The following is a 72,089-nucleotide window of genomic DNA, read 5'->3' on the forward strand; positions in this document are numbered from 1 at the left end:
TTCTTCAATTCTATGTTTAGTCTCGGGACTGATTAAAATGTGAATACTAATGAACCATGGGCTGTATGTAGATTCAGTCAATGAAAGGGGAGAGAAGGACATTTGTACAAGAGATCAAGCATAAGCCCAAATGGTAACTTTGACCAGAGGCCATGTAAGCCACATAATAAACATCTCCCCCTCCAAAAAAAAAAAAAATCTTCTTACATTCCCAAACAGCAGAAAGTGTAGCTTGTGTGTTTGTTATCTTTTAAAAGTCTGAAAAAATGAATTTGAGGGTATTTTCTTACATTTCTGATCCAGAATCCTAAAATATACAATATTATTACTAAAGAAAGAATTCTATTAACTTAATAACAGCCATGCTGTAGGAAAGGACAAAATGGGAATGAACTTTGCTTACTCCTTAATATGAGGACTCAGACTCAGACCAAACTCCTTGCATGTGAGCTGAGTTCAAATGAGAAAAATCCATTTTGCCAAAAGGACTAAATACCAAAGAAGAACTCATAAAACTGATGATTTTTTTTTAACTTCGACTCAACTGCCAAAAATGCAGGACATTTAAACTTGCTAAAGGCATTTTCAGGGCAAGGAGTAAAATTTGGGGCATATGAGCTAAGCCTTCCTTGGCTTATGGGTGAAAATCCTCTTTGGTGGCAGCGATCATAATAGCTAGAGCTCACCAGTTCTGCTGGGTAAAAATTTCTGAGTTTATTTCCTCTGTACCCACAAAAGTCTTTGTTTAAACAGCAATTTGGAGTGGCAGCTTAAAAAATGGAGAATATTCAGGTTACTCCTTTTGGTCACATATTATATTTTACAAATGAAATGAATTATTTAGTTATTTATACCTTGATGACACACTATCACTCTGTTTCCAGTTATTCATCTTTTGAACTCAGTTATGTTTGCCATTTAGAGGCTAAAAAAGTATTCTCTACAAACAGACTTGCACCAAGCACTATGGTCCTTGTAGCATCCAGCACAAGGCTACATGAAGGTCTTGAGCACCTTATAAGTCTTTAAAGCTCCTATAACTAAACCAATCTACACTATATGGACTCCTATTGTGTTCCATTCAATGGACGTGAGTTTGAGTGAACTCCGGGAGTTGGTGATGGACAGGGAGGCCTGGCGTGCTGCGATTCATGGGGTCGCAAAGAGTTGGACACGACTGAGCGACTGAACTGAACTGAACTGAACAAAGAAACAAAACGTATTACTGGGAGAAAGGCCATATGCAAATTGAGAGGACAAACTCTCTAAAATTGCAAGTTTCTGTATCATTTATGCAGATCAGGAATTGCTTAGAACTAAAAAGGTGTGATGTTAACAATAATATTACTGGTTGCAAGAGTAATAAATGGCTTTTGCTTAAAAAGACTCATTTGGACATTAACATTGCTGTATTCCACAAACACTAAAATCAGACATTTGGGAGATTGTTTTACAATTTAATGCTGGATGATCTTTTGACAAAACATAGGATCAGAGCCACTCCAGCAAAAGGAGTATTTTACTGAAGCCCGGGGACAGACTGTAGGGAAACAGGCTTTCCAGGAGCCTGGGAAGATGGATACAGAGAATGTCCATGGAAACCTTCACACTCTGTATTTCCCTTTAAATGAGCATAGGATCTTGCTGATGCTGAGTTTCCTCAAGAATCACTTGCCCATCTACCCTACAGGTTGTCTTTTAATGGTCTAGGATTGTTGTTGTTCCTTCACTAAGTTGTATCTGACTTTTTGCTACCCTATGGACTGCAGCACTCCAGGCTTCCCTCCCCTTCACTATCTCCCAAAGTTTGCTCAAATTCATGTCCATTGAGTTGGTGATGCTATCTAACCACCTCGTCCTCTATCTCCCCCTTCTCCTCCTGCCTTTCATCTTTCCCAGCATCAGTGTCTTTTCCAGTGAGTCGACTCTTCACATCAAGTGGTCAAGGTATTGGAGCTTCAGCATCAGTCCTTCCAAAGAATATTCAGGGTTGATTTCCTTTAGGTTTGACTGGTTTGAGCTCCTTGCTGTCCAAGGGACTCTCAAGAGTCTTCTCCAGCACAATTCAAAAGCATCAATTCTTTGGGGACACAGCCTTCTTTATGGTCCAACTCTTATATCTGTACATGATTACTGGAAAAACTGTAGTTTTGACCATACAGACCTTTGTTGGCTAAGTGTTGTCTCTGCTTTTCCTAGGATAGCTCTAAATATTTTCCTCTAAAAGCATAAACTCTTCTTCAATGGTACTGTGGTGTGGTTTATTAAAAAATGAGTTTCTCAAGTCAAAAAAGAAATCAAACTAAATACTTCAATTTTGCATGTTCAGTGTCACCTGAAGCTTCCAAGAGGTGCTGGGGTGGAGACTGGAAGGACAGAGTTACAACATATCTGAACCGCCTTTGTCCTGTTTGGCCAACTTGCTTCCAAGATGATTCTATGTTCTTCCCTAAATACAATAGGTGTTTAACCTAATCATATTGTGTGTGTGTCTGCATATACCCATGTACACTCAAACACATTTGGTTTCTTCCAACAGTTGCACTGAAATATGCAACTGTCCTTCAGAACCTTATGTGTGCAGCATGAATGAGGTCTAACATTCGAACATATGGCGAGATTGAGGGGAGAGAAGGATGATGGGATCAATGTGAGGAAATAAGTGTATCAGAAAAGCACAAGAATATTATACTGAATTCGACTAAAAGGAGGGTTCTGTTTTGAATAATGATGACCAACCAAACCAACATTATTGACCAACATTATTACATCTGCCATAGAGCCATGAGAACAAAGAAAAGAGAGAGAAGACAACAGCAATAAAATGAAGGAAGGTGGATAACAAATGGATAAATGGTAACTGACTTAAGAGGCTCACTTTAGCTGAATTCTAAGCCAGCAGTGGGAAGGCCAAGAAAAAACCCATTTTGCACCCCAGAATTTCCTAAGAGCTCAGGGATTTGTGGCATATGTAGATGAGGCAGATAAGGTAAGGCTAAAAACAGGAGGTTTCATTAGAAATCTGTGTAAGAAGTTAGATCCTAAACTGTCCCTCCACTGCAAACAGAAAAGAGACAGATCTTACCTCATCCTAGCAGAAGACTGAAGTTTTATTCATTTTAGTAGATGAGAAGGACAGCAAGTTTCTGAACTTGGGGACATCAAATACAGCAGATGAAAGAGATACTATAATGTACATAAGGAGAATAAAGGATACTTTACACACTAAATATTGATGCCAGCTTTCTTTTCGCAATCAGATTTCCAAATGCTGGAAAGAGGGGATAGGGTCCTCTCTTGGGAATCTGACCAGTTCAAGGGGGAAAATATATTATCACTGGGGATTTCCTAATGAAACAGATCATCTTATATAATGCTTCCACAGTTGAAAAACCTAATCACATGAACACAGATTTATAATGTATTCAGACAGTCAAGGGTCATCAGATATGAGAATATGAAACAAAGTAAACAAAAAACAAACAAACAAACAAAAAAGTAGGATACAAACTTTGCAGAGAGAGGAAAGCTTTTATAAAGGATATATAGTCACAGAGAGGTAAGATACTATATTCATAAAACAAGAATGCAATGATATGAGAAAAGAGCATTCAGAATACACAAAGAGTTGAAGAGCTATTGGAAATAAAATTAAAATTCAATAAAAGATGAGGAATATAAAGTTGAGAAAATCTCAGAAAAGAAAGCAAAACGTGTGAGATTAAAAATCAGAGAAAATAAGTAAAGGACCAGTTTCAGTTCAGTTCAGTTCAATCGCTCAGTCATGTCTGACTCTTTGCGACCCCATGAATCGCAGCATGCCAGGCCTCCCTGTCCATCACCGACTCCCAGAGTTTACCCAAACTCATGCCCATTGAGTCAGTGATGCCATCCAGCCATCTCATCCTCTGTCGTCCCCTTCTTTCTTGCCCCCAATCCCTCCCAGCATCAGGATCTTTTCCAATAAGACAACTCTTCGCATGAGGTGGCCAAAGTATTGGAGTTTCAGCTTCAGCATCAGTCCTTCCAATGAACACCCAGGACTGATCTCCTTTAGGATGGACTGGTTGGATCTCCTTGCAGTCCAAGGGACTCTCAAGAGTCTTCTCCAACACCACAGTTGAAAAGCATTAATTCTTCAGCGCTCAGCTTTCTTCACAGTCCAACTCTCACATCCATACATGACCACTGGAAAAACCATAGACTTGACTAGACAGACTTTTGTTGGCAAAGTAATGTCTCTGCTTTTTAATATGCTATCTAGGTTAGAAGATCCAAATTTGAATAAGCTGAGTTACTTTTGTAGAAGGAAATTGAAGTAATTTAAATCATTTGCTGAGGTATTCTAATGAGTTCTTAAGTTTTACAAACTGTTCCTTTTAAAAGTTTTAGTTGTTTTTCATACTTATAGCTTAATTTTGTAAAAGTTGCAGAGGAATTGTACATAGTTTAAGAGGCAAATAGTTCTATAAGGCTTACAGAGAAGAGTAATAGCAGTCTCTCTTTTGCATTCCTGTCTTCCACAGATACAGGGCAAGGAAAAACAGATGAGAAGACATCATCAACAATATAATTCCAGAACATTTCTCAAAATTGAAAGACTTGAATTTCCAGTTTAAATAAGCTCATCACAAAAGAGAAAACTAGATCCACATCAAGGCACAGTTTTAATCACTTGAGACAAAGACAACATCTCTCCAGAGAAAAAGAGAAGAAAAAAAAGTTCCTTCATATAAAGGATCATGAATCATTATGGCATTTTATTTTTCCACAGCAATGCTGGAAGCTACAAAACAATGGAACAATGCCATCAAAACTTGAAAGAAAGAATAATTTTCCAACTAGAATTCTACATTCAGTGAAACTAGGAAATAAGTATGAGGGCAAAGTAAAACACCTATAGTCTTATAGTCTTAAGTTTTATCTGTCATGCCCTCTTTCTTGGTAGACTACTGGAGGATGTGCTCATCAAAAAAACCGAAACAAAACAATAAAATACAAAAGAGGAAGATACAAGAAAAGGCAATAGGAGAACCAAGTCAAGAAGACAAAAAAGCATACCTAAGATGGTATGAAGGGAGATTCTAGGATGATGGTTTTCAGCAGATATAAGGAGCAAGCTGTCTATATTTAAGCAGATCGTGGGAGAGATTCCTCTGGGAAAAAAAAAATAAACTGAAAGAAGAGCTAGTGTACTCAAACTTATTGAGAGGAAGGATAGAGAAGAGTCTGAGGGTGGTGTTCTTAGGTACATAGAAAACAAAACAAACAAAAGAGAGAGGAAAATTATTTATTCCAGGGGGGAAAAAAGTTATGCAGTAAGAAAAAAAGTAGTTATTTATATACCTCATGGCTTGTCTGTGACTAGCTTTTATTACAAAGCCATAATTATTGAACACTGTATTTTGTTTCAGGTGAGATTTCTATTAATATAGGAATGGTAAAGAATCTGCCATCTCTAGAGATTTCTTTAAGAAAATCAGAGATACCAAGGACATTTCATGCAAAGATGCGCACATTAAAGGACAGAAATGGTATGGAACTAACAGAAGCAGAAGATATTAAGAAGAGGTGGCAACAATACACAGAAGAACAATACAAAAAAGATCTTCATGACCCAGATAACCATGATGGTGTGATCACTCACCTAGAGTCAGACATCCTGGAATGTGAAGTCAAGTGGGCCTTAGGAAGCATCGCTACGAACAAAGCTAGTGGAGGTGATGGAATTCCAGTTGCGCTATTTCAAATCCTAAAAGATAATGCTGTGAAAGTGCTGCACTCAATATGCCAGCAAATTTGGAAAACTCAGCAGTGGGCATAGGACTGGAAAAGGTGTTTTCATTCCAATCCCAAAGAAAGGCAATGCCAAAGAATGCTGAAACTACTGCACAATTGCACTCATCTCACACGCTAGTAAAGTAATGCTCAAAATTCTCCAAGCCAGGCTTCAACAATAAATGAACTGTAAACTTCCAGATGTTCAAGCTGGTTTTAGAAAGGCAGAGGAACAAGAGATCAAATTGCTAACATCCATTGGCTCATGAAAAAACAAGAGTTCCAGAAAAACATCTACTTCTGCTTTATTGACTATGCCAAAGCCTTTGACTGCGTGAATCACAACAAACTGTGGAAGATTCTGAAAGAGATGGGAATCCCAGACCACCTGACTCGCCTCTTGAGAAATCTGTATGCAGGTCAGGAAGCAACAGTTAGAACTGGACATGGAACAACAGACTGGTTCTAAATAGGAAAAGAAGTATGTCAAGGTTGTATATTGTCACTGTGCTCATTTAACTTATATGCAGAGTAAATCATGAGAAATGCTGGGCTGGAAGAAGCACAAGCTGGAATCAAGATTGCAGGGAGAAATATCAATAACCTCAGATATGCAGATGACAGCACCCTTATGGCAGAAAGTGAAGAGGAACTCAAAAGCCTCTTGATGAAAGTGAAAGAGGAGAGTGAGAAAGTTGGCTTAAAACTCAAAATTCAGAAAACTAAGATCATGGCATTCTGTTCCATCACTTCATCGCAAATAAACAGCAAAACAATGGAAACTGTGAGAGACTTTATGTTTTTGGACTCCAAAATCAATGCAGATGGTGACTGCAGCCATGAACTTAAAAGAAGCTTGCTCCTTGGAAGAAAAGTTATGACCAACCTAGGCAGCATATTAAAAAGCAGAGACATTACTTTGCCAACAAAGGTCCATCTAGTCAAGGCTATGGTTTTTCCAGTAGTCATGTATGGATGTGAGAGTTGGACTATAAAGAAAGCTGAGCACCGAAGAATTGATGCTTTTGAACTGGTGTTGGAGAAGACGCTTGAGAGTCCCGTGGACTGCAAGGAGAACCAGTCCATCCGAAAGGATATCAGTCCTGAATATTCATTGGAAGGACTGATGCTGAAGCTGAAGCTCCAATACTTTGGGCCCCTGATGTGAAGAACTGACTCGCTGGAAAAGACTGTGATGCTGGGAAAGATTGAAAGCAGGAGGAGAAGGGGACGACAGAGGATGAGATGGTTGGATGGCATTGCTGATTCGATGGACATGAGTTTGAGCAAGCTCTGGTAGTTGGTGATGGACAGGGAAGCCTGGTGTGCTGGAGTCCACGGGGTCACAAAAGTTGTACAAGATTGAGTGACTGAACTAAACTATGAACTGAATATCTACATGATCTGCAGTGATGTCTCTTTTCATTTTTCATATAATTTGTGGCTTTATTTATTTTAATTGGAAGCTAATTACTTTACAATATTGTTGAGCTTTTTGCCATACATTCACATGAATCAGCCATGGGTGTACATGTGTCCCCCATCCTGAACCCCCCTCCCACCTCTCTCCCCATCCCATCCCTCTGGGTCGTCCCAGTGCACCAGCCCTGAGTGCCCTGTTTCATGTATGGTAATATACATGTTTCAATGCTATTCTCTCAAATCATCCCACCCTCGCCTTCTCCCACAGAGTCCAAAAGTCTGTTCTTTATATCTGTGTCTCTTTTGTTGTCTCGTATATAGGGTCATCATTACCATCTTTCTAAATTCCATATATGTGTGTTAATATATTGGTGTTTTTCTTTCTGACTTACTTCACTTTATATAATAGGCTCCAGTTTCATCCACTTTATTAGAACTGACTCAAATGCATTCTTTTTAATAGCTGAGTGTATATGTACCATTGTGTATATGTACCACTGCTTTCTTATCCACTCATCTGCTGATGGACATCTATGTTGCTTCCATGTCCTAGCTATTGTAAATAGTGCTGCGATGAACACTGGGGGACACGTGTCTCTTTCAGTTCTGGTTTCCTCGATGTGTATGCCCAGCAGTGGGATTGCTCAGTCGTGTGGCATTTCTATTTCCAGTTTTTTAAGGCATCTCCACACTGTTCTCCATAGTGGCTGTACTAGTTTGCATTCCCACAAACAGTGTAAGAGGGTTCCCTTTTCTTCACATCCGCTCCAGCATTTATTGTTTGTAGACTTTTTGATAGCAGCCATTCTGACTGGGAGTTGGTGATGGACAGGGAGGCCTGGTGTGCTGCGATTCATGGGGTCCCAAAGAGTCGGACACAACTGAGCGACTGAACTGAACTGAACTGAACTGACTGATTCTGACTGGCGTGAAATGGTACCTCATTGTGGTTTTGATTTGCATTTCTCTGATAATGAGTGATGTTGAGCATCTTTTCATGTGTTTGTTAGCCATCTGTATGTCTTCTTTGGAGAAATGTCTGTTTAGTTCTTTGGCCCATTTTTTGATTGGGTCGTTTATTTTTCTGGAATTGACCTGCATGAGCTGCTTGTATATTTTTGAGATTAATTCTTTGTCAGGTGCTTCATTTGCTACTATTTTCTCCCATTCTGAAGGCTGTCTTTTCACCTTGCTTATAGTTTTCTTCTTTGTGGAAAAGCTTTTAAGTTTAATTAGGTCCCATTTATTTATTTTTGCTTTTATTTCCATTACTCTGGGAGATGGGTCATAGAGGATCCTGCTGTGATTTACGTCAGAGAGAGTTCTGCCTATGTTTTCCTGTAGGAGTTTTATAGTTTCTGATCTTACATTTAGATCTTTAATCCATTTTGAGTTTATTTTTGTGTATGGTGTTAGAAAGTGTTCTAGTTTCATTCTTTTACAAGTGATTAACCAGTTTTCCCAGCACCACTTGTTAAAGAGATTGTCTTTTCTCCATTGTATATTCTTGCCTCCTTTGTCAAAGATAAGGTGTCCATAGGTGCGTGGATTTATCTCTGGGCTTTCTATTTTGTTCCATTGATCTATATTTCTGTCTTTGTGCCAGTACCATACTGTCTTGATGACTGTGGCTTTGTAGTAGAGCCTGAAGTCAGGCAGGTTGATTCCTCCAGTTCCATTTTTCTTTTTCAAGATTACCTTGGCTATTCGAGGTTTTTTGTATTTCCATACAAATTGTGAAATTATTTGTTCTAGTTCTGTGAAAAATACCGTTGGTAGCTTGATAGGGATTGCACTGAATCTATGATTGCTTTGGGTAGTATACTAATTTTCACAATATTGATTCTTCCAATTTATGAACATGGTATATTTCTCCATCTATTTGTGTCATCTTTGATTTTTTTCATCAGTGTTTTATAGTTTTCTATATAAAGGTCTTTTGTTTCTTTAGGTAGATTTATTCATAAGTATTTTATTCTTTTCATTGCAATGGTGAATGGAATTATTTCCTTAATTCCTCTGTTTTCTTATTGTTAGTGTATAGAAATGCAAGGGATTTCTGTTTGTTAATTTTATATCCTGCAACTTTACTATATTCATTGATTAGCTTTAGTAATTTTCTGGTGGTGTCTTTGTTTAATCTATCTAGCTGGAGGTTTTCCAATTTTAGTGGTCTTTTCAAAAGCTAGATTTTGGTGTAATTGTATTACACCAAAATTTGATTCTTTGTATTGTTTGTCCATTTTCTATTGTATTGCCTTCTGCTCTTATTTTCATTTCTAGCCATCTACTTATTATGGATTTACTTTGCTCTTCTTTTTCTAGCTTCTTAGGTAGAATTTTAAGATAAACTGACATTGGACCATCATCTTTTCTAATATAAATATTTAAAACTATACATTTCTAACTCAACACTGCTTTTAACTGTATCCCACACTTTTAAAATATTTATTTACTTGGCTGCATCCAGTCTTAGTAGTGGCACATGGGATCTTTTTTGCAGCATGTATGAACTTTTGTTGCAGCATGGCATATCTTTCACTGCAGCACATGGGATTTTTCATTGTGTTGTGCAGGTTTCTCTCCAGTTGTACCGTGTGGGCTCTAGAGCATGCAGGTTCAGTATTTGTGGCACGCAGGCTTAGTTGCCCCGTGGCATGTGGAATCTTAGTTCCTCGACCAGAGATTGAACCCAGGTCCTCTGCATTGGAAGGGAGATTCTTAACCAGGGAAGTCCTCCCACAAATTTGATACACTATATTTTTATTTTTATTCATCTCAAAATATTTTCTAATTTCCTTTTTATCTCTGGATTATTTAGATGAGTATTAATTTCCAAATACTTGGTGTTTTTCCAAATATCTCTTGTTTATTTCGAATGTAATTTTGTCATACCAGAAAACACACTCCATATGCTTTCAACCCTTTAAAATATATGGAAACATGTTTTATGGCCCAGAATATGGTCTATCTTGGTGAATGTTCCATGCGTATTTGGAAAGAATGTGTATTATATTGTTGAATGGAATATTCTACAAATGTCAATTAAGTTGGTTGATAGTGTTATCCAAGTTTTTTATACCCTCATTAATTTTTTGTATTCTCCTTCTATCAATTACTGAAAGAAAAATGTTGGAACCAAATCAAGAAAAAAAAGTGAAAAGACAAAAATTCTTTGGAATATACAAATATAAACACTGACTCAAGAACACAGAAAATCTTGACTGGTATCTATTAAAGAAATTAACTTCTTAACTTAAAATCTTCCCATAAAGAAAACTCCAGTCTCAGATTACTTTAGTAGTGAATTTTATTAAATATTTAAAAAAAGAAATAGTACTAATCTTATACAAACTATTTAAGAAATTAAAAGAAGAAATACTTCCCAACTCATTTTATGAGGTCAGCATAATCCTGATGTGAAAGTCAGAAAACAAAAACAGCAACTAGAGACCAGTATCCCTCATGAACATATCTGCAGACATTTCCAACAAAATACTAACAAGGATTATGCATTTTGACCATGTAGAGTGTATATAGCAGAAATGCAAAGTTGATGTAATATTTGAAAAATCATTCAATGTAATTCATCTTACAGACTAAAAATGATAGGCCATATAATCATCTTAATACATGGAAAAAAAAGAGAAAAAGTATCCTTGTTCTCACAACATGTATTCAACATTGTACTTGAAGTCTTACCCAGGGTAATAGGTCAAGAAATAAAGATATATATATATATATATATATATATATACATACATACATATAAAAGCAAAACTATCATCATGTGCTAACAACATGGTCATGTTTGTTATTTTAAAAAACCCTGAGATTATCTACAAAAAGCTACAAGCATACTGAATTGAACCGAATGTCTGTGTCACCCACACCACCAAAATTCATACTGAAATCTTAATCCCCAATGTGATAGTATTAGAAGGTGGGACCTTTAGGAGGTGGTCAGGTCATGTGTGTAGAGCCTTGAGGAAGGAGATTAGTGCCCTTATAAAAGAGACCCTAGAAAGCTCCCTAATCCCCTTCTACCATGTGAAGACAGAGCAAACAAGGAAGCAGACCTTCATCAGACACCAAATCTGCCAATGCCTTGATCTTGGATTTCTCAGCCTCTAGAACTGTAAGAAGTAAGAAATTGATTTCTTACATATGTATAGCTGAGTCACTTTGCTGTACAACAGAAATTAACATAACATTAAACCAACTATATATCAATAACATTTAAATATACATACACTATATATATATGGAATAAATTTATTCTGTTTATAAACCACACAGTCTATGGTATTCTGTTATAGCAGCCCAGACAGACTACGACAGACAGATGTGTAAGTTTAGTAATGTCACAGGAAATGAGGTTAAATATACTAAAATAAATTGTATTTTATATATTTAGAGAGTAGAATTGGAGACCAATATTAATAAGACCAATTTCAGGACTTCCCTGGTGGCACAGTGGTTAAGAATTTGCCTGCCAATGGACGGGACATGGGTTCGATCCCATGTCCAGGAAGATTCCACATGCTGTGAAGCAACTAGGCTCATGTATCATGTACTACAGCTGCTGAGCCTGCACTCTTGAGCCCATAAGCCACAACTACTGAAGCCCATATGCCCTAGAGCCCACATGCTGCAACTACTGAAGTCTGCGTGCCAAGAGCCTGTAGAGCCTGTGCTCCATAATGAGAAGCCTGCAGACCAAAACAAATAGTACCTGCTCCTCACAACTAGGAAAAGCTCGTGCAGACAACAAGGACCCAGAGCAGCCAAAAACAATAAATAAAAATTATAAAAACATAGGTATTTTTATAAAAAGACCAGTTGCAATAGCACTGATAAAATATAATATTTGGAATAAATGTAACAAAATATGGACAAGATCACTACTCTTGCAAAGTGTGAATCATTGCTGAGAAAAAATTTTAAAGCTCTAAAGGAAATATCTGTACCATGTTCATGCATCAAAAAAGCTCAACATTGTTAAGATAACAATTCTCCCCAAATATATCTACAGATTTTATGAAAACTCAGTCAAAATTCCACTTGGTTGTTTTGTAGAAAACAAAAAAGGTGATTCTAAAAGTTGTATGGAAATACAAAGGATCTAAAGTAACCAAATAAGATTTGAAGAAGAATAAAGTTGATGGACAAAAACTACTGATTTTAAGTCTTACAATAAAGCTTTTGCTCTCAAGACACAGTGGTATTGACATGAAGATAGACATACTTAACAGAAAAGAATAGAAAGCATAGAAATAGACCCACACCATGTATGGCTAATTGATTGTCTAAAATGTGGACAATGTAATTAAATAGGGATAAAATAGGCTTCTCAGCAAATGGTGCTCAAATATTTGGAAATCTACATGGAAAAAGAATTGTTATCTTTACTACAAGCCATATATAAAAATTAACTTGAAAAGGATCATAAACCTAAATACAAAAGCTAAAATTATAAATATTCTGCAAGGAAATACAACAAAAATATTTTCCTAACAACTGTGGCGTAGGCAAAGATTTCTTCAATAAGCCATTAAAAGCACAGTAATTTTAAAAGGAAAATGTATAAATCAGATGTTACAATTAAAAATGTTCTTTCAACAATAATACTCTTAAGAAAATGAAAAGGCATGCAACAGAGTCAGACTGGGATAAAATATTAGCAAAACAGGTATCTAATAAAAGATATATACCTAGAATATATAAAGAACTCTTAAAACTCAATAATGAGAAGACAAATTAAATAAAAATGAACAAAAGATAAATATTTAACCAAAGAATATATATGAATGGCAGATAAACACATGAAAATAAAGTCAACATCTTTAGTCATTAGAAAAGTACAATTTAAAACCATAAAGAAATGCTACTGTCAGTGTAACCATAATGAAATAAAACCCATAAGTGTAGCTGAAATTAAAAAAGGACTGCCAACACTAAGGGTTAGCAAGGATATAAAGCTAATGTAACTCATAAATTGTAAAATTAAAAATACAACTACCTATGACTTATAGCTATTTTCCAGAGAAAATATATATCCATACAAAGATTCAATATTCATAAAACTTTGTTTATAATGGTAAAAAAACTGACAAGAACTCAAATGTCCATCTACAAGTAAATGGATAAATAAATGTGTGATATTCATACAATAGAATACTAGTCAGCAATAAGGAGGAACAAATTACATATACATGCAAAAAGCTTAACTCACAGGGCTACATATTGCATAATTCTATTTACATAAATCTTTAGGAAGGGCAACACAATGTACAGTGATAGAAAGCAGATCAGTGTGTGCCTTGTGTATGTGACAAAGATAGGAATTAACTTAAGAGAAGTACAAGGGAGATTTTGGAGGTAATAGGTTTTATGGGCTTCCCTGGTGGCTCAGACAATAAAGAATCTGCCTGCAATGAAGAAGATCCGGGTTCAATCCCTGGGTTGGGAAGATCCCCTGGAGAAAGGAATGGCAACCCACTCCAGTGTTCTTGCTTGGAGAATTCCACAGACAGAGCAGTCTGGTGGGCTACAGTCCATGGGGTCTCAGAGTCAGAAACAACTGAGCGACTTACACACACACACACACACACACACACAGTATGTGTATTCAACACAGAATACTTTGTATCTTGATTGTAATGGTTGTTAATGGGTATATACATTTATCAAAATTCTTCAAACTATATCATTAAGATGGCTCCATTTTAACATAGGTAAATTAGACCTCATTAAAGGTGACTTAAAAAAAATCAGTGTAATTCACCACATTAACTAAACAAAGAAGACAAAAATTAGATAACCATCTCAATAAATGTAGAAAAAGCATTTGATAAAATTCACTACCTATTCATCATAAAAAAATTCTTAACCACCTTGGAAGAGAAGTAAACTGTCTTAAAAGATGCCCACTCTACAAAGAAACTAAATGTTGAAAGCTTTCCCTTTGATACTAAGGATGACCTCTATCTACTCTTCTATTCAACATTGTACTACATGTCCTGGCCAGTACAATTAATAAAAAAAATAAGAAGTGTAAAGATTATAAAGAAAATTTATTCACAGGTATATTTGTATGTATAGAAAACTTCAAAAGAATCTAGTTAATTTGGGGATTAACAACTAAATTTAGCAATGTTGCTGGATACAAAGCAGAAACAAAACAAAAAAACCTGCATTTTTATATACCAGCAATGATCCACTACAAAGTGAAATTTTAAGATGCCACTTATAATAGCCTCACAAAAGACCAGTTACCTCTGAATCTAATATATGATATACAGGAGGTCTATGTGGAAAACTATGAAACACTCTAAGAAAGTAAAGAAGACCTGAACCAATGGAGAAATTCCAATATTCATGTATCAGAAGATTCAGTAAAGTATAAATGTCAATTCTCCCCAAACTGACAAACTACAATTTCAATTAAAATCCTCAACTGTTTGTCAAACTTTATAATGGATTCTGAAATTGTGTAATGCAAATGTGAAATGCCTAAAACAAATATCCTAAGCAATATCAAAGAACAACTCTAGTGGATATCAAAACTTACATAGCTTAGTAAAAAAAAGACAATGTGGTAAGGGAAAGATTTTAACCAGGTACACAAAACCCAGTAATTATTATAAAAGAAAAGGTTTATAGATTGAATAACATAAAAGATTTTTGTTTGAACCACTGAAAAAATGAAAGAGAAACCAGAGTAAAATATATTTGTAATAAAATAACAAAAAACTCACATCCAGGATATATGAAGATCTACAAGTGAACAAGAAACTCAACCCAACATAAAAATGAGCACAAGGTTTGAACTTGTACCTTACCAAAATGGAGGTATAAATGGCCAATGAACATATAAAAATCTGCTCTCATTACTCATCATGTTAAATGCACCATAAATACCACTAAATACCTAGTGGTTAAAATTAAGACTTACAGTACTGTGTTGATGAGTATGTGGAGCCATAGAAATTCCCACACATGGTTGGTTGAAATGTAAAGTCTAACAATCACCACATAACACTGGCATTATCTACTAAAGCTGACTTATCCAAACTCCACGCCCTAACACTTCTATTCCTAAGTATTCTCCAATAGAATGAGTGCACAGGTGCCATCAGGCTGTACGTAAAAGAACATTCATAGCAAGGTTACCGGATGCACAACTGGAAATATCCCAATGTTTACTAACATGGACTAAAATGCAGCAATGAAAATGAACAAACTACATCTACATAAAGCATGGTTAATCTCACACTTTTTGAGAAAAATAAGTCAAACACAAAAGATTATGTGCTTAAAATTCCACTTACAGAAACTTTATTAGCAAGCAAAACTAAGCTATACTTTTAGATTTTAGGGTATGTTTCCTTTGGGCAGGGGAAGGGATGGTGAATGGGATGGACATATTGGAAGTGTTTCTGAGATACTGGCAATATTCCATTTCTTGACCTGGGTGATGGTTACACACATCTGTTCAATGAGTTGTTCATTTATTTTATGTGCATTTCCCATTAGCATGCTGTATTTCAGAATTAAAAATTTTTTTAAATGGGAAAAGATATGAACAGGAAATTTATTTTAAACTCCCCAAACTCAAAATTCATATGAAAAGATGTTCATAATCATTAGTAACTAGAGAAATGCAAACTGAAACATGATCACTTTACACCTTTCAGCCTGGCAAAATATCTCCAGTGAGTCAATTTTTGGCAAGGATATGCATAGAACGTTTCATTCACTGATGCAGGGAGCAGACTGATCAGGCCATCTGAGGGGTGTGTTGTATGTACATGTGTGTGTGTGTCTGTCTCCGTATCTGTTATGATCAAACAACTCCACTCACTATATATTTCAAATAATTTCCTACACAGATCCAGAAGGAGACATGTATTAGAATGTTTATTATACGTGTCTCTTTCCCTTCTGGTTTCCTCAGTGTGTGTGCCCAGCAGTGGGATTGCTGGACACAGCACTGTTTATAATAGCCAGGACATGGAAGCAACCTAGATGTCCACCAGCAGATGAATGGATAAGAAAGCTATGGTACATATACACAATGGAGTATTACCCAGCCATTAAAAAGAATACATTTGAATCAGTTCTAATGAGGTGGATGAAACTGGAGCCTATTATACAGAGTGAAGTAAGCCAGAAGGAAAAACACCAATACAGTATACTAACGCATATATATGGAATTTAGAAAGATGGTAACAATAACCCTGTGTACAAGACAGCAAAAGAGACAGTGATGTATAGAACAGTCTTATGGACTCTGAGGGAGAGGGAGAGGGTGGGAAGATTTGGGAGAATAGCATTGAAACATGTAAAATATCATGTAAGAAACGAGATGCCAGTCCAGGTTCAATGCACGATACTGGATGCTTGGGGCTAGTGCACTGGGACGACCCAGAGGGATGGTATGGGGAGGGAGGAGGGAAGAGGGTTCAGGATGGGGAACACATGTATACCTGTGGTGGATTCATTTTGATATTTGGCAAAACTAATACAATTATGTAAAGTTTAAAAATAAAATAAAATTAAAAGAAAAAAAAAAGAATGTTTATTATAATGTTATTTGTGGCGACAAGAAATTGGTTCCCATTTGGGGTCCATTACTGGAAATGGTATAGATATGTGTTAGATGCAACATCATAAGAGTGTTATACAGAATTAGAAGCAACAAATTAGACAGCAAAATGGACTGACCTTAAAAACATAGTGCTCAATTTAAAAAAGAAACAGAATGAGCTATAATTAGTACCACTCATGTAAATTAAAAATACCAGAATGCCAAAAAAGATATATTTTCAAGAATATATACAAATTAAATGATGTGTGTTAAACATAGTTAACTTTGGTTGGGGAGTGAAGGAAAATGGGAGTACAGGATGGTGATAAAAAGAATTTTTTTTAAAGCAAGAAAGAAAAAATGCAAATAGCCAGGATCAGATACCAACTTAACCAAATTATCAAAGTTACCATCACCACTAGTGGGACAAATTGGCATAACGTGCCTTCTGATATGGTGCACCAAGGACACGATGTCACTGGTGTAGTATTTCTGCCAAACACACGTAACTCAAATTGAAGCAGAAGGAACTATCAGAAAAATCCAAATTGAAGGCCCATCTACAAAATAACAGGCTTGTACTCTTCAAAAGTGGCAAAGCCATGAAAGACAAAGGGGAGGCTGAGCAAGTGTCCTGGCTTAAAGGAAACTAGAGACAGGACAACTAATCACGGCATCTTAGATTGGATCTTGAACCAGAAATAGGACAACGGTGAGACAAATTATGAAAGCTGAATAAGGTGTCTTTGATTATTTTATCATATTGATGTTATTTTACTGATTTCTATAACTGTAGTTACATGAGATATTAACACTTGGGAAATTGAAAAGGAGTATGTGAGCGTCTATATTTTTGAGATTTAATTTACATACCATAAAACTCATGCTTTTAAAGTATACAATTCAGTAGTCTTCAGTATATTTACAAAGTTGTGCAACCACTACTTGGACATGAATTCGAGAACAGTTTCATCACTCCAAAGATAAACCCTCTACCATTAGAAGTCACTCCCCACGCTCTTCTTCCCCTAGCCCCTGGCATCCATTCACCTACTGTCCATCTCTCTAAACTTGCCTATTCTAGAAATTTCATACAGTGGATTCATACAATATTCAGCTTGTTGTTTTTTTTTGAGGGGGGGTGTGCTTCTTTCACTTAGTGTAATGTTTTCAAATTTCATTCAATATTGTAGCAGCTATCAGTACTTCATTTCTCTTCTTGGTGAATAATATTCCATTGTATGGATAGACCACCTTTTGTTGATCCATTCATCAGTTGATGGGCATGTGGGTTATTCCCATCTTTTGGCTATTATGAATAGGAATAGTGCTGCCGTCAACGTGTATTTATGTAAGTATCTGTCTTCAATTCTGCGTATGTACCTAGGAGTGGACATGCTTGCTCATATGTATGGTGACTGTTTTAACTTTGAGGAACTGTGAAACTTTTCCAAAACAGTTGCACCATTTTAAATTCCCACAAGCACTGTCTTCACATTTTTTAGGCTTTCTTAAAGTGTGAAATTGTTTCAAAATGGAAAGTTAAAAATAATCATATAGTGGGTGCTATGCCTTCTCTAGGAAGAGCCAATATAGCAATGTCCATCCTTTCTTGGGTCCCAGAGTAAAAGCTGAGAAAAAATGAGAAAACAAGTTCTTGGTTATTTGCACTTTTATTCTTGCTTTGGGGATCAATTTGATACTGGTCCATCAAACTTGAGAAGGAAATGAAAACTTAACCATGTAACTAGGGAGTTCTTCTTCACAATAGGCTCCACTGTCAACATTGTCTTGTTTAAGGATAGTCAAAGGAACTCAGAACATCACAAGTATAAGGGTGAAGAGAGGAGAAAGAAAACTGTCTCCTTGACAATTATAATTTAATAAACATAATCATGTGTCCCAGAGACTTTTCTCACTCTTCAAAGGCTGTCAGGTAGCTCAAGCAGAATGACTTTCTCTTAGCAGGGCACAAAGACCAGTGACTTGGGTACAAAATAGACAATGGATTGGAAGTCAAAAGATACACACACATACACTATATTTTAAAAGCTCCAAGTCACTGACTTTATTTTTACTGATTCAGCACAGGGTGAAAAAAATACATTATATCATTACAATTGACTATTACATACAGACATTTATCTTTGTGTTCCTTATATTCATTTTCTGCTTTAAATCTGTTAACTTGTATTCATTTAAAATTCATATTTTCTTACTAAAAGTCTCCAGTTCATCTAACCAAGGGTTAAAATTTATATTCCTTTATTACTGAAAATTTAATGGTTTATCTATTTTTTAACACTGAGAGATTTAAATTTATTTACCAGGAACAGACAAACAAAACATAATGGGAAAAAGTTTTCCAGAAGCTATTTCCAACATTCTTTTCTTCTTTTTCTCCTGAAAACTGGTGGTTTATCTTTACAAGTTCTTTTTCATTCCATAAGAAAGCTGTTCTTCTTCTGGTTTCATAAGAGATGGTGAATAGTGGCAAAAAAACAAAAACAAAAAATCCACTTTAGAGTTCACGTCAGGGAGCAAATGATGGGGTGGGATGTTGGGGCAGAGGGATACAGATTCTGGTGAGACTGAAAGTCATTCAAAAAAAATTATGGGGCTGTGGAAAAAGAACAGAAAGAAACTGGGCTCCTGTAGGTGGTCAAGAAGCCAAAACGAGGAGGAATGGTGAGGTAGCAGGGCAGAGTGATGAAGCCCATAAAGGCTATGCCTTCTGATAGTAAATAGGAATAGAAATCAAATAATACTACTAATAACATGTAGGTGACCAATCCTTGAGAGCTGAGGCAGAGAGAAGGAAGGGTAGCATTACACCTGGTCTCTGGTTCACTGAGCTTCCCAGGCTGATGTGTGCCCATCTTGGTGAAATCATAACAAAATCGTGTTTTGCTAAAACGATCAGCTTTCATGGGGTCCTTTCACTGCACTCTGTCCAATGATTAAGCCCAATGGTTTATGCTGCCTGCAAAAGTTAATCCAAAACAGTATAGGTGAAGCATTGATGAAAACAGCTACGAAGAACGTGTTTCCAGGTAGCCTGAAACCCAGCAGACAATGTAGCTGTTGCTCAACAAACACAGAAATCTACATTGTATGCCAGGTTCATGCCCTAGACCTGGATGTTGGGCCTGTAAGACTTCCCACATATGATTTCAATAGAATTGCCTGCTGCATTCAAGATTTCTGGCATTTATCTTCTCTAACAAAGGGAAAAGACAACCACAAGTCACAAATGCTCTGCTGGGATATATCTACTACAGGTGAAACTTTCTTAAAATAAAATTACCATGTTATTTTGAGAATATCGTTTAAAAGTCGAGAGAGGAAATGGATGGATGGATGGATGGATGGATAAGCTAGATGGATAGGTAAGATAGGTAGTAGGTAGATGGATGATAGATAGATAGATTGATTTATAACCAAATGCTTGATAGTCTTGTGACCAAATGATGGAAGCACATGGGAGAGAGAGAAAAAAAGATCTGTAAACAATCTATGGATAAACTATCCAGATTCCTCCCCTTTGTGGTGTTGAATTTCAAAAGACATTATCATTCATGAAAGCTTGATGGTTCCCACACTCCAGCTAATAAGGGAAGACTTACCAGTCACCCCAGAACTTAACTCTGTGTGTATACGTATGTATAAATCAAGGTAAAGCTTTATTATTGAGGACTTCTCAATAATCTCACTCAGGACACAGTAACTGAAGGTAGAAGATGCCATCAGAGACCCAGTAGCCAGATGTAGCTACTGATTACAAAAGACAGGATCTACACTGGCTACTGAGCCATTGAGGGTACCTACACATTCCAGCAGCTAGATGATATGCAGCCTTCAGGGTGGGGCTCTGTGGAAGGAAAGAGAAGAGATCAGTTCTGGAAACTTATGTGGAAATGGTATCAGGAGGTTTCAATTGCATATTTTCTTTATTGGCAGTCTGACTGACACTAATTCCACGCATGCAATTTAACAGTCTCTAGATTTATTTACTTACTCAACATATATTGAGTGATATTGAGGAAAGTGCCAGATAGTCTCTTAGGTGTTAGAGAGTCAGCAACAAACAAAATACAAGATGAAACTCCCTGCCCTTTTAGAGCAGGCATGATTGCTTGGGAGAAAACTCTACACTTGATTATGTGGCACATTTTTGAAGTAAAATGTATATGTGTGTGTATGTAAATGTGAAATATTTACACATATAAAATGGAAAAATATATATATGCATATATGAAAAACAAATGAATTAATAAACAAAAACTCAATCCACCATTTCATTGTGGCCTTGGAGAATTTTCATTTGCCTTACAGCACTTTAATATACCAATGATGCACATACATACAATAAATTACAGGAAAAATCATATCACTTCCTCTATTATAGGATGATAGTTATTTCCACCAAACACCTAAAACACCAATGAAAACTGCAAAGAAGATACGTTACAAAGTATTCAAAGGAGCAGCTCACTAGTATGTCAGTTCCCAGCTTTCCTCCCATAATGAAAGTTACTCAGTAGTGTCCAATTCTTTGTGACCCCATAGGCTGTAGCCAGGCTCCTCTGTCCATGGGATTTCCCAGGTAAGAATACTGGAGTGGGTAGCCATCCCCTTCTCCAGTGGATCTTCCCGACCCAGGGATTGAACCCAAGTCTCCTGCATTGCAGGCAGATTCTTAACCATCTGAGCCACCAGAGAAGCCCCTCCTCCAATAATACTATGTAGGTTTAAACAGTTAGAGGACAGGTGTCCTCCTCATTGATTTACTCATTCATTCATTCATTCACCCCAGAAATGCCTACTCATTAATTTCTTCCAGGCACTGAGGATGTGACACTGAACCAAGATCCTGCATTCATGGTACTGAGAGCTGAATATTTAGGGTCAGGAAGACAAAAAAGAAACTCAACAGGTATGGATGATCATTTCCATAAAGTAAAGCAACAGAGCGAAGAGGAATGTTCAGAAGGTAGTCACAGAAAACCTCATTGCGGGTATGACATTTGAGCACATTCTTGAAAGAAAACTGTGTACACACCTGCAGTGAGATAACATCACAGAGAGAGGCAAGATTCAGAACAAAAGCCCTAAAGTGGGAAGAAGCCTGGTGTCTTGGATAAGGTGTTCTTATATCAGCACATGACCACTGGTAGCCAATTATTATTTCCGACTTTTGGATTTTTATAGAAAGTAAATAACTACGCAACTTTGGTCCAAGTACACGTTTTAGAATCTAACCTTCTTATGAATTTAAAATGCTTTGGCTATCACTTGGAAAAGATTTAGGAAAGTTATCATCAACTGGAAAAAAGGCTATACTTAGAACTTTACATTAGTACAGTTTGAGTGGACATGCAGCTGGATGCAAATATTTATTGCCTAAAAAAGGTAGCTTTAAAAAACGGAGAAGACAATGGCACTCCACTCCAGTACTCTTGCCTGGAAAATCCCATGGATGGAGGAGCCTGGTAGGCTGCACTCCATGGGGTCGCTAAGAGTTGGACATGACTGAGCGACTTCACTTTAACTTTTCACTTTCATGCATTGGAGAAGGAAATGGCAACCCACTCCAGTGTTCTTGTCTGGAGAATCCCAGGGACAGGGGAGCCTGGTGGGCTGCCGTCTCTGGGGTCACACAGAGTCGGACACGACTGAAGTAACTCAGCAGCTTAGCAGCAAAAATGTTAGGCAACATTGTAAATCAACTCTACTCCAATATAAAATAAAAATCAAAAAATAAAAAATGTGTTAGGTATAAGATGACTGGTTTTCTGAGAGCTCTAAATATGTCAGTTTCAAGGGAATGATTTAACCATATAATCACAGATGTCTAATTTTAAGAGCGAACCCACTTGCCAAGTTATAATGATAGTGTTTCACCAGGTGGTTAGCTCTTAGGAAAGAAGGATGGAATTTATAAAGTGAAGTAGGTTTTTGTTTTGATTGTTTTTCTTTTTAAATAAATTAAAAACAACTCCATCTAATGAAGTATATTTTGTCATTACCTAAAAAGCCAGGGCATACATACCAAAGTAAGAAAAACAAATTGCTTGTACGAGTTTGGCTGAATCTTACCTTCAGTATAAAATAAAGCATTTATAGAACACACAAACTTACATTTCATAAACCACTAAAACTAAATGTTCATAACTATCTTTATGAATAAGAAGACTAACAATTAAAATGAGGCAAGTTTGGTTAGTTTTAGCACCAAAATTCAAAGGATTATCTTTTATAAATTTTGGTATATATTTAGATTAGAAAAATGGTATTTTTAATTCCTAAAGCTCACACTATTCTCCAAATCTTCCTAGGTCTAAAGAACTACAAAGTTAAGATAGTCTTTTCCCTCAACTTTTAAATTTATCTGGGTAATACAAAAAGGAAAAACTGTAGATAAAATTTTATGGTAGGCTACTCTATAGATTAGAAATGAAGTGAAGTGAAGTCACTCAGTTTGCGAACCCATGGTCTGCAGCCTGCCAGGCTCCTCTGTCCATGGAATTTTCCAGGCAAGAATACTCGAGTGGGTTGCCATTTCCTTATCCAGGGGATCTTCTCCCAACCCAGGGATCAAACCAGGATCTCCCACACTGAAGGCAGATGCTTTACTGTCTGAGCCACTAGGGAAGCTCTATAGATTAGTGTCAACTGCTAGCCAATAATACACATTTTAAAGATTATTAAAATACAGGGACTAGAATATATAAGGAATATACTATAGCATAGACTATCAACCAGTAATACATTTTATAAGTTTATGAATAAGTCAAACTAATAATGGCAAATTATACAATTCTATTATCTAAAATTAAGAAGACAACTAAACCCCAGGGACGAGTAACAGAACTATAACCAAGTTAGTCACTGTTCAAGTCCTATTCACAGTGCAAAAAAAATAAAACAAAGACAGTCATAAACAACAACCTATCCATCCTGGCTGAAGACCATTTATTGAGGTACACATAATGGGAAAGAGAGTTAAAAGGAAGGAAAAGACTTATTAAAAGTTAAGCCTGCCACCTGCTGTTGGAAAGCCTGCCTGGAACAGGGATAAAGACCATTTCTTGAAATGTTAACCTAGGATTTGAGACCAGGGGCAGCCTGTAAATCCAACCAAGAGGTAGACACCCACTGATGTTTAATGCCAAGCTGACATTCTCATCAAAGTTTCCCTGGAAATGAATGAAATGTTGCTTCATGGGTTATTCAATGAAAAGAAGAATAGACTTCCCTGTTTTTTGAGGGATTATCTGGATGATTCTACTTTGCCTCCCCAAAGTATCCTTAAGTTTACAAATTACAATTTGGGGAAAGAAATTTTGACCCCAAGCACTATATGTACAGGTAGTAAATGAAGAGGGATGAAGAATTTCATAGCACTGCTAGAATATTAGCTTTACCAACTCAAAGACTGTAAAGTTTGGCTCTAAGTTTGGCGGGGACCAATCCTCATCCATGATTTTTCACATATTTTAGCACATGCACTAACAGCTTTCTGGAACTAAATAGGAAGATAGTCAATTCAGTTCAGTTCAGTTCAGTTCAGTCGCTCTGTCGTGTCCGACTCTTTGTGACCCCATGAATCGCAGCACACCAGGCCTCCCTGTCCATCATCATCTCCCAGAGTTCACTCAAACTCATGTCCATTGAGTCAGTGATGCCATCCAGCCATCTCATCTTCTGTTGTCCCCTTTTCCTCCTGCCTCAATCCCTCCGAGCATCAGAGTCTTTTCCAATGAGTCAACTCTTTGCATGAGGTGGCCAAAGTACTGGAGCTTCAGCTTTAGCATCATTCCTTCCAAAGAACACCCAGGGCTGATCTCCTTTAGAATGGACTGGTTGGATCTCCTTGCAGTCCAAGGGACTCTCAAGAGTCTTCTCCAACACCACAGTTCAAAAGCATCAATTCTTTGGCGCTCAGCTTTCTTCACAGTCCAACTCTCACATCCATACATGACCACTGGAAAAACCATAGCCTTGACTAAACAGACCTTTGTTGGCAAAGTAATGTCTCTGCTTTTGAATATGCTATCTAGGTTGGTCATAACTTTCCTTCCAAGGAGTAAGCGTCTTTTAATTTCATGGCTGCAGTCATCATCTGCAGTGATTTTGGAGTCCAGAAAGATAAAATCTGCCATGGTTTCCACATTTCCCCATCTATTTCCCATGAAGTGATGGGACCAGATGCCATGATCTTCGTTTTCTGAATGTTGAGCTTTAAGCCAACTTTTTCACTCTCCTCTTTCACTTTCATTACTATGAGATCTACTCCATGGGAGGCAATTTTTGTTTACTTTTGAAGTAAACTCTGTTCGAGTAACATACTGGAGTGTGCTTTGTCACTCGAACAGAGTTACTCGAACAGAGTTTACTTCAAAAGTAAACAAAAATTGCCTCCCATGGAGTAGATCCCATGGTAAGTGTTCTTACCACACATACATTTTAAAAAGATAGAAGAAAGCTATGTTAGGTGTAGATACTTCTCTTACCTGGATTGTGGTGATGGTAATGGGTGTTTGCATATGTAAACTCATCAAGCTGCATGCATTACGTATGTGTGGTTCTCTGTATATCAATGAAGCTGTTTACAAAAAACAAACAAACTGTCTCCCACGTGGTTAAGAACAAAAAGTCAAATTAACTCTAACTGTAACCCAGGAAAGAAAGGCACAGGGTGAAACTATGCCTGAGGAAAATCCCAACCTTTTAAATACAGGTGTCTAATTAAAGTATGTTTTTGTGAACTCGAATTCCTTTTGTGTTACATTTGAGGACTGAAGCCAGGGTCTCACCATAACCAGCACATGGTTGCAGCCCGTCCAAGTCTTACATACCTGAGGTCTTGTGACTACACTGACCAAAAACATTTAGACCAGCTGATGGTCACTTGATTTTCATATCTCTTATTTAGTAAATTGCTCAGCAAGTCAACTTGGCAATTGCAGTGAACATTTTCTGATGTTCCTGCTCAAGACATAAAAAAATTCCCTGCCAGATAATTCTAGTCTGAACAGGCCTGTTTTGGCACGAGATCCTAAAACAAGCTTCTAAAGACGAAACCACTCACAGCCCATACAGACTCAGACGAGTTTTTTAAAAATAATATTTAGCAATTAGGCACATGCCTTTAATCCTTCTCAACGAAAACCAAATTCTTTTAAACAACCATTCGATGAAAACATGAATCATTTTACTCATTAGAAGCACTCAGATGAAAAGAATAGTTTTCACCAAAGTAACTGCCTTTTTAAGGATAAGTTCCAGAAATTAATTGCTCTAAAGCCATGTGCAAATATCTCTCTCTTTGTCACTCTCCCTCTCTTTGAAAGAAACTTCTAAATTCTCTTCATACAATTGTTGGTGGGGTGCAATAATGGTGAGGAATTCTTATCGCTGAAAAAAAAGGAAGTTAAATAATTTGCACCCTATCAATATTAAGTTAAAAAAAACAGTATCGAAGTAAGGTGACTGTTTTCTGAACCTGTAAATAATAGAGAAAAGTTCTCTTGTTTTTCAGAATCCCTGACATAGACTTTTAATCATAATTAACCCATCACTATTCTATACCATTACTGGAGTCTTCCTAAATTTGCCCTCATTTCTAAGCCTTGTGCTATTTTATAAAGGCATCAACATCACATATACCTAATAATTCATTTATAATCAAATCTCCACCAAGCCTCTGCTTTCACCATTATACAGAACTCCTTTTGCCACGGAAGTTCTCATGGCACAAAATTCTTCATTTGGTCTTCCTTGACTATTCCCATCAAGTTTCACTCAGTTCAGATGGAGTAAGGAGAAGCAAATCCTTGACGTCTACATACTGCTTGCCTAGCTCCTCTTCTCCCTCTGCTGGGCCCAGCTCAAAGAGATTCTTGAAGAGTCTAGAAGAATTTTAAAAGGCTTTCCTGGAGTCTTCTGCAAAGTTAGCTACATGTTACTCAGGGCCAGCTCCCTCATCACTCAGTCTGTGTCTCAGACAGAAACACAAGCCAAATGGTTCCTTATTTATTTAGAAATATGTTTCCTCATTAGAATATGAGTTCTATGAGGGTAATACTTCTGAGATTCTGAAGTATTAGCAGATGCACTGGATTATAATCATCTTTCAATAAATATTTGTCAAATAAAGAAATCCGAGTGAAATGTCTGGCACCTGTACTGATGCGATTCAAAAAACAAAATAATCAAAAAACAAAGGGAGACCATCTTCATTTCAGGAAAACTCTTCTATTTCTTTATCCTTTAAACACCATTCACTTCCTAGCTTAGTTTTATGGTACTTTTCTATAATATTTGTGGGTGCCTATAGGATCTAGCTCTTTGTAAAGGAGGATATTTTCTGGAGAGAAGTGTGAACTAGTGAAGGGTGTGCCTCAAGGTGCATGTTTCTATACAATCCCTTGTGTTTGTGTTAGTTGCTCAGTTGGGTCTGACTCCTGTAACCCTGGACAGGGCCCTCTGTCCATGGAATTCTTCAGGCAAGAATACTGGCGTGGGTTGCCATTCCCTTCTCCAGAGGATCTTCCCCACCCAGGGACCAAACCCAGGTCTCCTGTATTGCAGGCAAATTGTTTACCATCTGAGCCACCAGAGAAGCCACAACCTCTTGTAGCACAAGAATAACCTTGTAGCACAGAAGAGTCTTTGGGGCTCAGGAATGCTATTCTGTCTTCATTCCATAGGACAAGCAAACTCTGATGAAATGGAAAAATTGAGACAATTGAATAGGTAATGGCAGAGGATGGGAGAAGATTATAGAAGGAAGAACAAAGGGAACATCCAGAGGTTGCAATTTCTTTTGCTTGTGATGGCTATGAAATGAAGTATACTGTTAGCAAATGAAGCCTCTTTCAAAAATCATACATGTCTATCAGCAGCTAACACTGAGCTTCGATTATTATGAGGTGTATGGTGGCACATTGATTTTTAAAATTATGTGGTTTGTATAAATGGTTCATACCACAAAGGAAGAGAAGGGGAGACAGATAAGTGTGAAGATGTGGAAGGGCTAATACAAATGATTAGAAAATGGTGGAGTGCAACTAGAGATTATCATGCTAAGTGAAGTCAGTCAGAAAAAGACAAAAACCATATGGTATCATTTATATGTGGAATCTAAAATATGACACAAATGAACCTATCTATGAAACAGAAATAGACTCACAGACATAGAGAACAGGGGGAGAGGGGAACGGAGAGACTGGGAGTTTGGGGTTAGCAGGTGCAAACTACTATACATAGAATGCATAAACAACAAGGTCCTACTGTGTAGCACAGGGAACTATACTCAGTATCCTGAGATAAACCATAATGGAAAGGAGTATTAAAAAGAATGTATATATGTATAACTGAGTCACCTTGCTGTACAGCAGAAATTAACACAACACTATAAATCAGTTATACTTCAATTAGAAAAAATAAATTAAAAAATATTTTTAAAAATCCAATGTGTTGACCAAAAAAAGAAAGAAAGAAAATAGTGAAAGACTAAATGTAGCATATATCACACTGATACTATCTAATGACCAAGCAGCTTACAACACCCAGGAGACATTCAGCAAAAAAGAACAGGATGAAAATGTGAATGCTACTTGTGCAACAAAGAGAAAATGGGAATGTGCAGATTTATAAAGACTGCTTTGATATGTGTTAAATAAAGGAAAAGGGAGTAATTGGTTATTTTCAAGCTTCTAGAGAAGGGAAGAAAGACAGCTGTATAAAGTCCAAACCTACACTTCAAGTATTTGCTCAGAGTGGTCACCACCCAGTATGACCAGTTTCTCCAACTGGTGGTTAGGAAACCAAAAGTGCTTCAGTGGTAATAACTCAGTACAAACAAAGGGCCTATAAAAGTCTTGCTGACAACATTTTTTCTCCCCCATTCTTCTCTTCTTATCAGTTGATGCTCCATGAAGGGTTTTTGTCAGGGCCTTTGACAGTATTGTAGAGCAAATGAAGGTGTTCAGAGAAACACTGTCGATCTAATTAAAAGTCAGATCAAAAAAATAACAGAGGAAAATATCAACAGATCAAGCTCTCAGATTACAATTGGAGTTGGATTTTTGAGATGGTCACAGAAATAGTCTGGAGCGGAAGAAGGCAAAGGGATACCAAAGAAGGAGGGCCACTGAGAGGAAACAGACATAGAGGAAAGATGTAGGTCAATACAGCTAAAAGATGGGTAAAGGAGAAGCCCAACACTGACCTACAACACTGAGACACCAGTCAATGGGACAACAGCTTCATAGGCGTCCTTGATGAACTAGGTAGAAGAGGAAGTTTATCAGATGGAGAAAACCGGAAGGATTCAGGAGGAGTGACTCTCAGGCGTTTTTCTTTTTTTTTTTTTTTAAAAAAAAGAAAAGAAAAGGTGAGCATCTGGAGTCCAAGAGAAAGGGAAGATTATTTATAGGCCTGGGCAAAGTCAAGCAATGACGGAAGGAAGTCTTTCTTCCTGTGTCGGGTGGAGAGAGCAACAGTGGCAAACTTTACCGCTAGGTTGAAAGGGGAAATAACAGAAACAAAACTACTGTTTATATTGATGGTAAGTAACGCAGGGGGAATCTGGTTCCTTTTTCTATGAGTGGAGAAAGAGACCAAGAGAGGTACTTAGCACTGAAGGGTAGTACAGCTTTGAAAGGACTGCTCAAAGAGGACAAGAGAACGTGTGTATGTTGTGGGGTACCGGGGACATGGTAATCTGGGTAAGTATAGGTGGCGATGTGCTATAGAAGTCATTTTCAGTCAAAAAGGAATAGCAAAGGCCTCTCATTTAGAGAAGAGGTCGGGTAAAAGGAGCTCAGAAATGAAGGGAAACCCTTGAGGTCTAATGAGAACACACTAGATGCAACATGGCAATTCTAAAAGAGTGGTCAACCTCAGAGTCCGATGAGCAATCCAAACCACAAGCCCAAGCTTTCCTGGAGTATCTAGCCTGTAGCTACATATCCTGTGGACACGTTGTTGTTGTTGTTGTTTAGTCACTAAGTTGTGTCCACCTATTTTGTGACCCCATGGACTGTAGCCCACCAAGCTCCTCTGTCCCTGGGATTCTCCAGACAAGAATACTGGAGTGGGTTGCCATTCCCTTCTCCAGGGGATTTTCCTGACCCAGGGATCGAACCCTCATCTCCTGCATTGCAGGCAGATTCTTTACCACTGAGCCACCTGAGAAGCACCACATATATACTACAAGCCAGAAATGACCCCATTTACTTGTTCCCTTTCCTGACTCCATGTCTCTAGCCCCATGTTCGTTCTCCTGCCTCCCATTCCTTGCTGGTAGGCCATAGCATCGAACTCATTCAAATTTCTCGCTGAAAATTGCTATTCATTCTGACACTCTCTTTAAGTCCTAGTCTGATTATTGAACTTTCTATAGTCTGGGGAACAAACTGTAAAAGAACACATCCATATCACGATAATCTTTTTCATGCTGATAATTAAACTCATCCTACTACTGGGAACACTAAAAGTTAATGCAAACCCTATGCTGATAGAAGAGAATTGTTAGGTACATACATCACCACTTTTCTTTCATGTCTGTTCCTATGGAAGCCAGGATGGGCCACGGAATTAGGGATGGAATAAATGGAGAGACTTAAAAGGGCAGAATCTAGAGGATTTGGTGAAAAAAATTAGAACAAAAAAGGTATTTCCTGGATTGAGTTTCATTATTAGACGAAACCTTACAGTCTTTGTGTGCTCTTTTATCTCCAGTTTTTCTAAGGTTAAATGAACCTCAATGAATTTTAAAATCATGAATAGAAAATTGAGAAACTAGAATTCTCGAGACTCAGTCAAGAAAACATGTCTATGTTTTGTTTTAGATATGCCAGTAGGGACAGTCAGAAAACTCTTAAGAAAATTGTCATTTTACCAATATATCAAATAACAGGTTACAAAACAGCATTACTCAAAGTGTGTTCTTTGGAGTATTAAACCAAGAGATGATTCACAAAAACCCCCAGAGTTCTTGGAATCAGATTTGGGAAATGTTGATGTACCATACGCCCCTTCTTGAAGTTTCGATACTAACATGAAAGGTTCTAAAAAGTCCTACCAGAAAGGAACCTATTTAATGTTGTTCAACCCAGTTTTCCTGAACTTATTGGACCACAGAATTTTTTTCCCGATCTCCTGAAAATCTGTTTTGTGAAATGCCATCCAAGACAGTACTAAAGCCTATATTGGTTGCCTCACAGTTTATTACTGGCTTCCCCAGAGGCTCAGCAGTAAAGAATCTGCCTACAATGCAGGAGACGTGGGTTCAATCCTTGGGTTGGGAAGATACCTGGAGGAGGGTATAACACCCACCCCAGTATTCTTGCCTGGGAAATCCCATGGGCAGAGAACCTAGTGGGCTACGGAACATGAGGTTGCAAAGAGTCAGACATGACTGAAGCGACTGAGCACGCATGCACACAATTTATCACTTACTCTGGGGAGAAGTCTGTCAAGAATTGTGCCAAGGCAGCTGCTCCTAAACCAGGAATATGAAAACGAAGAGGGATACTGAAGAGAGAGGGCCACTGAAAGTGACAGAGAGCAAGGAGAGATGTCAGTCAACACAAACAAGGGGAAAGGGGGTACCAGGCATGTGCCAACCTTCCTGGCTAAGTAAACCCTCATGTGCTGTACTTAGTCACTCAGTCGTGTCCAACTCTTTGTGACCCCATGGACTGTAGCCTGCCTGCCTTTAGCTCTGTATTGTCTCCTTTCAAAGCTACCAGTTTCTGTGGCTGGGACAAAAAGAATGCTTTTTGAGACCTTGGAAAGAAGAATTTAAAATTAAAGTAATCCAGTGTACCAGATTTCATTTATTATGAAACATGGCAATCTGGATGGAAGGCATGGTGCAAATAAAGGAATTAAGCTCTTGTGTTTCCCTGATAGTTTTACAAAGCCACTTGCTCAGTACTGTGCCCTCAGTAATCAGGCCAGATGAAGGCAATCACGTAGTAAACGTCAACACCCGCTGTGTGTACAGTACTGTCTGACTATCACAGCTCTTTCACATCTGAGTCTTTGACTCTTAGAACAACCTTGTGAGGCCAGTGACTGTGTTATTACCTATTTATAGATAGGGAAACAGGATTAGATGGGATCACAGCCATGAACACCTCATATACAAATAGATGGGACTCTCCTAACTGCCTGACAAATTGATGAGCAAAAAGTCCTGGCCAAATACTCAAAGACATGAGTTTGGGGAAGCAGCAAAGTGCCATGGGGAGAATGGTGACCTCGGCCTAAGAAGATGGGGGCTCTGTGATCCAGGTAAACAGCTTGGCTTCATTGGGTCTCAGTATGCCTCCCAAGCAAATGGGGATAATACTTATCCTACCTATAATGGGATCATTGAGATGACCCCAAAAAATGAAATTTATGAAAGTACTTTACAGATTTTCATGCATGATGCAGATAGAAGAGATTTTATGTCTCTCACAAAGGTAGAATACGAAGGTAGCACTTTCCTGTCTTCACAATCTGTACCCTGCTTCCGATGCTTTAGCCCTCATCATAAAGTGAGTGCTACAGTACTTGTGTTTAAGTCCAAATGCTGATAAACCAAACATGCAGCTGTCCCCACAGGGCTGGACCAGATACCTTCTGAACCACTTATTTCAATACCTTGTAAACAGGAGGAACTAAAGCGATGGCAACTATTATGTTCACAGTTTAACTTTGGTTTCTCATCTGTACTAAAAGGTTATATTTCTATACCCAAATCATTAAACCTTCATCAGTTTTTTTTTCCTCCTAAGAGATGCCAAGTTTTTATTTTACCAAGTAGGGGGCATCTTTAAATCCCTCCATAAAGATTGCTCTTTTTAATTGAGGAAGAATTAGCACACAATAAACTGCTCATATTTAAAGCATACAATTTGATAAGTTTTGGCATATATCTACACTCATGAAATGATCTACACCATCAAGAGACTGAAATTATCCACCAGCCTCAAAGTTTCTTTGTGTCCTTTTGTAATCACTCCCACTTGCCCCCACCAACTCCCCCACTCCAAGCAACTACTGATCTGTGTTGTCATTAGAGATTGCTTTGCACGTTCTAGAATTTTATATACATGGAATTATGCAGTATGTACTTCCTTGGGGGCTCTGCTTGTCTCATTTCTCATTCTACTTTTCTAAAGTGAGGTCATTTATGTTGTTCACTATATCAATAGCTCACTTCTTTCATTATTGAGTATAATCTACCATACAGATATACCACAATTGGTTGATCCATTCATCTGCTGGTGTATGTTAGGGTTGTTTCCAGTTTTAGCCATTATTTATAAAACTGCTGTAAACATTCATGTGCAAGTCTTCATGGAGACATATTCTTTATTTTTTCTATGAGTGGAATATCTGGATGGAATGGTAGGTGTATGTTTAACCTTTTAAGAAATTATCAAACTGTCTTCTAAGACTTTTACACATTTTTACATTTTGACCTACATGTATTATAAGGATTCTAGATCCTCCAAAACCTTGCCAACACTCGGTATGATCAGCCTTTTTAACTGCAGCCATTCAAACAGGTGTGTAGCATCTCATTTTCTTCATTTGCAAGTTCCTAATGACTAATGCTGAAATTCCAATACTTTGGCCACCTAATTCGAAGAGCTGACTCATTTGAAAAGACCCTGATGTTGTGAAAGGCGGGAGGAGAAGAGGATGACAGAGGATGAGATGGATGGATGGCATCACCGGCTCAATGGACATGAGTTTGGGTAAACTCCGGGAGTTGGTGATGGACAGGGAGGCCTGGCGTGCTGCGGTTCATGCAGTTGCAAAGAGTTGGACATGACTGAGTGATTGAACTGAACTGAACTGAATGACTAATGCAACATTTCATGCAATGACTAATGAACTAATGACTAATAAATATTTCATGCAAAGATGGGCTCAATAAAGGACAGAAATGATACGGACCTAACAGAAACAGAAGATATTAAGAGAGGTGGCAAGAATACACAGAAGAACTGTACAAAAAAGATCTTCATGACCCAGATAATCACGATGGTGTGATCACTCACCTAGAGCCAGACATCCTGGAATATGAAGTCAAGTGGGCCTTAGGAAGCATCACTACGAACAAAGCTAGTGGAGGTGATGGAATTCCAGTTGCGCTATTTCAAATCCTAAAAGATGATGCTGTGAAAGTGCTGCACTCAATATGCCAGCAAATTTGGAAAACTCAGCAGTGGCCACAGGACTGGAAAAGGTCCGTTTTCATTCCAATCCCAAAGAAAGGCAATGCCAAAGAATGTTCAAACTACTGCACAATTGCACTCATCTCACACGCTAGTAAAGTAATGCTCAAAATTCTCCAAGCCAGGTTTCAGCAATACGTGAACCATGAACTTCCAGATGTTCAAGCTGGTTTTAGAAAAGGCAGAGGAACCAGAGATCAAATTGCCAACATCTGCTAGATCATCAAAAAAGCAAGAGAGTTCCAGAAAAACATCTCTTTCAGCTTTATTGACTATGCCAAAGCCTCTGACTGTGTGGATCACAATAAACTGTGGAAAATTTTGAAAGAGATGCAACTATCAGACCACCTGACCTGCCTCTTGAGAAACCTGTATGCAGGTCAAGAAGCAACAGAACTGGACATGGAACAACAGACTGGTTCCAAACAGGAAAAGGAATATGTCAAGGCTGTATATTGTCACCCTGCTTCTTTAACTTCTATGCAGAGTACATCATGAGAAACGCTGGGCTGGAGGAAGCACAAGCTGGAATCAAGATTGCAGGGAGAAATATCAGTAACTTCAGATATGCAGATGACACCACCCTTATGGCAGAAAGTGAAGAACTAAAGAGCCTCTTGATGAAAGTGAAAGAGGAGAGTGAAAAAGTTGGCTTAAAGCTCAACATTCAGAAAACTAAGATCATGGCATCCAGCCCCATCACTTCATGGCAAATAGATGGGGAAACAGTGGAAACAGTGGCTGACTTTATTTCTTTGGGCTCCAAAATCACTGCAGATGGTGACTGCAGCCATGAAATTAAAATAAAGACGCTTACTCCTTGGAAGGAAAGTTATGACCAACCTCGACAGCATATTAAAAAGAAGACATTACTTTGTCAACAAAGGTCCGTCTAGTCAAGGCTGTGGTTTTTCCAGTAGTCATGTTGGATATTAAGTGTTGGACTATAAAGAAAGCTGAACGCCGAAGAACTGATGCTTTTGAACTATGGTGTTGGAGAAGACTCTTGAGAGTCCCATGGACTGCAAGGAGATCCAACCAGTCCATCCTAAAGGAGATCAGTCCTGGGTGTTCAGTGGAAGGACTGATGTTGAAGCTGAAACTCCAATAATTTGGCCACCTGATGCAAAGAGCTGACTCATTGGAAAAGACCTTGATGCTAGGAAAGATTGAGGGCAGGAGGAGAAGGGGACATCAGAGGATGAGATGGTTGGATGGCATCACCGACTCAATGGACATGAGTTTGGGTAAACTCCCTGAGTTGGTGATGGACAGGGAGGCCTGGCGTGCTGTGGTTCATGGGGCTGCAAAGAGTCGGACAGGACTGAGCAACTGAACCGAACAACTGAATGACTAATGCATGCAGTTGGCATGGCCGAACAGTCTAAAGTGCTGGATTTAGGCTCCAGTCTCTTCGGAGGTTATTTTTTGGGGCTTCCCTCGTGGCTCAGTTGGTAAAGAATCTGCCTTCAATATGGGAGACCAGGGTTCAATCTCTGGGTTGGGAAGATCCCCTGGAGGAGGGCATGGCAACCCACTCCAGTATTCTTGTCTGGAGACCCCCCATGGACAGAGGAGCCTTGGTGGACTACAGTCCATGGGGTTGCTAACAGTCAGACATGACTGAGTGACTAAGCACAGCACAGTGACTAATGATGCTGAACGTCTTTTCATGTGTTATTTGTCATTTTTGTATCTTCTTTAGTGAAGTGTTTGTTCGAGCCATTTGCCCATTTTTTCTATGTTGTTTGTTTCCTTATTATTAAAAACTCCAGTTTTTTTTTTTTTTTTTTACAGTTGGTACAAGATTGGTAACTAAGAATTCAATCAAAATTTTACATAGTTCATGGGTACCCAAGAGAGTAAAAACTTCACAATGATTACTTCCTAAAGCCTATGCTGAAGTAAAACATTCTGTAAATGTTAGGGCAAACTTGAAATTCTTCTAAAGCTTGAAAAGAACTTAATTATTCTTTTAATCAGTATTGCTGCTAAGTCTACACAGGTTTAACTTAGTAAAAAAAAAAAATTGCATTTCCATGTACTCTACTAGTACCCAAACCATCTTAGTTCTTCCTTCATACATGAGCTGAAAATCACCAAATTTTGTCTTGAAGCCATATTTCATACTTTGTACTAATTATGTTCTAATATCATAAGATTCTACTTTTCAGAAATAATGTTTTTACGTCAAATGTGTGCCTACATTCAAAAAGTGACAAAGACCAAAACCTCTGTCACACTATGCCAGCAGCCACAGCTAAAATGTAATTTGCAAGCATGAAGATGAATTCTCCTTTAAGGTCTGTAGAACAGGCTAGATTTGAGGGCTGCTACGGGCTTTCCTTTGAGGAAAAGCAAGCCCAGTTCTGCTGTGCAGGGCATCGGTTCGCAGCTCAATTGTTACAGTTGATGTGGGTTTCCTTTTAGATGCCTGGAAAATGACTCTGCTGACCACATCCACATTCTGAAATACTTTTTGAGAACTTGTAACCAAACTGCAGGAACTGACTCATTTTGCAGTGCCCAGCTACCACACAATCGTACCAGAATAGACTCCAGTCAAAAGCAGAAATAGGGAGGTCTCAGAACACAGGCAACAAATTGTCTCTTTAATGGGGGGAGAGAGGGGGAAATCCCAGGGCACATGGGATGAAATGGCTCAAGCCCTAGGAGACCATCAAGATGGCCTGAGGAGAAAGACTAAACAAAACTTATGACTTCGTGGGCAATATAGGTGTTACCCTCAAAGCTTAAAGTCAGAGGCTGGTGAAAAAAGGACCTGAATGTCTAGCTCTCTATAGTGCACCTAGAAAGTAGATTCAGTTAAGAGAGATATGTGCGGGAGAATCTGCAGGAAGATAGTGTCTTGAATGCCCATTCTGGAATTCCTTGCTCAGGAAGTTAGGAGCCTGCCCCTCGTCTCTAAGTAGATGAGCAGGAATGGAATCCTAGCAGGGACGCCAGAAAGAAATCAGGCCAGGGCCCAAGGACACCAGCGCTTAGGACCAGAGATTTGCTGGTACTCTAAGGTTCCCCTCCATCCTTCGTTATTTATTTCTACTTCTTTCTCTCTCAGCTCCCAATGTGGTCCATCCAGCTGGGTCAGCTTCCTCGTGATCTGCGAATTCTCACTCCCTCTCTCACTGCAGTTCCTACTTAAGGGGCAGGATGGAAAGGAGCACACTAGACCCTCTTCCACAAAACACTCTATGTTCCCAAATTACTGACTTCTCCTCCCCACAAGGGAAACTGTTATTCTCTCAGTCAGTTTAAGCCAGAGGCAGTAAGGAAGTCCAGTCCAGTTGAACTAAACTATAAATGACAGTAACTCTTTCCTGCAGGTGGGTCCTTGGCTACAAGAATACGAATGATAACCTAGATGCATAACTAACTAGTAAGGCTAGGGGATAAAATTTAGATGTGAAATCTCAGGTGCTGTAAAGTAAGATAAACCTGGACAGTACCTCCAAATAGCTACCAAGTGCATCTGCTAAGCCCTGGGAGTTATCAGGCCTGGTGACATGGTCCAGTGTTGATAAGGCGACCTCTATACATACTTTATGTCTCATGTCACTTCACGCCTCTTAACATATACAGTCCCAGAAAACAGAAATTGTGTCTACCTTATGCGAAAGGTAGAACTTTAGTATCAGATGATGAAAATAAAAGAATGACAAGGGGATGCAACTCATTTACAGCAGTCAACACTGTTTTAAAGAAACTACAAGTGTTTTTAACACAAATTTAAAGAAAAAAATGTAGACAGAATCCCCTTCTTCTCAACTGGTCAACTGGTATGATTTTCCCACAATCCCTTTCTGTCTCCAGTTGTAAAATGAACACGTGTGACATGACTTTTTAACCTACATCAAACGGTAAATTTTCATATAGATTTCTAAGAGGTAAACTATCAACTGGTTGAACTGAAAACTAGAAGCTATATAAATCACTTTGAAGGTAGAATTCATTAAAAACCACACAGTTCAAAAGTCTAAACTATTTATCACTGAGTGAAAAATCAGCAAAGATAGGTCCCTTGGAAAAGTGAGTTTGGGCTAAGTGTAAATGGAATTGAAACATCTCACTGCTAGAAAACTGAGTACTCCATGCCTCTGAGGAATAGATGCGACAGGAAAAAATTACCCACTTTTGGATCTTTAGCTGGTAAGAGGTTGATAGCTCAACTTTATCTTTCTTTACCAAGGTTTTCATATCGTCATAACTTAAATGACAAAAGTAGCATTTCCCAAAAGAGTGTCCTACACAACTTCTACACACTCTGGTTATGAGGCACAATGGGCTAGACTCTCCAGGATCTTTACAGAAGTCACCTGTCCCTTTGGAACACCATCTTCCCTCTCTTCAGTTACCATTTCCTATCTTCTAGTTTCCCAAGTGGCTCAGTGGTAAAGAATCCACCTGCCAAGCAGGAGACGTGGGTTCAATTCCTGGGTCAGAAAGATCCCCTGGGGAAGGGAATGGCAACCGACTCCAGTATTCTTGCCTGGGAAACTCATGGACAGAGGAGCCTGGTGGGCTACCATCCATGGGGTCGCAGAGTCAGACACGACTCAGGAACTAAACAACAAGAACAACTTTCTCGCAGCTTCTTACTACAGCCAACGGGGCCCTACATGATCTGTAACTTACTACCTCCCGCTCCTCATCTACTACTTTCCCCCTTGCTTGCTGCTCCACACTGACCTCTTTATTGTCCTTTGAACACACCAAGCTTGCTCCCTCCTCCAATGTAACAGTTTTGTTTTCTCTGCCTAGAATCCTCTTCTCCCAGATTCACACATGGCTGTCTCCTCGCTTCCCACAGGTAAGTCTGCACAAATATTGCAACATCAGAAAGAACTTTCCTGTCAGCTCTGGATAAAGAAGCTCTTCCTCAGACTCCTGGGTACTCTCTATCTGTTGGAGCAAGCTTTATTTTTTCTCTCTAGCACCTTTTAATGCCTGGCATCTACTTATTTGTTCAATCACTGTCAGCCTGCCCCATCCATGCAATCAGGGAGCTTGTTCACTGCTATATTCCCAGACCAGGAACACCATCTGATATATAGTAGGTGTGCAATACATTTTGGTAAAATGAACGTTTCCCACCTGACAGCTTTGTCAACTGTTCTGCTACAAGCCTTACAGGGTCTGGTTGGCACCTGGGACCATTTTTGTTAACATCTTACCAAATACCCCATACTTCAAGGACCAGGTGGATAGGAGCTATAGGAAAGTTTTTTTCCCAGCCTGAAGAGAAATTGGGCAGAGGTTGTGGGAGAAAGATGTTTCTTTATAGTCCGCCTGCCATCCAAGGGTAGAAGATTCGTGAAAATCTTTTCGAGTATCACTGCCAAACAGGATGGAGGAAAAGGTAGAAATTTACTATCTTTACCAACTTAACTTGTCCCAAACAGTCCTTAGTTGATCTAGTTCAGAGAGAAGAGCCCTGAGATCATGAGCCATCCTTTTAGAGGCTGAATGATTTTTGTTTTTAAATTTACATTAAACATTTCCTTCCATTGGGCCATATATACCTGCTGTTGATGTAGACTTCGCATGTCATGCATTACCTTTCTTGCTATAGTCACACCTGTATCAGAAAACAAAGTTTGCACCATTACAAATAATTTGAATGGTTATGTGTGTTTCGAAAACTATGGAAAATAACACTCAGGTTTAAAGCACAAGTAAACATAATGACTGCCTTGAGAAAGAGTATTCCTAACTGTAGCACAGTGACAAGTACACTTTTTTAAGCGTTGGTAGTTTAAGCCCTCTTCCCTATCCTCATCTCCCCCAGAGAGAGAGAGAGAGTATCCCTCATTTTTCCCACTTTCACTTACAGATATTTTCAAAAATTCCTAATATATTTAACTGAGGGCAGGACAGGACTTCTGACCTCAAAATTGATTTAAATTCTATTTTTAAATTATTTTCCAAGACACCATTGTGGAATCCTTTGTTGTCTCATAATTTTCTTCAGAGAAATTAGTCAAAAACTCAGGGGAACTCTAAGACTGGATTTACTGATGGATTTCCTACTTTGAGTCCTTTTCCCACCACCATTAAAGAAGGAAAGAAAAATCATTTCTCTGCAGTATTTTCCTGTCAGGAGCCCCTTCTTCCCCTTACTTTAAAACAGAAGTCCAGCTGCCAAAGGAAGAGGCTTAGAGATTTTGATGAATGTCAGTCTGTGAAATGCGCCTTGTCTCCAAGATGGCAAAGGATCAAATAAAAGATGTAGTCATTGAGGTAAAAGGAATAAAGATTGAGTTTGTAGTTACTCCTCTTCCTTCTCCTAATGGACTTCCCCCTGTCCTTTCTTTCATCTGTCTGCAGGTAGGGACTGAATGAGTTAGATGAGAATACAGGTAAATGAATGAATGAATGAACAAATGAAAGAATAAAGACAGGTATGCTTTAATATATCCTCTTACAGGCAGGCTCAGACCAAGGCCAGGATAATTTTTAAAGACATTTCTAAGCATGCTGAACCCAACAGGGTAGGGCAGCCTGCCCTTGCCTTCTAAACCACATTCTCAACCTACATTTGAAGGAGGAAATTCTCAAGGTGAAACTCCTTTCCCATATTCTGAAAATTAACTCCTCATCCAAACATGGGGTTTTATGCACATAGATGGCTTCTTATAAATCTTTACTTAGAAATTTTGCCCCTCTAGATCATTCCCAGAATGAGATGAAGATAAAAGAAAATACTAGTAATTACCGATTCTTACTCATTTTATTTTCTATGGATGAATGCTATACCGGATAAAAGAGTCTCCAGAAAGGCTGACGAAAGTGCATCCTGAGGACCCAAATGCTCACACACTTCTCCCTTCCACCCCCACTTTCAAGTGAAAACATTAGAGAAAAAAATAGGGGAAGTTACATGAGTAAGTGTGTTAGTGCATGAGATCAACTGAAAACAAGGAATTCCCCTCTTGGACTTCAGTGGCCTAATTAAAACTCATAAAACACAAATGACTAAAACTGCTCCATCGATTTGCAAAATAAGCAGCAGAAAAAGTCAATTTTGTATTTCAATATTGAGAGGGCCAGGCCTGGAAGATATGACACTTTGCAGAACAGAGATGAGAAGACCATTTCTGAGACTTTCAGGTTCAGTCAACTTTTATTCTGCTTTCTGTCTGAAGTACTTACCATCTATACTAGTGACACCATTTGGATATAGATTTTGGTCCCTCAGCTTATCAGCTGAGTGGTCCTAAGCACATTCCTTTACCTCTCTGTGCCTTAGTGTCCTCATCTATGAAATGGTCATGAGAATTGCACCAGTGGGTGGTCAAGAGAACTAAACAGGTCAATGTGGGCAGAGTCCTCATAACTGTGCCTACCCCAAACATTGGAAGTGTGCCAGAAATGGCAGCCACCATTATCATCACTGTTTCACTTCATCTGATGTGAAGAAAAACATATCATTTAGAATGGATCCATAGGCTTTGAGACTAAACTGAAGTCTGGTCCTAAAAGGATCTGGAAAGGAACTCAAGTGTGTGAAGCACCATCATTCCAGGAACCACCACATGTGCTTTATGTGTGTTCTCTTACGTCACAGTCCTGGGAGCTAAATCCACTCTCTGGGGCTTAGGGACAGAAATGGGAATCTGGCCCCTCACTCAGCCAGCAAGGGGCCAAGTAAGCTTAAAGCACAAGTCTATTTGCTTTCAAAACCTGGGTCGCTTAGGGAGCAAACACATCAATGGCTGCTGTGAACAGGTACCTTCTTGGGGTTATGGGAACCACCGTCACATACTTGATATCCACTGGAAAGTGTATGGATGCATGGAGATTTTTTTCAGGTAACCAGAACTTTGAAAGAATCTTGTAACATTTCACTGGGCCTGCACAAAATCACTCAGTTTCTCTCATTGTTCCGAACTCTAATCTCGCTTTATATATCTCACACAAATCCTAATTGAGAGACGTCAGTGGGTTCTCACTTGAAAAGTCTGTGTCCATTTGCTTTAAGAAAGGTGGGAAGTCTTCGCCCACATCAGCCTGAAGGTGCCCGATCTCGTCTGATCTCGGAATAAAGGTGGGAAAACTAAGCTTTCTTCCACTACCACCAGCCATGGGCTTTCAGTAGAACAGGTGCTAAAGGAGAATTAAACTCTTCCAAGACAGAAAGGGAAGATGATTTAAAATAAAATCTTAGTTTGCTTTCCATAATCAATGACTCCATCTTCTACCTTAATCAGTTATATTTTGCTTTTACGCAAGTAATTATTTTGGTAGATTGACCATTTAAAAGAAAGCAACTAGCAACTGTTTTGCTATTAAAATATAGCTAAGAAAAACAAAAGGTCTTAATTATACTGACTTACAAGAGTATTTTATATTCAACTTTTATACTCATCTAATCTGTCCCTTTAAGAATTTAAAGAAAAAAATTTAAGAAAATCAACTCCATGAGAGCTCTAATGGTATATATATATATATATATATGACAACAGTACTTACAGTTAATAATATCTATGTATTTTTTAATTTTATATTTTAGACTATCCTAAATACTTTGGCATGTATAAACTAGAATAAGTATAAGATTGAAAGACAATAGGTTACACAGTTGAGAATTTAAGAACTTGAGGCGGGAAGTGTCCAAAATTAAATCATTTACATCTTTTAATATGTAGAATGATTATTCTATATTAATTAAGAAAATTTTTTCAAAGAATAGCAAGTAGGCAAGTTTAAGATGTTTTCACTGGAATACATACAGTTCTCCAGTTCCTTATCTAAATTGAAAGTAGTTCATAAAATATAAAAGTAAAGTAATTACTTCTCCTTAGTAATTTAAAATTGTCTTGATTTTTTAAATACTCAATGATTATATTCAAATTTGGCTAAGTTTCCTCTCTTGAATGAAGACACGGGTTCTCCAAATTTTGATTGCACAATCAAAACAGTTTAAGAAAAAGAAATTCTCATGGTTGCGAATATAAAAATGGTAACAGTCAGAAAAATCCACTGAGCAGAAAAAAATTCCACTATTTCTAACAGTCTGAGACTGATAGGAGGAATGAGTTTGAGTAAGGACATCAAAGAGAAATAAATCTAGGACCCTTAGATTTGTTCCAAGATAACATAATTGCTAGTGCTTGACTGAAAGGCCAAACCAATAAATAAGCACAAATATAGCATGTCAGAGGTAAGTGCTCAGAGGGAAATTAAGCAAGCCAGTGGGATAGGGAAGTTGGGAAGTAGAGGGGGAGGTTGTTATCACCTTGGAATTAATTTTTAACACTAGAAACACAGAGGTATTGGAAGACACCTTTCTTTGAGAAGTATTGTTCAAAGCATCCTTTTGTGGATACAGGGTCCTGCAGCTCAAGGTCCATAGGGACCCGTGCTGTGTCCAGTGTGGCTCCCATGCCAAGGAGCTCATTCCCTCTGAGGTGATCCATGCCCTTCTCAGAGCCCAGACCTCCTGCTGGATTAAGGGCCCAAGAAATGTCTCCAAAAAGACTTCCCACTATTCAAGATCATTTCCTTGGGGGTGGAGGAAAGAGTTATTCTGTGCATCTCCATTTTTCAAGATAAAGAAGTCAGGCTGACTGCTGATGGAGCACCTATTGGGAAGCCTGTAATGAGATGAAGAGCCTCTCAGAGCCCTGGAATGCCCACCCTTCCACCCAGGAAAACCATTCCACAGCAGGCCCTTGGTAATGACCATGATGGTGATGTCATTAGCTGCCAATGATACCAGGCGCGGGGTGACCAGGAATAAACACCTGAAACGCCCCTGTAACTCACTGGAGAGGTCCAGTGCCATATCTTTAGGCCTCCCACATACCTGAAGTAGATTCATTAAGAGCAGACTGCAGCTAGACTGCTTGCGTTCCGATCCTGGCTCTAATCACTTCCTGGCTGGGACACTTTGGGTAAGTTGCTTCCCCTTGTTTCTCCACGTAAAGTGGGAATAACAGCCCTATCGGCTCTCTTCAGTTTTTGTGAGGATTACATTAGTTAATAGGTGAAAGCGTTTTACACCAAGACACATCTACTGAGCATCTGCCATGTGCCAGACACTGTTCTAGATGCCAGTGCCTGGCATATAATGTAAGCTCAATGTATATCAGTAATGAGAAGTCTACAAACTCTTATCTGACTCTCAGACTGATTATGATGATGGTGAATTTAAACCCCAGTACTTCACGACCAAACACATTAATAATTTCTACAGTAAAACATACGAACATTATACTAAGTAGGATAAACAAAGACTATAAATAGCTTCATGCCAGTTTAGGTCAGGATTTGCTACCAAAATTTTTACATTCAAATTTTTTGCTTGTCAGATGTTTTTGGATTTCAGAAGCAACGGTGGACCTATATAGTAAGTAAGGGGCAAAACCCATTGAAGTCTGCTTTTCCTTTCTAACTTCTGGATATGCTGTGTGTGAAAGTGTTAGTTGTTCAGTTATGTCTGACACTGTGCAACCCTATGGACTGTAGCTCACCAGGCTCCATTTAGAAACAAAGACCTGGGAACTAGGTATGCTCATTGCTACCAAGGTGTCACTGCTTCTGTGTTCTGTCAGTAGATAAAGCTGGGCCATATGTGTTTGCATGCACTGTGCTGTGCTTAGTCACTCAGTCGTGACCGACTCTTTGTGATCCCATGGATTGTAGCCCACCAGGCTCCTTTGTCCCTGGGATTCTCCAGGCAAGAATACTGGAGTGGGTTGCCATTCCATTTTCCAGGGGATCTTCCCAACCCAAGGATCGAACCCAGGTCTGGACATGCTAATGACCGAATAAATAGTCAAAACCATTTAGGAGCAGAAAATAGGAAGCCCTTCAGGCATGGGAAATCCACAACTGCACAATTAATCTATGCTAAATATAATTCAGGAAATCAGTCCAGAATATTCATTGGAAGGACTGATGCTGAAGCTGAAACTCCAATACTTTGGCCACCTGATGCGAAGAACTGAGTCATTTGAAAAGACCCTGATGCTGGGAAAGATTGAGGGCAGGAGGAGAAGGGGATGACAGAGGATGAGATGGTTGGATGGCATCACCGACTCAACAGTCCTGAGTTTGAGTGGACTCCGGGAGTTGGTGATGGACAGGGAGGCCTGGCGTGCTGCGATTCATGGGGCTGCAGAGAGTTGGACATGACTGAGCGACTGAACTGAACTGAACTGAAATATAATCTAAACAATCCTTCACCCCTCCAATAGAGTGTGCCATAAACTTCTCTGTCAACCAATTTATTTCCACAAACGACATGTCTTGGGTTTAGGTTAATATACTTAAATTGTACACTATTTTAATAGTACAACCCTATCTTTCCTATGGAAAAAGGACAAGCTATTAAATGATTTTAAAAACTGACTTAAAAACATAGACCTTCAAAGAATACAGGATGCTCTGTAGTTAGTCTAGGGGAAACGAATAAATGTTACACCAAAGAGGTGAACTATCTTGCTACCAAAAGAATTTTCTCCACATTGCACTTGAAGAAATATTTGCAGCTCTTGAAGAGCTATACAATAACTGGTTCAAGATGTTCACACTGCTGGTCAGCACTGGATAAAGGATTTGCACAAATGCATGGAAACCGGCTTCTCTTGCCTCTTTGTTACCCCCATATGTTGTTATTTATCCTCCCCAACTTCTCTGACCCCTTTCCACTTATTTTATACTCAAGTATTGCTTTGTTCAAGACTTCTGTTTACCACTCCCATGGCGATCGGTACACAAAGGCAAGTCAGGAAGACATGGAACGAACAGAGATACTTACGTTGCTTCATGGTTTTTTCCCCTTCTCATTATCCTCCTACTCAGTGAGACTGTAGTGGGAGGTCTGAATGACATTTGCAAACCGAGAACCTAAAGTTACATTTCAACACCCAGCCCCTCAGTTGTCATAGGAACACTATGAGGCTTATCTAGGTTCTGACAAACAGTCACTTGTTCTGCTAGTGATTAAAGTTCCCCCTTCCAATCCAATATATACACACATACATATCCATACCTCATAACATTTAGTTGGGTAAAACTGTATACCACACCAAAAATGTAAAATACAAGCCCAAAGGGAAAGAGCTTATATCCTGGATTTGCAAATATCAATACTATTTGAGAGAAACTATTTCTAAGTCTGTCCCTTGACCTGAGTCCCTTCAGTTTACAACTTTACATACCCACATAGAGACATGTGTGTACCATTAATATCTTTTAACAAGATATACAAAAATTTTAATACTCTCCATAATCCCAGCAGAGAATTCAGGGCAATGCTGTTATTTATTTTACATGTATTTTTTAAAATTAATAAATGCTAACAGAGAAGAGCACACAGAACTAAAAAACATGAAGATTTAAAGAAATGCTTCTGAATATACTTTCTAGCATTTACTGTTTCAACCTGCTTCTGTCATATTTTTGTCATTCAAAACAATGGCTTCTAAATGAATGAGTAAAACCTAAAAATTATATAGAAGCTTCCTTTCCATTAAGCCCAGCAGTATTTAGACAGATTATTAAATCATCATGTTTCTCCCAAGTATTTACATGAAATACAGAGCTGAAAATAATTGTGAATCACTAAACACAAGCTAGCAGTCAGATATAAATTACCTGTAAATATCTTAATGTCTTGTCACCACTCCTCTGGCTCCAAGACTTTGAAACCTACAAATCCATGTACTTCAAGAAAAAAAGTAGCATTTTTCCATATCCTCAACCATACTTTAATTAAGTCAAGTAAGCTGTAATATTACCAAGTTCGGATCACCAGTCTGATTTATTGGAAGACCTGCCCTTAATGACCACGCTTACCTTGCTTTTTATCTATTTCTTTGAAAATAAATACTTCTACAGAAGTCTTGAGAGCTACTAGTCTGAGAAAAATGATCTTAAAAACTCTTAAAGTATAAGCAGGAAAAAAAAAAGACCAATTAACAGATCCCACTAGATTCATCTTTCTCCCTTCCACTCTCACCTCACTCTAGTGCCAACAAAAGAAACTGTAGAACTGCTATCCTGCTTTTTATTATACATTTCCCCCCTTTGAGTTAAAGATTTCAAAATTTTGAAAGTGAAAACCCAAAGTCAGGAATGCAGATTCAATTTTCATTTTGAAATAAGGTATTTTTGAGAAGTAAATTAATAATATTGTATTCTCTATAACCCCAAACTTACAATTCTGTCACTAATAGTTTTATTGTACATATTCGGATTCATAAAGGGAGACCACCAAAATAACCTACACTTTTACTGGCAGTTAAAGGACAAAATATTTTCCCACCTGATTCTATAAGTGGACATCACATGATTACTTCCATTGACCAATAAGAAACTGGTAAAATCAGAGAGCCACCAACCATTCTGGATGTATTTTCTTATTTTATTCAACTTTTCCAACAGTCATCCTTAAGAAGCCAAATCAAGAAATCAGACATTCATGCTTAATGTAAAATTGTGTTTCCTTATGGTTCATGAACAAGAAACTATTGTATATAATACAGTTATTCAAAGTATTATTGTATTTCTCTGGAAACTTAAACATAAGGGCCACTCAGGTTTAAGATTAGAAAAGTGAATTTGAGGTTTCAGAGGGAGACACAGGCACACCAGTAAGAACTGCTAATCATGATTTCTCAAAACGTCTCTCAAAAATAAACCATATAGAAATAACCAAAAAAAAAAAAAAAAAAAGAAATAACCACCCTTTCACTGTATTAACGTAATCAAATGGAACAGTCTTAAAATTCATGACACAAATGTAAAAAAAAAAATCTATTACTATTTGCCCTTCATAATCAATAGGAAATTTTTTGAATGCATTACTTAAACTTTAATTTTATAGAATTCTAACTAAATTCTGGACATTCTGGGGTAGAAGGATGAAAAGGAGGGCAAGTTGACTAATTCTGAAAGCATCTCTTCAAGTATCTATCACATATACTGTTCAGACTAAATGGAAATCTATATCCATGGAATGCTAATGCCACAATTCTACCAAAGAACTCGTTTTTATTTTCTTTTCCCTCATATTTGGCTAAACTGGTAATACTCAGCTCATCTTTGTTAATTACCTGGCTTCTTCTCAGTCTTTATGCTATATTCTCGAGCTGTTCCTTTTTAGAATTCCTCACTCTGTTTATATGTTCTTTAGTTCAACACAGTTGTTAGGGGTCTGTGAACAATTTTACAATTCCCACACACAGCATATGATATCTATTAGGGAGCAATGCCACTTTTCACTTACCAATTCTGGATAAAGCAGTATTTCCTGGTGACAGAATGCTGCTGCTTCCGTTCGCTAAAACTCCCTCTTCACAGCTTGATAAATCTGATTAGAAAATGTCTTTGTTCCAGATCACACGAGGCGCTTTTTTCCTATGAAAGTTTTCTAAAGAGTTATCTGCATTTCATTCCTGTGACAAAACGAATAAGAACAAGGGGGTGGGGGTTGGGGGGGAACAGGGAGTAAGTCCACACAAGTTCCTGGCAAAGATTTTTTTAGCTGCATTTTTCTGAGTTTAATCAGTAAGCTACATTAAAGTGACAGTTACCAGTTCAGGGAGCCAGAGTTTGATCAAGGCAGCCACAACCAATTTGGGTGTCTTCCAATGATGTGCAGACCCCAAGGAAGTGGTCCCTTGGTCATCTATCATATGTGGCTGAATCACTGGACACCCATTGCCACCCCCTCGCCTCCCTTCCCACCCCGGCCCCTGTTGAGCAGCAGCCCAGGCAGGAGAGTGACTGGTCGCCCAAAGCGGGACTTCTTATAGGGACCCGCCAATTAGCTGCTGACCAATCGCAGGCAGCACCTAGTACCTAAGTCACATGACAGGGCAGTCCCTATGACTGCAGGATTTCTGAATTACTGGGGTTACACAAAGGACACTCATTCAGGAAAAGAGGGGGAAAAAAAAGCCATAAGCCGAAACAGAAAACGCCCAGGCTGTGACAACTCCGGCTTTAAAATAGGGAACACCCGAGCCTCACACAGACAGACAAAAAGCTACCACCAAGCCAGGATGGAAATCAGAGGAGTGCCTGGCACATATTAAAAAATAATCCCCAAGCCGAGGCTGAGTTTACAAACCCACTTCAGCTATAAATCTACTCCTCCTTTCCCCTTCCTCTTCAGTCTCCCCAACAATTTTGCATTCTTAACTTCTTTATTCTAAAAAGCTCCGGTGAGCCTCCACACAGCGGCTGGAGGAAAAATGGGTGAGACACAAGAGCCCCCGCTCTTTTCAGCCCTTCCAAATACCACTAAAGGAGATTCAAAGTCTGCTGTGAAAAAGTTTCTTAAACGAAATACATTTATCTCAAAATGGTTGCATAGTTCAGACAAAATTAAACACAGTCAGGACCAATTTGTACCGTAAAGACCAAATCATCAGTCTCCCCCCACCCCTTTCTTTCTCCACTCTCTCTCATGTAATCATTTTGGACTGTTCACATTGAGAACATTCTCGTTAAGTAAATGAGCCCCCCGCTTAGTGAGCCAGCTACTAATTTATCTAACACCCCCAATGTAGTTCTCAATTATTTTTTATATCCTAGGAAACATTCAACTGTGGACACCCTACCATTTCATTATCCCCCACCCAAAATGGTACTTACATTTGTTCTTTGTTTGGGTCTGTCCGATTTCTCCCTCTCCCCTAGACATCTGAAGCCAAAATATGGACATAGCTTCAAACTTCAAACCTAAAAGACCCTATTTTGATCATGCAAGGCTGCAAAAGCTCTGTCTCCGAGGCAAGCCGGGAACACTGTGCTGCTTGCCATTCCCAATTTATGGAAGGAAGCGTATGTCAAACAAACCAGGTGATGACTCAGACTGCCTCCCCCAGCCACGTTTTCCCTAGAATGGGAGGGTAGCGTAAGTGCAGCCCATTTGGATGTGACTCAGTTTTATTAGACTGGTGATTGTAGTTAATCTGACAAGCTCACATTTTTTTTCTTTTATAACTTGTACATTTCAGGACCACAAGGCAGATTATAAATGGTTTCAAAGAACTGGATCATGTAAAGGAGAAAGCTGCAAGATTATTTTGAAGGTATGGTGAGGCTCTGGTTCTAGTCCCAAATATTTAAACCATCCTAATTATTTGTTGAAAATTTTGCAACTGAGGCAACTGAACGTTTGAGTTCACATGAACAGCAGTAAACAGGTTTTATAATTTTAGTCTACTGGAGGCTTTTATCATGGAGGACTAGGACTCTTTTGTCCTGTGGATCCAAGTTTAAGTCTGTAAGTCTGCAGCCCACGTGGCATGTTCTTTCGGAAGTGGTCAGGGGCATGGGAGCCATGTTGCAACTTTCACTTTTGCCTTTACTACAGTTCACATTCTAATCTGAGCCACTCACACACAAGCACATATGCAATATAACCACATCTCTCTCTCACACACACACACACACACAAGCATCTGTACTGTTCTTAAATCCCAACCTGCCTACAAGCTGCAAAATAAAAACCCGAAAATCTTCCAATGTCATCTGAGAAAATTCTGATTAAATACATTGGCATGCCTGAAAGTCTTCCTCTTCAGCAAAAAAAAAAAAAAAAAAAAGTTTACTACCAAGATGGGGGTGGGATTACATGGAATAAATTGTTCCCAGGTATTACACAGACAGGAAGAATGCAGTAATAAGGAGTCCAAGTCCCCACACAAAAAATCTGGAAGCCTTGGTCTGAGCAGTTTAACTTCAGTTATCTCCTTTCAGCATACTTCCTTTAACCCTGACAGAGTTAGCAACTGCTCTGACCAAGGCTTGACATGCATTGCTGATTATGCCTTGATGGAGAACTAATTTTGTTATAATATAAAAAAATACAGTCTATTTCTATAATATATCAAAATGTTCAAATATCTCATTTTCAAATTGGTAGAGGAAGGCAGAGAAAAGGTATATACCCTGTAAATCCAGTTGATTTAGGAGCTGACTATTCGCATTACAGAAAGAGTCCCTGTACTCTTTTACTGGAATAAATCCCACACTAAATGTATAGATAGAACTGACTTTCTGAAGTTAAATCCACACAAAACAATTTAGAAGTACATTGCCAAATTGTACTTTTGAAACCTTTCTATTTTAACTATGTGCACATATTTCTCATTTGGTTCTTAAAACTTACATTTCCATAGGGATGTATTTATCTAGCCACTGACTTTTTTTGAGTAAAATTTTATTGGTTTAAAGAAAGTTATCTTCCTACAATATATAAAGACCATAAAATCTATAATTACACAGTTTTCAATGGAAATAAACACAGACTATGAAAACAGCATATTAATAGAATCGAATGCCTAAAATTTGGACATCTAAAAGAATTCATAACATATTTTTAAAGCCTAGAGCCAGACTTGCTAAGGTTTGAATGCTGGCTCTTCTGATACCTAGCTGTGATACCTGGGTTAAAAATACATGTACAAGTGGAGGACAATGCCTGACAGATAGTATGTACTATGTAAGGATTGGCTGTTTTGTTATCATTGTCATCCAATCTCTGTGCTTTAACAGCCCTCTACGCACCATCATTTTAGAGTAATACATAGTCATTTTAACATTTCTGCATGAGAAAAATACAATTCCATAACTTTTCTTAAAAGAATCACTTGACAAACACCTAGCCAATCCATATTTTCCTCCCAAAGTTTCAGTTATTTTAATACTTGTCTGGTTTTACATTTGACATCTGCTGGGGCCTTTCTGTCCAAACTTCTTGGAGTTTCCAAAAGCCAGTGCAGAATCGGGCTAGGATCTGCTGGGGAGGACATTCAAGAAGAATTTCCATTCCAGTCAGCCCAGATGGGTCAAGACATGGAAACTCATCGGCTGGCCAGGAAAGAAGGTGAATGGGTCAAAGACTGGGGGAAATACTACAGTCCTGTGGGCGTGGAGCACCACCCTTGGCATCAAAAAGGGGCCCCCAAACAGAGGCATAAGGAAGTGGTTTCAGACCCAGGAAAAAGAGATTCACTGTTTATTCTCTCCACAGGGTCATGACATAAGACTCCACCATAGTTACCCTCAGGGAAAACCAAGGAGTGAGGGTGTGTGGGGGGTTCAAAAAGAAACCTCAGCATGCACTCTCTCCCATGCTGTCTTTTATTAAGGAATTTCATTTCTTAAAGGAGAAAACTACATGGATTTCCATCTGAAAACTCTGTGAAGAAATTTAAGCATCCCACAAACCCTCCAGTAACAAAGCTAATCGTTTCCAGCCAGCATAGAACATATTTGAAGAATGATAAAATGGACAGCAACCAGACATCGCTGAGATGCAGGCAAGTTTTATAAATATGGAACTCCTCAAATATGGTGCTCGGCACTGCTCTGGGGGAAAAGAGAAATAATTCTATGTTTTGTTGGAGGGCGAGCAACTGCTTAGACTTGTCTTTATCCAGGCAGTGTTTCTGAGACAGATGGTAACAGAATGGGGGGAAAGCCAGCAAAAATGGAGAGAAGGTGATTAGGATTACAAATGAGTGTTTGGGGAAGGCTTGATTCTATTCCCCTCCATGCAGGAAGACACACAGAGACCTGATTCAACAGTTTAGTTAAAGCCAGGTTTGGAGCTTGGGCACAGAGCTTCCTCTTGGTCACCGCTCCTGTCTCCAGGCAATCTCTGAAATACCAAATGATCCAACTGTGTCAGATTCCCACAAACCGGAACTACAGGTCAGGATGCAGTCAGACAGCCTGAGTTCTAATACTGGATCTGGGACTATAACCTGTGGGGACTTAGGAAAGTGACTTCCTTTTTCTCACAGCTTTGGTTTCATCTGGAGAATGGGAATAACTGAGAAAATATGAGGAAGGAACAGAAATCACTGCATCCATAATATGTGCCATAATCATCAGCTCACTAAAGGGGAGCTTATCACCCCCAGTACCAATCTTCCAGCTCCTCCGGGATGGGAGGGAACTCAACAGTCTTAAGGCTTCTAAGTCACACTGTTCATTTGAAGGCTGACAAAATGACTTTCTCACTTATGTTTTACAATGATTAAACATCTTTAGATTCATGTTGATATCTGGCAGAAACCAACACAATACTGTAAAGCAATTATCCTTCAATTAAAAATAAGTAAGAAATTAAAAATAAATATTTGGGATAAATAACAAGGACCTACTGGATAGCACAGGGAACTATATATTCTATGTCCTGTGATAAGCCATAATGGAAAAGAATATAAAAAAAGAATGCATATATACATGCATAACTGAATTACTTTACAGCAGAAATTAATACAACCTTGTAAATGAACTACTTCAATTTAGAAAAATCTTTGGATAATGGCTAGATTCACTTTTTGATTATAGCAAAGTAATATACTTCAAGATGAGAGGATCAGTTTTATATCCAGTGTATATAAAATTGCCAAAATAAGAAGATGTTCATAGATGCCTGTCTATGTGGCTATGTGTCTACCTCTACTAACATGCACGTGAACTATGTCTAGAATTATATAAGACACTCTTAACATTTCTTTATGAGAGTTGCCCTTTGTTCCATGCTTTTCCTATTATATAAGCAGCCACTCTGCCCGTCTTCCTGCAATGATTTCAGATCTAAGCAGTACACTTTGCTCAGAAAAGTTTTCATTAGTTGTCTTCTTTTCCCCACCCATTTTAAAGAATGAACTGACTCAGTTTTTGATGGCAACGCCACTGGGTGGGAGTGAATATGGGAGTGGGCAGGGTGGGAGAAAGGGGGGAGGAGGAGGGGGAGGTGGGGGTAAGAGCCAAGAGCTGAATCACAGCCATGTGAGTAATCTTAGGCTTTTTTTTTCCTCTTCCTAAGGGTATGAATCAAATTAAGCTTGTTTTGCTGTGGGTGAAGGAAGAGGAATATAATAGCATGAATCAGAGCAATTATCAAATATGTGGCACTCACTAAAAATTAATTACAATCACTGCTTTCTCTCACATGTCTACCAGAAGATGCCGGAGAGCTTTTGCTAATCAATATAATCCTTTACAAAATTTCTCAAGAGTTTGAACTTGATTCTCACCCTCTTCCCTTGAAAAATTTCCTTTTACACATGCATTGCAGACACAGGAATTATTTCGGAGCTTCTGTGAGATAATCTTTGGCCCTTAGAGATAAGTGTGAAAAAAACGTGGCTAATACTGGGGAGAGACCAGGTTACACACTATCGAGCCATGAGGGCTGGAAGCAAAATTCTGAGTTTATGAAAACAATCGCTCAGACGTGAGTTTAACCTTTCAAGAGCACACTGATGGGAAGGCTGTAAGCAACAACAAACCTGTGGAGCAAAGTGGGCATTCCTTTCATAATACTAGTTTTTGGTGAGAAAAGGGTTGTCATATGAAACTTCCAAACTGTACTATGCTGGAATAAGTGGATCCTCATCCTTGTAAGAATTTATTAGGAGTGATATGGAGAAGAAGGCGGATGGAAACATATGAAATCAGGTTGCTTTTTTTTGTAAATTTACATGGAGAGTAAGGACATAGCTCAGCTATTTACAGTCAGGGTGCATATCTAACCAGACTTACAGGAAAGGCACTTCCTTTTCTGCCATATTTTTAACCCAATCTGTTTAGTAATTTGTGGAATATAAATATTACCATGGGGAAAATTGCCTACTTAAAAAAAAAGGCTCCAGTGATCGAATATGTCCTATTCCAGGGCAGGTCTATGCTTTAGGAAATCAAGAGGGCATATTTTGAACTTTCCTGACAAATTTACATATTTTCCTACACCAATGAGCTAAAATGCATTGTCCCTTTGGGTTATCTATCCATGGTGCGTTTATTTTTTTCCCTTTTAAACATAGGTATGGACATTCTGTAGATAGGCAAAAGTTCCCAATGGATTTAGGACCTTTACAGAATATTCCACACACAGGAGCTCAAGGAGAGCAGTGTCTTTATCACACTGTCAAGTTTTCCAAAGTTCATTTCTATTTATGGGACAGTGTTTTTGTTCTAGCACAACCTTTCATAAGGTCACCAAATAAAATCTTTCAGGACCACTCTGAATAGGCAAAAGCTTTTATTAATAACTTTTCCATGTCTACGTGTTTCTCAATTTGGAAATTTTCATCTATAATGATAAGCTCTTTAGGGATCACAGTTGGTATGCCCAGTTTTACATATCTCCAAATCTGCTTATATAAAGGAACATTTTAGAGATTTTATTCAAGGTTTATTTACATATCTACAAAAATATATCAACACTGGGTCAATATAAACTGAGCTAGATTGGTTTTCAGACTTGGTGACTTGGCTCTCTACTCCCCCGCCTTCAAGTTCCTTGCCACCTGACTCCAGTCAAGCTCACTATGTCGCAGTATTTGACTTTCAAGTCAGTACTGTTCCTAATTAAAAGCTTTAGTTTCTTATGAAGCAGAAATAATATTCCCAAATCTAGTTTTCTCACACCCTGACCTGTGTCTATTGCAAGGGAAAAAGTGTCCATAAACTGCCAAGTCATATTTTAGTCCTCTCTCTTTAAATGATCTAAATAGTAATTGATCAAGGCTTCTCTGATGGCTCAAGTGGTAAAGAATCTGCCTGCAATGCAGGAGACACTTGAGACACAGGTTTGATCCCTGAGACAGGAAGATCCCCTGGAGGAGTAAACAGTAACCCACTCCAGTATTCTTGCCTGGAGAATCCCATGGACAGAGGAGCCTGGCAGGCTATAATCCATGGGGTCACAAAAAGTCAGACATGACTGAGTGACTAAACACACACAGTAATTGCAGGAGAAGACACTGAAAATAGGCTTATTAATTCTCAGAGTTTCAGTCCTCTGAAAAGAAGAGTCCTTGAAGTACTCTGCATGGGTTTTTTCTGCTTCCTAATATACCAAAATGTTTGGGGTGAGACTGGGGATGGGGTGGTTACTATTCTGATGTTTTCCATGGAAAGAAACAGAATTTTCAAAGGCATAATTGATGCTAAGTGTAAGTGAACTTAAGACTTTGTAAATCAATCACCAACTATACTGACGTGACCTGGTTCTCATCTAACAATAGGGAAGAAAAACGAAAAACAGCACTGAAATAAACTTGGAAGTCAGGCATCCAGGCAAGGTCAGGGGTGGGGGTGGAGGTGGAGGTGAAGGTGCTGGTGGTGGTCTTGGCTGGGAGGTGATAAGGTCACAGAGTCAGTGAGGCAGAAAACAGGAAGTGAGTAGGAGGCTCAGGCTGGGGAGAAGGAGGTGTTGGGACCCCTTAAAATGCAGACCACCCCCTAGCTTGTGAAAGAGGAACAAATAATAGACATGGGACAGAGAAACAAGAAAAGGAGGACACCGTTTCATGTGAAAAGCATGATTTTAATAGTGAGCTTTTGTTTCCAATCTAGTACTAAATCCCCTTTGTCATTATTTTTCCAAAAATGTATCTCTCAGCTCTCTCAATTTATCTGATCCATCATCATCCTCTCTCCAGGATGTGGCCAAGCTCTCAAAAAACTGCACCCTGTGAAGGAGCTGTAAGCAGGGTAATGAGGGAAACTGCTTAAACTACTCCAGTATTAAAGGATTGAGGCTGATTAAGCAGAAGGAAGGAGAGAAAGCGCTAAAGTAACTGTCTGTGGTGTGATGTGTCCGTAAAAAAAAAAAAAAAAAAAAAGCCTTACCATATGGAAACTGGAAGGAAGACCTAAGCAGAAAGAGGCCTTCAGAAGAGCCGACTAGGAACCTATCAGGGATGGTAAAGGGGAAGTCACCTTACTTAACCAGTGGTTGACCAGAAGTCCCTTCCGACTGATTCTAGAACTCCAAGTTGTTCTTTAAGAGTTTTATAGAGCATTTTAAATTGCTTTAAAACAATTTCTGTAAAAGAAACCTTGCACTGAAAATAAAGCAAATTAATGATGACCTTCTCTGTTGGAGAGTTTTAGCTCACAAATTAATTTAACCTGATGACTTCCTCTACGAGGTAACCATCAATGTATGACTCTCTCTAGAACATGGCTCCTCCAATCTCACCTCCTGTGACCAGGAACACTCCTTAAGTGGTTGTACAGTATGACAAAGCTACTTTTCCTCTCTTTTCCTTCCCCAGCAGGTCATTGGAAGAGTGCAAGATGATCCGTTAAAAACTGTGGCTGTGCATTAAAAAGAATTGAAATAATGCCATTTACAGCAACATTGATGGACCTGGAGATTCTCATAGTAAATTAAGTTAGACAGAGAAAGACAAATATCACATGATCTCACTTATATTCAGAATCTAAAACAATGACACAAATGAATTTATTTACAAAACAGAAACAGACTCACAGACTTAAAAGAATGAACTTATGGTTCTGGGGCTGGGGGGAAGGTTAAGAGAAAGGAATAGATTGGGAGTTTGGGACTGACGTGTACACACAGATATACTTAAATAACCAACGAGGACCTACTGTATAGCACAGGGAACTCTACTCAATATTCTGTAAATATCTAAATGGGAAAAGAATTTGAAAAAGAATGGGTATATGTATACATATAACTGAATCACTTTGCTGTACACTTGAAAAATAACACAACACCGTTAATTAACTATACTCCAATATAAAATAAAAACAAATTTTTTAAACTGTAGGTATGCTATGGTTATGATAACTGAGATGTCACCATGGTGGGAAGTTAGGTGATAGTCACTCAGAACCCTCTCTCTATTATTTTTCTATCTTCTTGGGAGCTTGTAATTAATTCAAATGAAAAAGCTGAAAACCAGAAACATGCAAGTGTCTGAAAAAATTTATCTTCAAACCAATCATAACCAACCAAAGTCAAATTTCATTTCTGGATAATTGTTCCCAATGATGCTAGCTCTCTACTTAATGCTGGAGAAAAAACATTCAGGGGGAAAATCAAGAAACCAAAACACAAGTTTCTAGCCAAGCTTCTCCCTTTTTGTTTAATGTATATGGAAGAGTAAATTTGGCATCATAAAATCTAAAATGTAAACTAATAACTATAAATAACAAAAGAAAGAAAAATTCGTTTTGTAAATTTAAGATCTAGAAAACAGACCCACTCTATTTCATCCAACCTGACATGCCATTGATTGTAAGACACTCAATTCTTCTATGCATTATTAGGTAAGAAACAAACTTTGTCAATTAACTATGACACAATCCCTTAAACATAGTCCTGAGTGACAGTCAAACTAGCTTTTCATTGCTTTGTTCTGTGAGGTTTGGAGATTTCTCTTGCCTTCAGTTACACTGCTTGGCGTGTAACTGGCAGTCCTCCTGCATGTATCTCAGCAACAAATAACACAGCTTCAACTACTTGTATTTTCCTAGTTGTTGCTTTGAAAGAAAATGTGGGATTTCAGTCATTTATCCAACAATGAACATTTGCTTCACTAATATCAAATTTACTCCCCGCTGTTCTGGGTACACAATAACATTTTGTTTCAGTGCCAATAACATTTTATTTTATTAAGTGTAACCTCCCTTTTGAGGCATGGTTGATGTGTAAGTTTCTGGTGTACAGCACAGTGATTCACAATATTAAAGGTTATACTCCATTTATAGTTATTTTAAAATACTGGCCATATTCCCTGTGCTGTACAATGTGTCCCTGTAGCTTATTTATTTTATACGAAGTAGTTTTTACCTCCTAATTCTCTACCTCTATGTTGCCCCTCTCCCCTGTCCTTCTCCCCACTAGTAAACACTAGTCCTCTATATTGGTGAGTCTATTTCCTTTTGTTATACTCACTAGTTTGTTGTATTTTTTAGATTCCACATATATCACTGTATGTGATAACAAACAGCATTTGTCTTCCTCTGACTTACTTCTCTTAGTATGATAATCTCTAGGTCCATCCATGTTGCTACAGATGGCACTATCTCATTCTTTTTTATGACTGAGCAGTATTCCATTGTACATCTTTATGCATTCATCTGAAGGACAATAAGTGTACTCTTATTGAAAGTGCATCAAATGATAGGTACTCTCAGCCATATATAGAGCCAGTAATATACAAGACAACTCAACTAAGCTGTTGGCCATGTGAACAGCTATGGCCAACTTTGTAAATGCGTGGGCAACAGCAACTGCATCATAACCACTGCATGGCAGATGGCACGTGGGACAGACTGTCCATTCTAATAAGTATCCCAGTTTTAGAAACAGTCAAATATGAAGGATAGGTAGAGGTGGTCTCTTAGAACACATAAAATTTCGTAGATGCTGTAGGTCTCCTTCCAGCCTGGGAAAATCCTCATTTCCCATAGCCTGTTTCTGACCACCTTGTTCAAATGATTAATTCACTTGCTCATTAAAAAAAAAAAAACTTATTGAGTACTCAACTTCCATGTACTGGGCTAGGTTCAAGGGATAGCAATTAACATGAGACAAAGTCTCTGACCTCGTGGAGTTTCCAGTCCAGAGGAGAAGGACAGACAATCAAATAAATGCAAAATATGCCAGTAGGTGATGTGATCTCTGGTAGGATACAGAGGACCAACAATCCTGGGATGCAGGTGGGGGTGGGAGTGTGTGGGTGACTCTTATTTTGTTTAGCGTGATCAGTGAATAAAGTCCCTTCGGATCAAGCAGGCATTTGAACAAAGTTCTGAGGAAAGGGAGGAAGTGGGTTCCATGGAGACCTAGACAACAAACGAGAGGGCAAGGCAGAGGAGATATAGGATTATACCTGGTCAGTTAAGGGATAGCAAAGAGGCCATGGCGCTACAGCAGAATGGGCAAGGGAGAAAGAAGGAGATGACACTGATTCGGTTGAGCAGGAATGAGGGGAGCAGATGACATAGAGCTTTCTAGGCCATTATCTTTCAAGGACTATGGTCTTTACTCTAAGAAAAATAAATACCTAGGAGGCTTTTGATCGGGAAGAGTGGAAAGATCGAAGAGGTACCACCTGAGGCAAGGATGGAACAGAATGCTTAGTTGATTAACCCAGATGAGATGCCAGTGGCCTGGCCTAAGTGATATCGGTGGGAGATAAAGGTGACTGGTCAGATTCTGGATATATTTTAAAGGAAGAGCAGACAGGATTTGCTGATGGGGGCGTGCATGCTAAGTCACTTCAGTCGTGTCTGACTCTTTGCGACCCTATGGACTGTAGCCCACCAGATTCCTCTGTCTATGGCATTCTCCAAGAACGCTGGAGTGGGTTGCCATGCTCTCCTCCAGAGGGTCTTCCTGATCTAGGGATTGAATCCAGGTCTCTCACATTGCAGGAGGATTCTTTACTGTCTGAGCCACCAGGGAAGCCCACTGACGGGGGATATAAGCTAAAGAAAGAAGTCACTGACTACTCCAGGGTTTCTGGCCTGGACAGCTGAAAGAACAAAACTGCTATTTCCCCAAAAGAGGCAGGCTGGGTATGGCTGGGGTTAGGGAGGTGTGTAGAGGAGGATGAAGAGTTGGGTTTTAGATATGCTAGGTTTGAGATGCCAAGTAGACATCCAAGCAGAAATGAATCTGAAATTGAGTGAAGAGTTCCAAGATGAAATCATTAGCGTTTAAGTGGTATTGAAAGCCAAGAGATTAATTTGACTTTGGGAGTGAGGACAGATAGAGAAGTGGTAGGAGAACTGAGGCACTTGAATAAGAAGAGGTTGGAGTGATGCCAGGATTCAGCAAGGAAGACTGGCAAGGAGCACCCTCTGGGAAGGCAGAGCATCAAGTGTGGCCTCAAGGAAGCCAAGGGAAGGAAACAATTTCAAGGAAGATGGCAGGAGCAGCTGGGTCAAATCCTGCTGGGAAGCTGAATAAGATAAGGACTGGGGACTCACCAGTGAATTTGAAATGCAGAGGTCTGGGAGTGCTTGATGGGAGCCATTTTGGGGGTACAGTGGGTAGGGACATGAAGTGTAATTGGAGTGGAGACAATGGAGCATGGAAAGAGAGGTATTTGCAGCAGTAAATAAAGACAACACTTTCAAAGAGAAATGGCACAGTGGCTGGAAGGGGATGTGTGCGCGTGTGCTCAGTTGTGTGCTCAGCAACACTGATCACCCCAATTAGAGGTACTAGCTGTGTAACATTTCTCAGAAGCTGATGAGTTGGTAGTTATCAGGTAAAGTCTCTGTGGCCATAAACTGAGGCTGACCAAGTTCTTGGTAACAGAAGACATTAAGCCCAACCATTGAACTTCTAGAGCTCTAGAAAAATTAGTTATCTGGAAATGACATTAAAGTTAATTGCAAAAAAGCTGTGAGTCAGGTAGTGGCTGTGAAAAGCAGCACCAAAATTCCATTATCAATTCCATTATCAACAACAAAAAATCAATTGGTTTACCTGAATTAACTGACTCTAGAGACAGACAGCAGAATAAGGTTAAGACCACAGACTTTGGAGCCAGACTGCCCGGGGCCAAGTCTCAGCTCCACCATTTACAGACTGGGTAACTTTGGGCAATTCATTGAACATCTCTATGTCTGCTTTCTTGTCTGTAAAACGAAGGGAAACAACTACCTATTTCATAGGGTTACTGGGAAGGTAAAGTGAATTGCTACATGCAATGTTTACTATAAAGTCATCATCTCTATCTTGGAATTTAAAACTGAACAAAAAAAAATTAGAAGTAATATGAAGACCCTCTCAGGAATTTGCAAAACCAGACATCAACTGTACTCCAAAATTTGAGGACAATAAATAATGTAACTCAGCAAAAATAATTTTTAAATTGTCTTAATTTGGGAACATAGACATCTAGTGAAGAATGGAATACAACCTTGACATTTTAGGATAAGGCAGAGACTTGATCAATAAATTATATGTCTGTTCGCCTCAGTACCTTTCATCCTCCATGGTCTGAGTTTAGTATTCTCTTTTGAAACTTAAGGGGAACACTGGAGTGGGTTGCCATGGCCTCCCCCAGGGGATCTTCCCAACCCAGGAATCAAACTCACATCTCTTACATCTCCTGCACTGTCAGGCAAGTTCTTTAGTACTAGCACCACCTGGGAAGCCCATTTAATTCCTAACGCTAGACAAAACAGACCTGGAAAAGTTCAGTGACTGCTAAAGGTTAAAAAAACAGCAAGTGGTACAGTTAACAAATAAATCAGGGTCCCCAACAGCCAGTTCAGCCATCCTTCCACCATGGGCTGGAATGTGGAGTCTCCCCTAAAGGGTACCTATTTGCCCAATGAGAGATGCCATGCTGCAGGCACAGTGTTTCTTGAAGGAGAGTCCGGGAATCCCCGGGGCATTTCTGAACTGTGGTCTCCACCTTGAATGCTGTCAAAGTGCCCATCCCTCCCTACCTTCCCCACATCAGGTGGTTTGAGGCTCCAACGTCTGTTCCCATGAGGCCTGTCACCACCTGTCCCTTACTTTTAGACTCAGACTTAAAGAGACAGAACCCAACAGATAAGGGAAATAAAGTGACGGTGGTATAGATGGATTCCATTTTTTAAACTATATATTAATACATTTTGAGAGGAGCAACGAATGGGTATGCCCTCAGAAGAAGGTCTCAGGGTATTAATATTTAAATTTGGATAATCTATAAACTGTACTCTGACGATCAGTAAATGAAATTATCTGCTTGTGCAACAAATATCTATTTTTGACTATGTGCAGTCCCAGACTGGGCTCTGGAACAGTAGAACTGAGTTGGACAGGAATCCTGTGGTCTAGGATTTAAGGTACAATTGTAGAATCCAGGCATGCAGGTTAGGAACGATAATGAATACTATGAAGTAACAGATAGACTCTAAACAAATGAAAAATATCTGAAGGTCTGGAATGCATTCTTCAAAGGAAATTAACAAGAAAGCCCAGTATGTAAAACAGATCAAAGTAAGTGATCTGGCAGAAGCCACAAGAGCCCCTACAGGCAGCTCTATTCCCTGCCGCCTGAACCTCACCAGTGCCCAGCCTTCAGAGCCTAGAGAAAGCGAGGCAGGGTATGCTTTCAAAGGTGAGCAGCACCAATGAGCAGGTAGGAAAGGGCTGGCTAGGTAAGAAGAATGGCAGAGACACAGGTGTGGAGGCGAAAACAATGCTGTAAGTGTATTTAGGGAAGAAAAAAATAAAGAACCCAACGATCAGAAATGGAGGCTTCATGGATAGGAGGGTTAGAAAAAGCTGGAGCCATGATTTCCCCTTTCTGACTTAAAATTCTAATCCTGAAGAGTGCACAGCAACTGTGCAGCTATTTAAAGTAAGCTGTGCAGCAGTGGCTTGGGAAGGCTTGGATGGAGGGCGTAACTCCATCCATCACCCAAATGGCAGGGAGAGCAGCAGGAGCCACACCTCCCATCCCAACCTGGTTTCTCATTCCAGCTCTCACCCAAGCCTCCCCATCCCACAGTGTGATCCCTGTGAAAACGAGGAACATGACCACAGGAGATCCCAACCAAGATGTCCCCGGGGCTGAAGTACCAAAAACAAATGAGAGGTGGAGGCCAGGGCAAGTTGTGGAACCTGTGCCTCTGCTTACCATGGTAGGTATTTTTTTCATACTAACCCTCCCCAACTTCCCTGACTTTTACCACTTGAAGATATAGGTCCAGGAGGCCCAATCTCCCAGTTTTTTCAAAAGAAAGAAACACTGCAGTGTTTATAACACTGTGTGAGCCAGAGAACATACCTACAGGCCATGGTGCATTCTTACATCAGAAGGAGTCTGAATCTATCTTGCCTACTTACTGCACTAGCCCCAGCATCTTGCCCAGCTGTGTTTATGTACATATGTGTTCAATATATATCTGTTGAGTAAATGAGAAACAAGTATTATATTAGGCAGCGGTTTGTAACCCAACTTCTTTTGTCTTTCCTCCATTAGAGAAACACCACAGCTTAGGGGAAGTATATGGGGTAACAGGTTCTACATAAAGGGCAATCTATGGATAAATTACTCACAGGTCACTATTGACAGAGCCAGTATTACTGGATTTGCCCTCCACACCTCAGTTCTTCAAAGTTTTCTGTTATGATGTTATGATTACCTCAATCTCAATCTAGTTCTTTCCTTCCTCTTTTCCCTTCTTTCTTCCAAGATTTCACTCAGGGTTTTAGGAAGAAAAAAAAAAAAAAAATCAAAATCACTAAGAAAATGGGGAATACATGTGCAGTTCCATATGAGGGTGGCAGGTGGCGCTACATCTATCTCCAGCCTCAGAAGATAGTTAAGACCTCTGAGGTGGGAGACCTCTGAATCTCTGCTCTTCAGTGCCCTGGTCCTTGCCAGAAAACTAGAATGATGTGTATGTAGTCATGGGGTTGTCAGGAACATCTCTGGAGCTCTTATATTAAAATGTATTTCTAGGGTTTTTGAGATGTCTCAGGTCCGTATAGTCAAAGCTATGGTTTTTCCAGTACTCATGAATCTATGTATGTATGTATGTAAGAGTTGGACAATAAAAAAGGCTGAGAACTGAAGAATTGATGCTTTTGAATTGTGGTGTTGGAGAAAACTCTTGAGAGTCCCTTGGACAGCAAGATCAAACCAGTCAATTCTAAAAGGAAATCAATTCTGAATATTCATTGCAAGGACCCATGCTGAAGCTCCAATACTTTGGCCACCTGATGGATAGAGTAAACAAAAGACCCTGATGCTGGGAAAGATTAGGGGAAGGAGGAGAAGGGGATGACAGAGGATGAGGTGGTTGTAGGGTATCACTGACTCAATGGACATGAGTTTGAGCAAACTCTGTGAGACAGCGAAGGACAGGGAAGCCTGGTGTGCTGCAGTCCATGGGGTCACAAAGAGTTGGACATGACTGAGTGACTGAACTACAACAACAAAGTCTCTGCTCTCAGTAGCTCTTGTTGGGATTCAACAGAAAGTCAAGTAAGTGTAAGATTTGAGGATCAGTGAGTTCCAAGATGGACAGGGTGAAAGTTCTACCTAATGTGTGTCCTGTACATCAGAATAAATAAAACAACTCTTGCAAGGTAATAAGGAGATGGCTCCAGAAACCCAACCACTGAAGTGAGGCACTTAATCAGAGCTTCATGACAAAGACTAAAGTGTCCCAGAAACAAATGCACAGCTCCCAGAAGTGTTGAGACAGAAGAAACTCTTGATCATCTTGCTGAGGGCATGCAAGACTCGAGATGGCACCATATTTCTGCATTTATGAACATATAACATTGTTCAGGGCAATGGGAGGTTTGGACCAATTTATAGAGGAAAGGAGGGGAGAAATGGGGCTGAATAGAATGAGCAGAGGACAGACTGCATTACGGTTAAGTTTATAAGAGCCAGGTCAGGATTCACTCATCACAGCTAAGAAATTTCAATCTACATCGCTCATCACTCATTTCATCTTCTCCCTTCATCTTCTACTGGTTCCAGACAGTCCTGAGCCAATCCTATACCACATATGCCTGCCTTTGAACCTGGCCTCTGGGTATGTTCAGATCTCCCCCAGACCTTTTAAGAGCACCAATGGTTGTTCTGGAACAAGATTTAGTATAATCTATTTCTGCTGCCTCCTTTAAAAATATTTTTATTGGGGAGCTCTTAAAAGCATCTCCCAAAGTAGAGAGAATAGTATAATGACTCCTTTAATTGACTGCAAAGGTTATTTTTGCCAAGCTTGTTTCATCTATCCCCATCCACCATTGTTTTTACCCCCTCGTTTTAAAAGTTAATAAAATTGATATTAGAGAGGGAGTGCCTCACTCAAAGTACCCTATAAAAAGAAGATATAAAATTATAGCTCAGGCCAAATTTTTTAAAAAATTATAAAAAGTTCTTCTGAGAGATTAAAACTGAGGAAGAACAAAACAAAAGATAAACCCAGCCTGAGTGAAAGTCACTTTCCACCCTTGTCAGTATATCCTCTGACCTTGGCAAATTAAAAAGATCAGTTGTAAGATAGGTAAGTAATATAATATGTACACTTTTTCAGGCCAAGAGATGTATTTTTAAAATATGACTTAAAATGGTTAGATTGCTTTCTAATTTTCTGTGGAGTTTAAACTTTTAGCAGATGAAAGGATAATGTTCAGTGAACCACCACAACAAAAATCTGCATGTCCATTGTTCAACATTTTTTAAAAAGGTAATATGGGGAAATATTTATATTTTTAAATTTCAATTCAATGTCTATCATTGAGAACATAGCTCTATCTGTGTATTATTTATACCCATATACATCTCTATTTTTTTTTTTTGGGTAGAGTTAGTGGCAGCATCTTTGTAAAATATGATTTTAAGAGGGCAAAGGTAATCCTTTTCAGATAACTATAGCACATTTCCTAATTAAAACTGAGAGGCAGACATCTGGTCTTCTCCTAGGACTATGAGAAAATGTTTTATTTTATAAAATCAGCAGTCTAGATTGTCTTATTTGCTGTTCCTTCCATCAGCCCTTTCAGTTCTAGCTAAATCCCATCCCTTCTCTCTCTCCAGACTGCCACCAGTGCCTAAAGAACTCACATTTTCTAGGTGCTCAAAAATATTTCAGATATTGCAGAATGAACCATTATTGGTTTATTTGACACTCTTCCCATTGTCTGCAAACCTCACCTTTCTCAGCTTTCCAGCTCTCTTGTCCCAGCTCTATTCCATCTTTTCATTGATTGCAGTGTTCTGCCATTTAAAACAGTGGTGCAAAGTAAAAAGAAAGGTAACGTCGCTCACTCGTGTCCAATTCTTTGCGACCCCATGGACTGTAGTCTATGGAATTCTCCAGGCCAGAATACTGGAGTGGGTAGCCATTCCCTTCTCCAGGGGATCTTCCCAACCCAGGGATCACACCCATGTCTCCCCCATTGCAGGCGGATTCTTTACCAGCTGAACTACAAGGGAAGTCCAAGAATACTGGAGTGGGTAGCCTAGCCCTTCTCCAGGGGACCTTCACAACCCAGGAATCGAACCAGGGTCTCCTGCATTGCAGGCAATTCTTTACTAACTGAGCTATCAGGGAAGCCCAAAACAGTGGTAAGTGTTCCAAAATGTCTAAGAATGACGTCTTGCGTCAGATACTATGGGTATATCACCTTTTACAAATCTATGGTCACTTGAAACGGTGAAAAGGGGAAGGAACCTGCTTGAGTGGCAAAAGGGAGCAGAGGACCTCTGAATTGCTGAGGCTTTGAAACTCAATTTCTGAGTCTCCAGGCACAAGCCGAACATCTAAAAATAGAACTTAAGTGTTTTATTAACAAGAACTACATATTACTGCCACTTGATGCTAACAAAGCCATATCCTTACAGTACATTATATTCTGACTTTGCAACCCTTACTATTTTTGATGCTTAGTAACAGTTTGAACATAGCCAATATACACTGTAGCACTCTGTACTGGATGATGGTACCTGAAGCTCAGTTGAATATAATAGCAGCTTCTAAATACCCTGGACAAAAGAATACTTCATACAGAATGGCTGCCAACTGATTATTACCTCCATGATGGAAAGATCAGGTGGAAGTGAAAGAAGACAAAATTCTACTATGAGAAAAGCAGAATGGAGAAAAAGCAGTGTACCTTGAAAGTGAAATCCTAAAAAATAATGGGCCCCAGATAGATAAACAAAAAGGACCTACTATATAGCACAGGGAACTATACTCAGTACTTTGTAATAACCTATATGGGGAAAGAAAGTGAAAATTATATTTATATATATAATAATATATAAACTCAGGAGACCTGGGTTTGATCCCTAGGTTGGGAAGATCCCCTGGAGAAGAGAATGGCTGGAGAAGAAAATGGCTACCCACTCCAGTATTCTTGCCTGGAGAATTCCATGGACAGAAGAACCTGGCGGGCTACAGTTCATGGAGTCACAAAAGAGTTGGACATGACTTAGTGACTAAACAAACATATATATTGGAGAAGGCAATGGCACCCCACTCCAGTACTCTTGCCTGGAAAATCCCATGGACGGAGGAGCCTGGAAGGCTGCAATCCATGGGGTCGCTAAGGGTTGGACACGACTGAGCGACTTCACTTTCACTTTTCACTTTCATGCATTGGAGAAGGAAATGGCAACCCACTGCAGTGTTCTTGCCTGGAGAATCCCAGGGACGGGGGAGCCTGGTGGGCTGCCGTCTATGGGGTCGCAGAGTCGGACATGACTGACGCGACTTAGCAGCAGCATACATATATATACATATATATATATTCAGTTATATATATATATAACTGAATCACTTTGCTGTATACCTGAAACTATCACAACATTATAAATGAACTATACATTTAAAAAATGATTAAAATAATGGATCCCAGAGATCACATATAAATCCTTTTTGTTAGTAAGCTATGGTTTCTACTCATTGAGATATCTAGAAAAAGTATTTAGATATAACTCTTTGCTAAGGTGGGTGACTCAGGCTAACATTTCTTCGACACACTTCAGTGAGGCAGGGAGAATATTTAATTTCTTTTTTATTTCATTTCAAGTTATGGTTGCTCAAGACCAGTACTGTTGACATTCGGGGCCAGACCATTCATCGGTGTTGAGGCTAGGAGCGCTGTCCTGTGCATTGTAGGATGTTTAACAATATCCCTAGTGTCAATCCACTAGAGGCCAATAGCATCTCCACTCCCCAGTTGGAACAACCAAAAACCTACTCCAGACATTGCCAAATGTCCTGAAGGGGCAAAGTCATTCTCAGCTGTTTTAAGTCCCCAAACACACCCGTCTGTTTAGCTTCTCCTCCTTCTTAGCATCCCCTGTCCAACAAAGGCCAAACTCACCATCCTATGCATTGACTTTTTTTCAAGTCTATAAATTTACTTCAATGAACAGCTGTGAAAATTAAAAAAAAAAATCCATAAAAGGAATGGGTGACCACTCAAAAAATGCTTGATTTCCACTCTCCCTTTCTATTAAAAGAATTTGTAGCTTTTAAAACAGACATCTGTCCCTTTCAGGCCCCTAATTTCAAAGGTAAGATCACATATTTTGAATATGGCATTACAATCAAAATAACATAACTCAAGATTATGATTTTTTCTACTTCCTCTACCTTTCTCTCTGTAGGAGGAATGCAAGTCTTAATTTTTAGGAAGAACATCACAACTAAGTAAATACTTAGCACTTTAAAGGAAACTCATTTTCACTTCAATGAATCCTTGCCAGGAGACACGATCTTAAAAACACAAAATCTTCACCATGATGCCTAAGGATAACAGCCCACAGTACTTACAGCCTCCTACCCAAGTTTCTATGGTGATGCTTGAAGGCAAAGGGTTTGAATTCAAACTGCCAAGTAATCTAAAGAAAACCCCTTGCCTCATTCCTCAAAGCAGTTTTAAAATAATTTGTTGAGGGAGGGAAAAGATTTATACTTTATACTTTTTAATACAATTGGTTTTTTCCCTAAATTAAGACATTAATTTTCAAGTGAGACCTCCTTGGCTCCTAATGGGCTAAGGATAAGAATTCTAGACAAGTTTTCTAAGACCCATTTTCTTTTTGACAATCAGGAAATACTAGACACTGTTCAAGTAGAGGCTGAGTTTAAACTTGCCATGTAGCTGAAAAATCATCAGCAAAATATTAATCTCAGCTGAAACCTGATATATACTTTCCCATGTTCCTTAGGTATAATACATTCCAGTGATTAAAAATACATTCCATTTCCTCTAAGTGCACATTCAATCTGTCAAACTGGATGACAACACCATAAAGCTGCTGAAATTCTGAAACCCAACCTGCTAAACAACCTGAATAGCCCTTTTCCAAAGAAAAGTTACAAGCAATGTACGTATCCTTTTCAGATGTGAAAACGTCTCAAAATTCCCTAAGAAGGATTTCAAAATAGTCCCCTATTAAACTGCTGAATATGAAGAGCATTTCAAATTTTCAGCTTAATTTAAAATTTCCATATTCATTGTCAATGGTACTCAAAATTTTTCCTTGTGCTCCTAGGAATGCTGCAGGGTTTCAGATCCCTCTAGCAGACATAGGCAGAAACCCTTGCAAACCGTGGGTTGTATCTTTAAAAGGTGTCAAAGGAAAAGCAGAAGAAATGCTGTAATCTCCACCCACTGTCACTTAAAGACATAGCAGCCCACGCGCTCTGCACGCCTAGCCAGCATCCTGCATCCACCCTTTCTTTCAAACCCAGTGCATTAGACTATGGAAACTCAGGATGTGTGGCCACAGCGGCCCCTGCCCTGGCTCCAGCTGGCCCACCATGTGGCGTGGCCGTGACCTTAGTCACACTTCCCCCTAACATCCTGTGAGTGGGCTCAAGCTGGAGCCAGACCTTCCCACCGCACTGCCAGCCCTGCTCCTGGAAATGACAACCCCCCACTGCCTAAAACATTCCATTCTCCTCTAATACCAACAGAGTTTCCTGCTCCCCACCCCTCCTGAACAACAGGTCTTTGAAAATCATTCACCACCCTGGTAATACCTTTAACTGTTTAGCTATGGAGGGAGACATTTACAATTTCACTTCCAATCCTCATAGACGCTTGTTCTCAGATTTTTAACTCAACTATTTTAACTATTAGCATAATAATCACTTCTCCAGGAATTATAAGCCCAGCTAACATTCAGAATCTAAAACAGAGCACTGAAAAATCTGCACAACGAAGCTCTCTTCGTTTAAGAAGTATTTCATTGCCTCAAGAGGGTGCTTGCTGGATTCAAATTTATAGAAGCACTGTCTCCCTGGTCTTTTTCTAGTTGGATAAAAGGATTTCAGAAAGCTCTGAGTTGTATGTATAACTTTTGTGCTTGAAAAAGAACTTCCATTGTAATAAATAGGTCAATGAGGAAAAAAAAAAAAAACTCTCTCCATTTAATTTTAGTTGTAGTGTCAAGAAAGAAGCAACTTTAATTTCATCGAATGATGGATATAACACTGCTAATTGGCAGTATTAATCCCACCTTCCTTCTAAAATGCACATCTAGATCCAAGGATGGTTTTTCAAGCAAAGGGTAAAGCTGGGTAGAGTAACACTAAGGAGACAGTTCACATATCCATTGTTTAAATTCATGCTATTCTAAATATTTGAAAACAGACATAGAACTTCTGGGTCTGCTTAAGATGTTGACAGCACACTCCACCCTGTCTTTCCCAGGGAACACAAACTGTAAAACCTGGAAGGACTGCCTGGAGCAGCTCTTTGAGGACTGAGGAGTAAATAGTAGCAGGCAGATTAGGAAAGACTAGAATTCAAATACCACCAAAGTGCCAGCAAGTTTACCATGACTTTTCCTCTAGTATGCCCCAAGACTGAACTCAACACATTGCCAGCAGGCACCAGGCACTGACAGAGAGCCAGGAGATGCCCTGTAACTCTGGCTCAGAGAGCAGGAAAGAAAACTCCTGACACTCAGAGAGTGGGGGAAATCCCTCATTTTTTCCTCCTCTCTGTTCTCTCAGGCCACAGCCCCCAGGAGCAGCCTGGAGCAACAGGAGCCTGCAGGACCAGAACTCTGGAGGAGGAGAACATTCCTCTGGGTTCAGCAGAACAGGGGTTCCAAGAGGATGGGGCCAAAGCTCGCGATATTTTTTCTCTCTCTGGTGTTTCTCTCTATTGCTTGCACTGGGGATATGGCACAGATGTGGAAGTACATGGCAGAACAGAATAATGAAATCCAATTTTTTGGTTAAAAAAAGGCAAGTCTGGTGGACTTAGAAACTATTGGAAAACAACAAGGTCTTACTGTATAGCACAAGGAACTATATTCAATATCCTTTGATCAACCATAATGGAAGAGTCAAAAAAAGAGAGTGTGTGTGTGTGTATATATATATATATATAGCTTCCCAGGTGGCGCTAGTGGTAAAGAATCAGCCTGCTAATGCAGAAAATGCAGGAGACATGAAAGATGAGGATTCAATCCCTCGGTTGGGAAGATCCCCTGAAGGAAGGCATGGCAACCCACTCCAGTATTCTTGCCTGGAGACTCCCATGGCCAAAGGAGCCTAGCGGACTACAAACCATGGGGTCGCAAAGAGTTGGACATGACTGAAGTGACTTAGCATGCAGGCATATATATATACACAAACACATATATATAACTGAATTATATAACTGAATATAATGAAACACATAACTGAATTACTTTGGTCTACAGCAGAAATAAACACATTGTAAATCAACTATACTTGAATCAAATAAAAATTTTTTAAAAGTACTGTTGAGATCA

At 39.0% G+C, this 72,089-nt stretch overlaps 1 long non-coding RNA gene across 2 annotated transcripts; it reads right to left on the reverse strand.

Moving 5' to 3' along the window:
• Positions 1 to 18,446: 18,446 nt before the first annotated feature.
• LOC147340235 (uncharacterized) lies at positions 18,447 to 59,504 on the reverse strand. 2 transcript variants are annotated; one of them, XR_015158467.1, is made up of 4 exons: positions 49,672 to 59,504; positions 48,299 to 48,467; positions 20,621 to 20,663; positions 18,447 to 19,257 (listed from the first exon to the last, which is right to left on the reverse strand). It is a non-coding gene; the product is annotated as an uncharacterized LOC147340235 (long non-coding RNA). The 2 variants fall into 2 exon arrangements; XR_015158466.1 differs by lacking the exon at positions 49,672 to 59,504 and adding an exon at positions 48,606 to 49,621.
• Between the last annotated feature and the right edge of the window lie 12,585 nt (positions 59,505 to 72,089).

The sequence above is a fragment of the Bos grunniens genome, chromosome X, assembly GCF_055505025.1.
Source record: "Bos grunniens cultivar Pamir isolate PY7600 chromosome X, Bosgru_T2T1.0, whole genome shotgun sequence".
Lineage (NCBI taxonomy): Eukaryota > Metazoa > Chordata > Mammalia > Artiodactyla > Bovidae > Bos > Bos grunniens.